We start from the raw sequence: 72089 nt of genomic DNA, 5'->3' as shown, positions 1-72089 counted from the left end.
AGCATTTTACAAGGCTGGCTTGAGTAGAGCACTGCTTATTCTGGGCCCTTTAAGTATATAGTTCTACCAGTTAAAAAAGAATGGGCTTATTACAAGGTGTCTGTTTTTAAACTATCCATCCACCAAGTGCCTTGAAGTTTTACTGGTTTGAATCTTCCCTTACTCAGTAACTATGACAATCAGGGTCCAGACACCCCAGGAGGAGAACAGGAGGTCTGAACCATAAAGAATAAGCAATTGAATCAACTGATTGTATACAATATTATTGTACTATAAAAGTAAGGTATCATATGAAAACTTGTGACACTCGGGTCATTAATATTCTTGTGTGATATAAGTACAGTAGCATGTAAAGAGTTATATAGTTCTTCTGGAAATACATTACAAAAATGTTTAGACCAAGCAGTCCAAGTAAAGCTGATAAACAGGTTTGTCCTGTATAAAGGAACATATAGTGGCCAGTCTTTAGGGGGTCAAGCTCTGTAAGCCAGAGGCAATCATTAATACATTTGCAGATGTGGCAAAAAGAATGATCAAGCTAACAAGCAAACAAGGAAACAACATGGCTTGATTTCAAGTAAAAGACAGTGAATGTACATTTGCATCTATGGAAAACAGAATGATCAAATCAGCACAAAGAAGGCCCCAGCTTGCTGAAAAACAAACAGCATGACTAGAGTCTGAACCCCAGGGGATCATTCTGATTCTGAGGACAAAACAATGAGTTTTAGGAAATATAAAGAGAAGCAAAAAGCCATTTTGGTATCCATCTCTTAAGAGACATAAGGGGCCAGCGCTCTTGGCATCTGTGACAGGTGGACCCCCAACCGTGTGGGCTGAGGATGCTGAGACCTGATGGTAGTGAGAAATTGCCTGAGATTGGTACTGAAATCTGTTACATTTTAGATGCTAGAAAATGTTTTTTTGTTTTGTCTTATTTGTAACCATTTTTAGCTTCTTTTCTCTCTGCTTAGTATCACTTAAATCTTTGTTCTTTATTAATAAACTTGTTCTTGTTTTATTATAATCCATCCCAGTGCTGTTATACTAACGGAAGGTGTGCATGCTCAGCTGAGCCAGCGGGCTGGTGCATATTCTGTCTCTTTGGAGACAGCAGACTTGGGAATCTCTGTGGGCATGCTGGATACTGCAGAGGAATGCTCTTCTAGGGGTTCATTGAATGCTACCTGCAAAGCAAAGTGAAGACAAGCAGGGTCTCAAGGAGTTTCCTGGTGAGTCGGACAGACTGGTATGTAATATTGCCAATCCCAAATGTTTAAAAATCATGAGTCAGCCTCACCAAAAATCATGAGATTGGCTTTAAAATCATGAGATTATTTAAAATATATATATTTGGTGTCCTTTTAATTTGCCTTCTGCTTTTTGAGCCTTTAGAGTGCACTGGGGTCACATTTTGAAGCTTTCTCCACAGCCCCGAGGGCTAGAGACTTTTTTTTTTTTTTTTTTTTTTTTTTTTTTAAGAATGATGGCTGAAATCATCACCTATCCACTTGACTCCTGGAGCTGGGGCTTTAAAGAAACCAATAATTATCATGAGACTCATGACAAAATCATGAGAGATGACAACATTGGGTGTAGCAGGGGGCTGAGACACTGTCTTAGTTCCAGCAAAGCTCTCTCTTTCTGAGGCCGAGGGGTAACAGTGGTGTACCATTCTGGGAGCCCCAAGAAAGTATCACAGTAACACCTTGCTTTCATTTTCAATAGGCATACAGCAAAGCTCAAACGAAGCCCCACTCCTTTTGGATGCAGCAAGGATTATTCATCCTGACTATGGTGTTGTGATGAGGCCAAAACAGAGATTTGCCACACTTCAAATGCAGCAATGAGGCTTTTATGTTCAAGCTGCTCCTGTTGATACTTGAAGCTATGCCAGATGCCCCACTTCTAATTTTGGGACTAGCAATCATAGGCTATTACTTTATTACTTGAACATCACTGCAGGGCTACAGCTTCCCCTGCCTCTCCCGATCCTATCAAGGATACCTCTGCTAGGTAGGCAGAACAAAGAGCTTGCAATGTCAATGAACAGCATATTTCTATTATGTGAAATGTAAACTACTCCTTGGATTTGATGCAAGCAGGAATTAGGTCATCTGATAACCTGGCAAGCTACACAAAGGACACAGAGGCATTTGTATGAGCAAACATTTATGTAATCATTTCACTTCAATCCTGAGTACCAATGGTTAGTCCTTTAATGTGCACTTTGCATAACCATCAGATAATGCCCAGCCTCTGCTCTGGTTTTTTCCCTGTTTCTGGCTATTGTCCTCCCTTGAACATTTCTGCATTTTCATGTAACACTTACGTTGTGTAACCACTAAACAGATTGTCCTATTTTGCAAAGTGGGCTTCTCTGTAAGCTAGCAGACATCTGCTAAACTGAGCCTTTAATAAAGTCCTGTGCATCCTAGATCACCTTGGCTATTAACTATTGATGAACAGGAACCACTGAACGAGTGTTTGATTTTTTTCTCTTTCTCCCCCTCCCCACCCTGCCCCTGCCCAAACATTCAATATAGCAGAGTTCACATCATAACTGTATTTTACCTTGGGGACTTTTACTATCTTACCATTTGAATAATTTTTATATCATGATTTCTTTGCTCTATTTCATTCCTTGTAATTCAGGCCTTCTGTGATATCAAACAAAATGAAAATGGGGCCCCACTGGTTCTGGCAGATGAATTCAAACAATACTCTGCAGCTTTATTGTAGCAAGGCCTTTCGTGCTACTACGCTAAGTAAGGTGATGTCAATGGAATCCTTGTTCCGAGTGGTTTATTATATTGCAGCCATAAAAATGTGCTTTAGGCTCAAATTGGATTTACAAGATTTCTGCCCAGGAGCATATGTTTTATAAATTTAATTTAAATCAGATTAGCTGTGGGTTGTTTTTTTTTTTTTTTTTTACACAACAGAAGGAAAAGAAAGATAGCATGTTGGCCTTTTTCTGGCTTGTTTTTCAGGTCTTCCAACTCCCCCCCCCCGTAACAAACCAGTATCCGTTCCTACTCTTTTGTACAAGCATACAATACCATTGACTCCAGTGGGGTTGTGTGGGCATCAATGAAGGCAGAGTTTAGCTTTCTGTTCTGTGTTTTAAATGAAATCCTGAGAGATAACTCACAACTTGGACTAAGGGTTTCTAGCATGTAAAACAAAAAATGAGCACAGATGATTGAATTATTCATGTTAGAAAAGTAGCTTTGATATATGTAAATGACTTTTCATAGAGGTTTTACAGAAGAAACATCCATTATGTTAACATGTAAAGTCTCATTCAATTCAATAGACTGCATTAGCTCATGTATTACCAACCATTCTAAGAGCATACAGTATTCTTCATTAACCCAATATGTAATAATTTCTAATTTGTTTGGCCTTATACACCATAACTTCTATGAAATATATACAAACCTGGATAAAGCTGTACATTATGGAGTAACATGGTTTGTAGACACAGAAAAAACAAACAGTAGCTGGTCAACAATTTTTGTCAGAGTTTTATTTTTAAACAGAAAATGATTTTACAATTTTAAAAAAATTGTTCAAAATTCTCCTTTTTTAATTACAATTTTATTTTGAGTCAACTCAAAATGACACATTTTTCATTTCAGTTTGAATCAAAATCAAGTTTTCATTTTGAATGTTTGTAATTAGAGTGTTTTCATTCCATTTGAAATTTTTATGGGGAAAATAATTCCCATTTTTCATCCAGCCTTAAAAAACAAGAATAACGCCCCAGACTCCAACTCTAAAATTTAGCAGTTTCCTTGTATTCTGCAGAGTGGTGTCGGATGGCACAGGTGATGTGGATGGTACAAGGAAAAAGATAGCATTTGTAAGGATTACTATGGCCCTCAGTATATTTAGTAGTCAAACTTTACCCAACTGAAAGCCACAATGATAACTTGCCATGTGTCTCAGGGACACTAAACAGAGCAGGATGAATGGAATATCAGCCAGAGCTGGGTTGTTTGAATAGGGTAGTCTGAGGGGGCAGATAGAGGAGCCTGCCTTCCCCCAGACTCCTTACAGTATAATGTGGGATTTTGACATAGAGGAATGATGTTGCTAAAAATAAAGAGGGATGGTCACAATGTTTTGCCGACTGGGCCGTAGGCAGTCAGGCCAAGTGGTGAAGATGAGAGTTCAGCCTATCGGTTAGAGCTGGGTCCAACGTTGGCAGAGTCCAGGAAACAAACCAACAGTCAGTAACAGAGGGGTAGAAGCCAAACACCAGAGCCAGGTGTTGGTAAACCAGAGTTGTAAGCCAGAGGCAGAGCCAGGGGTCACACCCAAAGCCAGAGGGGAGCAGGGAAAGGAAGCAGACTGGAACAACCAGGAGCAAGGAATGGAAGCAGGGACTGGAGCAAGGGCAAGCACAGCTGCAGGTGAGTAACTCATTGAACAACCCCTGATCTGCTGTGGGGGCCAGGCTTATAAGCAGGGCTGCTAAACCAGCAGCCAATCAGGGGCTGTGGCACTCAGAGTTCTAAGGCAGTGCAGCTGGGTGCATTGGCTACCTAGCCGTGCAGTTAGTCAGGGAGCAGGGCTGGCTCTGGCTTTTTTGCCGCCCCAGGCAAAAAAGCCTCCCGTCGCCCCCTCTCACCTCCCCTAGCACGGCAGGGGAGGGCGCCGAGCCTGGCCGCGGGCCTGCTCTCCCCGACCAGCCGGAGCGCCGGGGGGAGGGCGGCGAGCCTGCTGCAGCTCCGCTGGCGGCCGGAGCCCCGGGAGGAGGGCGGCGAGCCCGGCCGGGGCTCCGCTCTCCCCGGCGGCCAGAGCGCCGGGGGAAGGGCGGCGAGCCCAGTCGCAGCCCCGTTCTCCCCAGCAGCCAGAGCCGGAGCACCGCGCCGCCCCCCTCCAGGTGCCGCCCCAAGCACAAGCTTGGTGTGCTGGTGCCTGGAGCCGGCCCTGGCTCCCTGACACAATGTCATACTGTGAATTGGGGCACACAGGGCCCAATTCAGCCTTGAAGTGACTGCAACTCCACTGGTTTCCATGGAACCACATTCCCACAAGCTGCTGCCTTCATGTTGAAGTTGAGGGCATCTGTGGGCTACATTTTAGGACTCCTCCTCAAGCCGCATTTGTCTCACGTGCCGTATTTCGAGTTCCCTGTTCTATTCCCCAAAATATTCTGTCCATTGTTTTGTATAGGTTTTTGGGTTTTAATACTATTAAAGAAAAAGAAGATTCAATTTTCTGAGTAATTGAATATGAATACATTGAGAAAACAAAGAAATCCCACTTAAAGAGTCATTCCGAAACCCTAACACACTCCAGTGCACCTAGCTGTTGCATGGAAGCTCAATTCTCAGAAATGTCCAAAAAAACCCAACCCAGATGAATGACAATGAATAAAAGATGGATAACAGGATAAATACAGGAATGATGTCAAAATAATCTAATGAATTTGAGGCCTGCCAAGATAAGAATATCTGAAAAGTTATTTTTATTTGCTGTGGGTTTTTAGTGTCATTAGCGCATATCCACACACATGTATAACCCTGATTCTATTTTAATCTTTTAAACTGAGATCAAGTTTTGATATTCCCAGGTGCATAAAATGTTTAGTCCATGTAATGTCTGCAGCTGATACACATCCGGGTGTAGGAAGGAAGGAACCTTAAGACACCTGCTCTAACTACAATGTCCTGCCTCATATACCAGTGTTTGCTACACAAGGTCGGACAATACAGGAGGCTGACAAGCTGGAAATAGCTAGTCAAGGTGTCTTTCTGGACATATGACAATGGTCAGTGACTAAAATTTAATGCTGGATGTTAGCAGTTCTGCTGGTGGAGACTGGCAGCTGCTCAAATTTCTACTTTCTATTGATATTTGTACGGGTGGGATGATGGGACTAGAACATGGCAAGTTCATTCATAAAGATATATGCTTTAATTAGATGTTATCCAGTGCTGTTAAAATATAACACATGCCACATATTTCTCAACAGTGTTATGCTTTGCAGTCTAGTAGTCTCTCTAAGATATGACCTTTCCTATCTATCCACACAGCTAAAACTCTCATTCAGGCCCTCATCATCTCACATCTTGATTACTGCAATATCCTTCTCTCTGGCCATGACAAATGCAATCTTGTCCTGCTTGTATCCATTCGGAATGCTGTTGAAAAGATCATTTTCCTAGCCCATTGCTTTAGCCATGTCACCCCTCTTATTGTAATCCTCTAGCAGCTCCTCCTCTCTATCGCATCAAACATAAGTTACTTTCATGGTCTATCCACACCCTACATATCATCTCTCATTCACTATTGAAAGGTCAACTGCCATCTCCAATCAGTCAGTGATGCCAACCTCCATCACACATTTGTAACATTTTCAAACAAGCACCTTCTTGCTTTCTCCCATGCTGCCCTGAACTTTTGGGGGGAGCTCCTCACAAAATTCTGAAAATTTACTTCCTCCTCCTCCTTCAAAACCAACCTCAAAACTCTCCTTTGCTGTGATGTCTACAAAAAAAACTTGACAATGAATAAGCTGCTAGTGTGCTGAAAACCCTGTTTTCCATGCTGACCAATACAGTCTCATTGTTTCCTGGTACTCCCCTGACTGTATCAATCCATTCTCTCTTGTCTTCTACTTGAGATTATAGATTGGGACCGTGACCATCTTTTTATTTTCTGTTTGTATAGCACCCATGCACAAGGGGGTCCTTGTCCATGACTAGGACTCCCAGACACTGAGGTAACACAAAATCAATCAATCAATAATAACCATGGCTTTGAAACATTCCCCTCCCTCAGTTTAAAGAGATCAATTCCCCCTCTTGGTTTCGAATAGTGATGGAAGTTGTGTATGTGGAATGAGAAGAAAATCTATGGACTAGATTGTGCAGCAGCCCTAGTTGGGGGTGGAGGGGTGTAGAGGCACTGAATCTTAGACAGGCATGGTTACCCCAGGCACACAGGAGGGGACCTGCTGCATCACAGGGAGTGAAGCCTGCTTTCCCTTGTACTTCTGGCGGGCCCTGGTGGCCAGTGTGGAAGTCGGGTAGAACCATGGTAATGCTTCCTGCTGTCCCTCTTCTTGGGGGACTACAATTCTGCTTGCCCATTGTTTGGCAGTATAAGTGTGCCTGGGAAGGATACTTTTGCTCTCCCGCTCCCTACGCAAATGTGCAAGGAGCAGGTTGAATCTGGCCCTATATGTTTTGTTTTATACATCAGTAACAATTCTGGTTAGGAGCTACAAGCAGAATGTGTCCCAGGAAAATTTTAGATCAATCACTTGGCCAGTTATGTTTACATGAAAGTGAGACTAGAAGCACACCATCAAAGCACTGGTCCATCAAAATAACCCACTGGGCCATGACCATAAAAATAAATTTTGTACTTGTCTTGCATTGGTGCCCATTTAAATAATTCAATTAATGGCACCAGCTGCAATATCCAGAAACCCTGGATTCCTCTGAAATGGATGGCTCGCATGGCAACTTTTAAAGTATGAATCCAATACCTGAATGCATTGAAAATTAGAACAATGAAACCACTGAGTTTTAGCATTTAAGGAGGTAAGCACAGGTTGGAAAGATAACTGTGAGATTTTATTCGATCTTGATGACAAAACGACAACAATGCAAAGCATTACAGTGATTATATGCCCTTTATTTAATAACATCTGCATAACACATTCATGGAAATAAAAGCAACCACCTCTATCATCACATTTTTTTATGTTCCATTTTTGGTCTCTCTCCACTATTTCCTATCTGAAGTGCTATTGAGACAACTCCCCACCACCACCTGCCTCAGTTTCCCTGAAAGCAGCTGGACTGTTGAGGTTCAACAACATAGGTAAGGAAAGAAACCCAGCCTCCAGCACCAGTGCCATATTCTCCAGGGGCTCCTTATATCCCAGTACACAGAGGAGCTCAAGGGCAGACTCTATAATAACATAAATTGTGGGAACCGGCAACACCAACAGCAGAGGTTAATAGAATTTTGGGACAGCCATAGTGGCTACCAGTGAAGCTCTACTGTTGTTCCTCTGCTTAGAGATGAGGGAGAAATCCTCCCATTTGACCCCAGCAGAGTCCCCTCTCCAAAACCTATTCATTTAGCTTTGGTGCCAGAAACCATGATTTGTCCTAGTGAAAATAATGATGTCACCAATATGGCTAGAGCAACTTGTAACATTTGCAAATACATCATTGTCATTTGTTTTCATAGCTTGACACACATATAACCCTTCTGCCAGGTATTGTCACCAGTAAAAAGGGCCAGGTTCAATTTTCTAGAGATTCCTTCTGAAAACCTAAACAATAATATTTCAAGCCCCCATCCAGAAAACTGGGAAATTAATAACTACCAACCTAGACACCCTTGATAGGCAATTCTTCCCCATTTGCCAGCACTGAATCCAGGGATTTAAAACAAAGATAACTTGATTGAGGGGAACAAAAGAGAAGACACCAGAATAAACTTTGGAAAGCCAGCAATTAAGAAATTAATAATATCTATTAAGAACTCCTCCCACCCCCACGGTGTCTTAACAATAGTCCCAACTTCAGTCCCCTCTGGTAGTGGTTAATGCATTCTAGTCACATCCTTTCTCCCCAGCTTCCCCACTCACAGTTTGACAACCTGGGTTGGTGGAATCCAAGAATTCTGGCAGGTGAGTCTCCAGCCCCTAAGGAAAGTGTAGCCTGGGCTGCTCTCCTGGTGCTACCACCTGACCCAGCTGAAGTGATTTCAGCTTTGATTGCTGAGTAGGGAGACCTTCAAATAGGCAGTTACTCTCTACTGCTTCAGCACAAACCACTTCAGCTCTGCTTTGTCTACTACTGCAAAGCAGCCTCAGTTCAATGCTGCTGCTTCAAAGCCATCTGCTGCTTTGAAGGTCCTTTCTGGAGAGGAATCACTAGTATATGGGTCCCTTAACAGGGTTCTTATGGCCAGAGAGGCACTTAATGGAAGGTAGGAGTCCCTTTCCCCCAGCCCTGATCCCAGTGAGCTTGCCTGAAGTCTCAGTCTGGCAGACCCCTCAGCTTAGGTACACTTTGTGTAGATCCCCTGTCCTTTCATTTCCCAAAAAGGACAATAGAATGTTATTGCTCCCCAACTGAAAACTTCACTGTATTTTAACCAAAATGCCCCCAGACTGTCACAGAACTGAAATGGGCCTGGCCCATTTCGTCATTGCCCCTTACTCACCAACAGCAGGCTTCCTCCCCTACAGAGCCCATCCTTCTGGAGAACTGAAGCAGCTCTGGGCCACTCTTCTTCTTTTTCCCCAACAGGTGTCAATAATGAGCTCTCTAGTCTGTCTTCAGCCACAGGGGGGCTTACACATATATCATTGTTGTGAAATAAAAAATGGCTATTGTGCCCCTATATGTGACCTAAATAAATATAATAATGCTGGGCTGCATTCAGCCCCGCTGGCATAAGCCAAAGCACAGGGGCACAGCAGCAGAAAGTTTACCTGGAGGTGGTCTGTGCTAGTGGAAGGTGGAGACAGCTAGCCAGCATGGCCCAAAGGTGTGTGACACTAATTGGGGAGGGGAAGTGGCCAAGGTAGCCAGAGGAGTGTGTCAGTTCAGCATGTCACTTAAACAGACTCTACCAGCAGGACTCCTAGGGAATTCCTTCCACAGCTTAAAACTGTCCTCCCCCTTAAGAACAGCCAGGGGAGGCATCAATGCAACCAGCACCTGCCCTTCCAGAGGGTGAACCTTCTGAGGTTTAGCTAGCACTTTCCTACAGGAGTGATTTGGAGCATAACATAGAACCATGCTCTGCGACATACATCTCTGTACTTGTATCGGAGGTTTCTGATTGGACCTGATCCAACAAACTACCACAGGTTAGTGCTTACTACCATGACTAATTTCATTCAAGTCAATAGGCCTAATTCTTATTTAAAATAAGGCCACTTTTACACTGCTCAGGGAAGGCAAAGAAGCCTTGATGTTGGTATAAAATTCACAGCCACTTTACGTTTCCTTTACAGTGACGGGGTGGTGTAAAAGTGCCCTGAGTATAAATGGGAATCAGGCTCACTTGTCCAAAAACATGAACATAGTTGGTATCTTTACCTAAAAGCCTAGTTATAAGGCTGTATTTTTACCATGTTCAGTTTGGGCATAGGGTATTATTTATAATACAACAAGAGACACAGACAACAAACATCCAGTTTTTAATTCTGTGGTATGCTTACTTCACTTTCTGATCTCAATCTATTTTCATTGTTTGATTTTCCAATAAATATTTCTCTTTGTTCTTTAGATAAAGTTGGCAAATCTGTGTATGATGGAGAATAACTTGCTGCAGTAGAACAACTGAAATGCTGTGACATTTGCGGTTCACCCAGACCAGTAAGGGGTTCTGTCTCTACCTACCCTTAACTATGAGGGCCTTTGGCTGTGAAGCTATGGTTCTCTTCTGACACCAGTACCTAGCCTATAAGCATAAGGTCTCATCCTGGCTATCACCAGCCTTGTTACTCTTGACAGAGTGATACCAACAGCACTCCCTGTCCCAGGTCTCCCTAAATACATCCTCCCTGAGCTCTTAATTACCAGACACTTGGATCATCCCACCCTGCTTTGTCACCTCCAAAGGCATGAAACCAGCCCCCCCCCCATACCAGCTCACTTTAGTATACACACGCCACACAGTTTGCACGGCAGAGACCTGCTTAGAGTAAAATTAAACAAAAAGTTTATGTAATAGAAAAACCACAGATTCAAAGATGTAACAGTAAGGGGCTGTAAACACACAAGTTATACAGAAAATAAATATAAAAACACATTATCAGGCTTTACACTTTCATAGTAAATAAAATTCTGTTTCTAATAAAAGTTACCAATTGCCTTAAAACAGTTCACCAGGTGTACTCCTTGGCTATAGGAGGGATCCAGTGTTCAGAGACAGCCTTCCACCTCTGTCCCCCAAGATCTGGATGGCCTTCAGTTTAAGATCCTTCCATTTTAAAATGATTTGCATTTTTTCTTCAGTCTCCATTGACATTCAAAATGGGGAAAACTGCCTTATTTCTCAGTTTCTGAATACTAGCACCTTTCTTTTCAGTTTCAAGCTATTCCCATTTGCTTTGATGGTTCCTCTTTTTTTTTTTTTTTTTCCTGGGCTGGACAATGGCTAGGTGCTTGAAGCCGGTCTCCTCTGATGGGAGAGGTAGCCCCTTCCCTGCCTTATTGATTCACCGCTTCCCTGTTATAAGTGTGGTGCGACTTCAGCATCATGTCACAATTACAGTTTTCTGCATATATATATATATATATATATACATACACACACACACACACACACACATCTTCATAACAATAACCAGTATACATATCTCTTAAAGACTATTAAGTTTGTGCATTACAAGCTTTGATATACTCTTGCAGTCAAATAACATAGTATGCAATAAGTTAGGTTAATTGCTTATTCTGGGAGGTCTGAACCTTCTGTTCTCCCCTTGGAGTGTCTGGACCCTGAATGTCACAAATTCCCTTTATTTATTTATACATACATATTTATTTATTATTAAGTGATTCCCCAATCAGGATCTGGACCCCATTGTGCAAGGTGCTAGGTTATAGCATTTTATGTGACAAATCAAAGAAACCCATTGCAGAAAAGTAATAGTTATGGCTTCTAATTCAATGGGTCACATTGTTACTTTCTGTGTTAACTTTGGGTCAAGTAGTGGTCTCAGTTACACCAGTATCAACAATATGGAAAAACATCATCTTATTTATGGTGGCATAAGTAAGAACAGAATTTGGCCTGTGTACAGATAATACTATAATTTAAATAAATTGTTCCTAGTTCCTACCTCCAGGGGGAAAACCCCACAACTCTATGTTGTTTTGTGGGGGAGGGTGAAAGGCAGGATACTAGTGAAGCTAGTAACAATACTGTGCACCCTGATTTTTAAAACAATTCAACTATCTTTTAGTTATTAGCCTAAAGGGACATTGCTTAGCTTGGCCTCAAATGTCCTCCTATCCTTTTTATTATATTGGTTTCTAAGCTCCATGTAATTTTTACAGGGACTGAGGGAAAGGGAGAAAAGAAGAACTGTTTAAAATACATATTTCCTCCTTGATTAAAAACATATCAGTGCCAGCCAGGAGTGCCACCCTAATAAGCAACTCTACAACAAAAAAGAAATATCAGGGGGGAAAAACCCATCACTAAAGAAAAATATTTTCAGACTTTCCCTATAGAAAAAAAAGGTTAGAAAACTATAGCTTTTTGTCTTGTTTTTTAATTCTAACTGCAATTATTATTATTTATATTACAGCAGAGATGAGAAATCTCTATTGGCACTCATTACATTTTCTCAGCATCACTGATTCTGGTGTACACTGACTGCAGATATCAAAGGATTTCCCCCCTCATGTACAACACTGGACGTTACTACGGTGTTCTCCTTCCTCTGAAGCATATGATGCCAGAGACAAGAAACTGGATTTGAAGGCCCTCTGATCTGTTCCTGTGTGATAAATTATTTGTTCCTGGAAGCGAATAGGATGCCTTTCATCTTTACACTGATATAAGCTCCCAAAGGCCTACTTTGAGGATTTAAGCTATAACCATAGTATGGGCAGGAAATACATCACAATGTTGTTGCTCCTAGAGTCAATGGGCGAAATCCTAGCCCCTGTGAAGTCAATTTCAAAACTCCCACTGATTTCAACTGGGCCAGGATTTCTCCCATTGTGCCTGAGGCCTCTGGAAGCACTGTGCAGGTGTAACCCACGCACCTTCTGGGTATTCTGTCCCATCTAGGGGCACCGAGGAGGGAGGGAGATAGAGGGGGGGGGGGAGGAAAATATCTATATATATACATATATATAAAAAATGAGACTGTTCTACAGCCTTAGCTAACAGCCAGTTGGCTTTTAGCTCATGGGGCAGAGGCTCATGCACTAAGCTCCAGAGGTCCCCAGTTCAATCCTGCCTGCTGACGACCAGAGTCTGTCGGCGTTACACAAGTACATCGAAGGGTAACCTCTGTTACACCCTTTCACAGGATGTAGCAGGTCCGTGTTCTATGTTGGCCCAGCTCATTTCAGTCAAAGGTCAGTCAATTCCTTCTCCTACCTAGCCCTTTTACAGTTCATGGATTCCAAGGCCAGAAGGGACCACTGTGATCATCGAGTTTGACCTCCTGCATAGCACAGGCCCTGGAGCTTTCCCACAATAATTCCTAGCACAGCTCTAAGCTGCTTAGCCCTGCTGGCAGTGCTAGAGTATCCCAGGCCTTGTATACAAGGACTGAGCTTTGTATCTGACCACTGCAGGGGGAAAAAAAAAAAAGGCGAGTGAAAAGGCTTCTTTTTTCCCTCTCCCTGCCTTGAGTACAACACAAGGACTGGAATAAGTTGGTGCACGGTGTATTACATTGTGTAACATTTCAGACACATTTGAAGTCATCTGATAAGGCTACATATTAACACTTGGCTGATTTACGTTAGCACTTGGCTATGGTGACATGTACTCTTTGCCCCACTGTATTTGTCTACTTGCTTACAAAGTATTCATTCCGAGATTGGTGACGCTAATATGGAAGGATAGGAGAGTGGACGGAAGCCAAGCCTGAGATACTGGCAGGTATCAGACAAGCAAACAAAAGGTAGCAAACAGAAAATATTGATTGGCCTTTAACACAGGACTATAATTTATTAAATTATTGTTAAAGGGCTAGGCTTTTTCATAGAAAATGTGTTATTCTTCGGCCACATCAGCATCTTGGTTTTGTTTTAAAGCCTGTTTTCCCCCTTGTTTTGAACCAATATATTAGTTAGAAAATCCAAGCACAAGAAATTTTGTTAATTACAAAAAAGTTCAAAATTTAAATATTATGGTTATGAAGGCCATATAAAGAAAGAGATAAACAGACTTTTTTTTAAGTGGAGAAGGATGTGTTTTCATTATTGTTCTTAAATGTCAATGAAAACATTGAATATAATGAAAACAGCTGTTTGTTTATTAAAACATTTCTCTCCAGTCTTCTAAATCCAAGAAACAACAATACAGGAGAAACAGAGGGAGAAACATACTTGAAACAAACATGAAACTGACCAATCTGGTTTTATTGTCCAAACTGAGCGAAAGGATAAACGTTAAACAGCATGATTGGTGACATAGATTTGTAAGAGACGGTCTTGTCATGGGTCACTTAGTTCACCTATCCATTTTCTTGAATCACAGTGGAATTGATTTCGTGCTTCCGAAACTATTCGGGTTTTTCAAGTCTCGCCTTGAATATCTCCAGCAACCTTCCTTGCAGCTTGTTCAAACATCCTGGCAATGACTATCATAAAAGTTTATGTAAGATTTAACCTTAATATCCTTGCAGCAATTTAAGCTCATTAGTTCTTTCCCCTTTGACTAATGAGAACAATTCCCCTTTTTATTGTATTCCTTTAACTATTCATACAGACAGCAATACCTATTCAGTCTTCTTTTGTCCATATATACTCTTCTAATCTTTTCTCATGCTGCAGGTATTATTTACCAACGTTTTGAGCATACAGTATTTGTTGTTCTCCTCTGAACACTCTTCAGTTTGTTTGTGTTAAAAGGTGATGCCCAAAATTGAACACAGTGTTTCCAGTTAAGGCCTAGACAATGCAGAGTAGAGTGGAATAACGACCTGGACTGTTGCATGTAATGCTCCTATTGCTACAATACCTACAACATTTGTCTTTTTTTTTTTTTTTGTAACAGCATCACATTGTTCAGTCACTCAGATCCCCAGGTCTGTCTTTGTGGCACTTACAGACTAGCCAGGATTTCCCAGTTCCATGGGCCAAATTGTCCCCTCTTACTTTCTCGGGTGAAAAAGACAAAAATCATGGTGGATTCCTGGCCAGGGGACACAAAATGTGGGTCAGCTGCCAATGCAGCATCATTGCACCTGTCCCCAACACTGGGGATGGCCTTCTGTGGGATGGGAATCTATGCATGGGAAAGGCAGAATGGGGGCCTGTGGACAAGTGCAGTAAGCGCATTGTTATCCCAAGAAACTACCAGGGAGGCCACTGACAAAACAATATAGCAGAAGTCCTCTGCAAGACAACTTTTGGCACTATAGAGCTTGCCTTTAAGGAAGGTTTGGGGAATATTGCCAACAAAAGAAGTCCTGCCTGAGTTGTGCTGACAGGGAGATGGGAGAGAGTTGCAGGGGGCTGGGAGCCATGGCGTAAGGAAGTAGAGTGTCTGTGTGGTTCTTTTTCTGAGGGTATGTCTACACTGGCAAGTTTCTGTGACATAAGTTATACCACTTTTATTAAAGCGCTGGAATTAAACCGCTGTTGCATGTCCACACTGTGCTCCTTGTGATGCTGGAGCGCATCCACACTAGCAGCTCTTGCAATGGCAAAGACAGCAGTGCATTATGGTAGCTATCCCACTGTGCAACTGGCCACAGAGTGCTTTGGGAAAGGTTTGCAATGCCTCATGGGGCAGGCAAAGCATCACATGATGCAAGTTTCCCTATCCCATTGTTCCATGGGCATCCTACTACATTGCCAGCTGCTTTTCAACTGAAGTGGGGGGTGGGGGTAGGAGGAGAGTGTGTGACAGGGTGTGTGTGTATGTGGAGAAGATAGTGTGTTTTGGGGGACAGAGAGTGTGTCAGCAGGCTGTCTTGTAAGTTCAGACAGCAGCAGGAAGCAACCAGTGCTGAGGCAGGGGGATGGGAAACCCTAACATCAGCCCCCACCTCCCTCCCTGGGCTCTCTGCACATCAGTCTCTCTCTCTCTCTCTCTCTCTCTCACACACACACACACACACACACACACGCGCGCGCGCCTGTGTTCAACAGCACGAGCATTCCACATTAATGGTTTGCTTTGTGTCCTGGAGCAGATCAGCACAGCATGCAACCAGCTGTCAGAAATGGAGCTTTGAACAGGGAGGTGCTCATGTCTCCAGGGCAGCCGAGTTCAAAACAGGAAGCAGAGTGGTCACTTGAGGCATTATGGGACAGCTCCGGAGGCCAATTACAGTGCAGAAAGCAATAAAATGTCTACACTGGCAATAGAGCGCTGGAGCCTCTGCACAAATAGCCTTATGACTCTTGTCTAGGGTTACCATATTTCAGCAAGCAAAAAAGAGGACGGGAGGAGCCCCGCCCTAGCCCCGCCCCTGCCCCCCCACTTCCCGCCCCCCCAGAACCCCCAACCCTCCCCCCGTTCCTTGTCCCCTGACTGCCCCCTCCTGGGACCCCTGCCCCTAACTGCCCCCCAGGACTCCACTCCCTATCTAAGCCTCCCTGCCTCTTGTCCCCTGACTGCCCCAACCCTTATCCACACCCCCACCCCCAGACAGACCCCTGGGACTCCCACGCCCCATCCAACCACTCCCCACCCCCTGACAGCCCCCCCCCCCCAGAACTCCCAACCCATCTAAACCCCTCTGCTCCCTGTCCCCTGACTGCTCCGATCCCTCTCCGCACTCCTGCCCCCTGACAGCCCCCCCGAGAACTCCCAACCCATCTAAACCCCTCTGCTCCCTGTCCCCTGACTGCTCCGATCCCTCTCCCCACTCCTGCCCCCTGACAGCTCCCCCCCAGAACTCCCAGCTCCCCACCCCCCCGCTCCTTGTCCCCTGACTGCCCCCTCCTGGGACCCCTGCTCCTAACTGCCCTCCAGAACCCCACCCCCTACCTAAGACTCCCTGTTCCTTGTCCCCTAACTGCCCCCTCCTAAGACCCCCCCCAACTGCCCCCCAGGACCCTACCCCCTACCTGTACCCTGACTGCCCAAAACTTTCTCCACTCCCCCCAAAAAGCCCCCCCCCCCCCCGTTTCTTGACTGCCCCCTCCAGAACCTCCCTGGCTCCCTTACCCTGCTGCTCAGAACAGGGTGTTGGGCTCTGTGCGAGCCGAGCCGGGCACGTGGCTGCGCTCCCCAGCACAACAAAACCCGGTCCCTGGCCCTGCACAGTGCTGCTGGACCGGGCTGCAGGGGAGAGCTGCTGGCTCAGAATGCAGGGCGGATCCGGCTCCTCTACAGCTGCTCCGGAGTCCAGCCCGGGACTTTCCTGCAGCCCTCCCAGCTGCTCGCTCTGCTCTGCCGGGGGAGGGGGGAATCCCGGACATTTTGAGTGTTTTACAAATTCCCCCCGGACGCTATTTTTAGAACAAAAAGGAGGACATGTCCGGGTAAATCCGGACGAATGGTAACCCTACTCTTGTCGAGGTAGGTTTTTTGCAGTGCTGCAACTGAGGTGTTTCTGCGCACAAAGTGGCTTGGCAGAATGTACACATCTGCAGTTTGAGCGCAAAAAGCTGTTTTACTGCACAGAAACTTGCCAGTGTCGACAAGCCCTAAGATTGGCACGAATCTCTGGAGATCTGCATATTATAGAAATTCTCCTTCTCCCCAATGGAAACACAATGATGAGAACTGCAAGATGTTTCATGTATTCTGTGTGGATTTTCCACATAAGAGACAAATCTAAGATAAATCTGGTCATTCCTATGTGTCCTATATGGTCATGATATGAAACTCGGAGGACCCTTTCTGAAGCAAGAAAAACAAGAACAATGTGCCTAAGGCCAATCTACATTGGCAGCGCTTTAAAATGGCTTATGTGGTTGCGGCAGAGCGCTGGGAGAGAGCTCTCCCAGTGCTCTAAAAAACCCACCTCCCTGAGGGGTGTGGCTCCCAGAGGTGGTGCACTGTTTACATTGGCACTTTGCAGCACTGAAACTTGCTGTGCTCAAGGGGGTGTTTTTTCACAACCCTGAGCGAGAAAGTTACAGCGCTGTAAATTGCCAGTGTAGACAAGCCCTAAATAACCTTCAGTTAATATTGTTGTCCCTTTGCTGAGCAGTAGCAGAATTCAGGCCCTTGGAGGTTGGTTTTCTGTGATGCAAAGCCAGGTATTTTCTTAGTGTAGTCTAAACAAACAAGTCTGTTCCCTTGAACAGGGTGGTAACAAATGGCAACAGAGGGAAATCCCTCTTGCAACAAGCTCAGGTCAGGCACCACTGCAGCATCTGGCCTCAGACTCTCTCCAGGGTGTCTCACAAATATCTTCTGCTTAACAAACTCTGTCCTCCCTCAGCCCTTACACCTTACACCTGGGAAACCACTGCTCCCAGCTTGCTGACTGAGACCACATATTCTGGAACACAAGGTGAGCTCAGAAAGGTCCAATGTCCCTATTCTATTCCATAGGTTCTTATGGCATACTCATCACCATGGCATCTGACGAAGAGGGATACTCTCCTACACAATACCCTTAATGACTCTTTGGGAGTGGCTAGTGCACAGCGTATTAGCTCTTTTTATGAGCTGGAGGCTTATCCATCAATGGTTCTTAGCGTACAAGTCACTCATACCTTTCATCACAACATTGTCATAAAAAAAATTTACTAACTCTGATGGCAGATTTACAGAATCTGTTGTGCTGGAATGGTTGCAAATAGGGCAGTAAAAACACAACCTAATCCCTTCCTGATAAAAGGTGTATTATAGTATCAAAGCAATGTATGCTCTGTTACATTTTGAATAATAGCACGGTTGTGATCCATGCTGATAAATCAAAGTGAAGGTTAACACTTATCAAGAGCTCACACAGCCATACCATCTTTCCACAACTGCATAAGTTTGGAACTGTGTCATGTTAACTTGGAATTTCCTGGCCTGCATCAGAGGCTTTTTGTTATTTAAACAGGGGAGAGGGGTGTTGCATTTAATTTCCTCATTTTGTTTTGTTAAGAAAAGTAAAATAATCTTTCCTATAAAATTTACCCAGGAGACCACAGGAGAAGATTTATATTTACAGCTGTCTGAGGTGGGAAGGGAAAAGAGATGCTGAATGGAAGAGAGAAGAAAGGGAAGAAAAAAAGCGTGAAAGATGTTAGGAATGGTGAACAAGACGATGATGGGGAAGAAGAAAAGAAGTCAAGAACACAAAAAGCAGGAGGTGGTCAGGAAAAAAAAGTGACAACGAAACAGGTCATTTTTGTTATAAATCCATGAAAATTTGAATTCCAATATCAGTCAAGCTAGCATGTATCTCCTGCTCCCAAAACTTTGGAGTAATGAGATAGAGGCCAGGAGATAGATGGGGATTGGTCAATTGCTTCATAGAAGGCAGGAATAGAGTATGCAGCCCCCAATGAGGGGTATTGAAACAGGGTAAAAAATAGGAAGCCCATTTTCCTGACGTAGCTCCTGTCTTGAAAACCTTGCCTTTGGGAAGTTGTGGGTCCCCATTATATAGTCATTTGTAGCAAAAGTGAGCCCATGCTCAGGTGTGTGGAAATCCTCACTAGCAGCAGCTGAAAAGAAATAAGGAGGGAGAAAAAGAGGGTAGACAAGGGGCACAGCTGATGAATACAGCAGTGCTCTCGTCCTAGTCTCTACAGTGAGTATTTGCCCACATCACCTAACCAGTACACGCCTACGGTTCATATATTACCATTGTTGTTTGTACAATAGAGGCCCCAACCTATTCTGCTGGTGCAGAACAGACACATAGAAAGTCACCATCCCTGCCCTGAAGAGTTTAAAATCTAAACAGACAAGACAAAAGGAGGAAGAAAAGAATCCCCACTTATTAGAAGCTGGAGAACAGAGATATTGAGTCAGTGGTAACCATGGCTTCTCAGCAGCTCTGAAAATCAGCTCCAGTGGCTGCTGGGAAATTTGAAGTTGGCAACCAAACTTAGAGGATACTTGAAAATGTAACCGACAGGTGACAATATCTGGTCACAAAACAAACAGGAAAAAGAAAGTCTTTCAAAGTAAATAAATCAATCTCAGATGTACATCTGAATACTTACTTTAAGCATCAATTGTTTCAATTAAGCTGTGGCCCTTTTTAGATTTCTCAAAAGGAATCAGATGTTCTATTGTGGTAATACTGTGATTTGGCATCACTTCCCACAAATCAATATCAAATGCAGAGAAGAAACCTGTTGCATAACCCTTTGCAGACTAAAATAGTGGCAGACTCTAATCAGGAGTCTCATTGCAGGAAACAGGCCTTCCTACAACAGGAAGCGTAGGAGAAACTACTGGAGACAGCAGTCCAAAGCAGCCAATTTGCCAAAAAAAAAAAAGACAAAATGGCTGTATACTGGCAACTCCTGTAGCAGGAAATCTCTGAATTAAGCTTTCAATCTGCAGAGCAATTTAACATGTCATCTGCTTCCTGGCAACTGATATTTGGAATCATTTGTATATTGCTTTTCAACTCTGTCTCATAATCAGTGGCGAGTGCTGTCCTCTGCAGAAGCAAGAAAGCCAAGGTCTTTTCTGAATTTTACCCAGAACAAATATTTCTCACCCCTCTTTTCCCCTCTGTTTTCATCAGTTTTTCATTTCTAATTTTGGGGTTTGACACTCTTATTTCTCCTCTGATTTGGGTCCAGGGCAGATTAAGTCACAGCACGGTGCCTGCCAAGGCAAACAGTGATATTCATGAGACAATATAAAAACTTGGTGGAAGCTAAAAATCACATTCTGCGATGAAGGAGAATAGGAGACTACTGGATTCCCTCTGTGATTTCTGCTTAATGAGAACATGGCAGAGGCTAGGATAGTTTGATTTAAAAAAAGGCCCTTTTCATTTTTGAAGGTCATGATTTTCAGAAGGGACTAGTAATTTGGGGTGCTTCATTTGAAATACCTTACAGGGCCCTGATTTTCAAGGAGTCTCAAGTTGGTCAGTCAAAAACCGAGGCATCCAAAACCACTAGTTATGTCTGAAATCTTGGCCCGGAGCAATAAACACCACAGGTGGAGACTTGCACTATTTGGCCAAAGAGGACAGCTTTTCATGGTCAACATCTGCAATAGTGAGAAATACACTGACCCCATGCTCTGCTACCTCTAGCTGAACTGAGGAAGAGGGTCCAAATCACCAGTCCCAGGAACACTCTCTGATCAATCAAGCATAGCAGGGATAGATAAGAAATCAGTCCCAGAGGTTTGGGAGCTTCCAGCCAGCTCCACATACAAAGGAGAGTAAGGAATCCATTAATCCTATGCCACGAAAGAGATAGCACTGAGATACTCAGTCCCACCCACCCCAAGCAAAGGAAGAAAAGAGGAGCTACTGAGGAGAAACCATAGATGATAGAGAGGCTTGACAGGAGTGGTTACAAAGCAGGGTCACCAATTACGAGGTGTTATATGGACACCTTGGGTATGTCAACACTGTGATAAAAAACCTCCAGCACCAATCTTAGAACCCGAGTCAGCTGAAAATTGCAGGGTAGACATTTGGGCTTGACCTCAGCCTGGGCTCTGAGACCCTCCCCCCTCATGTGATATCAAAGCGCAGGGTCCAGCCCAAGCCCCAAAAGTATACACAGCAATTTTATAGCCCTGCAGCCCATGAACCCAAGTCAGCTGACCCCAATCCAGTTGTTGCCATGCAGCAGGTCAGTTTGCAACACCCCCTGAGTGGGTGTGTAAAGGGGGACATTCAGAGTGCAAGGTGCCGCCTCCTGCTCCTGGACAGCCAGCCAGCGCCTTAAAGGAACAATCGAGTCCAGGAGAAGGCATTCCTTTCTTATGGTTTCTACAATATTTTTCCACTGTGACTAATTGTTCAGATTGTTTGCAAACTGGGGGCTGTGAGAGTTTGCCACTTGCATTCACCCTATGCGATTGCTTGCTCACCCAAGTCCCGGGATTTTGTTTCTGTTCATTCCCTAAGCTTTATAAAAGACAAGTGCCTGAAGAAATATTTGTGGCCTTGAAGGTGGGCTGATGGTAGAGCATATTGCCAGGGGAAGGAGAGAGAACAGCAAATAAGCATTCCAAGAGAAAATTTTAGGCCGCTTAAAATCTGTTCCCGGTCTTCTTCTGCAAAAGAAAAAGCAGCTTATTTGGCTAGATCCATGGAGCCCAGATTTAAAAAAACTTGGCTCCTTCCTGACTGAAAGAGGGAAAAAGGTGTAGCTGACATTATAGTTTCTTCTCATAGTCATACAAAGCAAATGAGTTTGTATGCAGAGTTTTGCATCAGTCAGGCATGCTCCAGAACTGACTTGAGTCACAGATGCCATTGTCCCCACTGTGACTCAAGGAAATCCCTGGAATTCAAGAGATTTGGAGGCAACATCCTACCTTCCAGAGATTGCCAGACCTCCTCAGACATGGTGAATGATCTGTTGGAGATGACTGAGAAGACAAGGTATTTATACAAACATTATTTTAATCCTACCAAAGGTTTGGGTTTGTTTCAATGTCCTGGTCAGAGAGCCAGTTCATTTCTTATTTTATCCAATCAGGTTCACCCTTCTGTATAGGGGACACTACTGATATGATAAAAGGGACACGCCAGCCATATTAAATGAATGTCAAGCAAGACAGAAGAGACTTCTGCAGAAAGCTTGCTTTCTTTTACAAAATGAGATTTGCCAAGTTTACAAGAATCATGAGTTGAATCATCCAATTTGATCATGAGCATTGCACATTTTGGTTCAAAGAGATGGTAAACAAAGTTTGCAATATGCCTTAGTCTATGTAAACAAGTGGCATAGAGGTTGCTCTAAGTGTTCACAGAACAATCTGCCTGTCTCCGGTTTGTGTTTTCCCTCCTTTGATTTTCTCGGTTAAAGTGCTAATTCTTTGTTTTAGTTATTTGGTTGGGTTTTAATTTCCCCCCCCTCAACAAAGAATCATAGAACCACTTTCTTATAGCCATGAACTTTAAACATCTGGCCAGAAGTCTGTATTGATCTTCAACTAATTGTACTTAAGCCAATACTTCTGGAACTAAAGAATTCTATAATCACCTATAATTGCTTGACACTGCCACTGAAGAAAGGACAACATGAGTGGACCCGAAGAATTAATTGGACTTGTATGTACTCTCAGCGTATGTAATAGTTGCTTCCTAAGTGGATAGCCATGAGAGGATCAGGAAAAAGGATTAATGGAGAAGGAGTGATTCAGAATAAAGGAACTAGATGATTCAGTTTATCTAATAGGTCCTGTTTTCCTTTTCTTTGTTTTCTTTTTCTTATGCTTGTCTATTTGTCCCAGAATTAATTGTTGGGATGGCACACAATTTCAGGGAGGAGAGTTACTCTAATTAAACTGTGAAAGGATTACAGATTTGTGTTTTTAATTTCTCTCATCAGTTGAAGGAATTGGCTCTGACCTGTAAAAAGAACAGAGAAGAAGAGGAATTTTCAGAAACGGAGTGAAGGAAAGACACAGGGAGAGATTGAATAGATTGAAATGAGATAATAAAGAGAAAGAAGAGAGGGAAATTGTGGCAAGAAAAGGGGGAACGGAAAAGAGAAAAGGCAAAGGAAATGTAAGAAAAGTAAAAAAAAAAAACTTGATTTTATACACGTGATGGTCGGTATTTTGCTGCATTTCTTTGGCAGATATACCACTAGTTCTGTCAATTTGCAGAATAAAGGGTGGTGCAGTAAGAGAAGTTCGTGGTGAAGGGATTGGCATCTCATTGGTCCCAGGCATGGAACTAGTTTAATGTTACTGACAATATACAGTATGTGTGCACACAACTTATTGGGTGTGTAGAGTATAAATGGGCCAGGTTCTACTCTATCCATATTGCTGACAGAGGCAGCAGGCATTTTCAAGTACTCACACTAATCTTTAGGGACGTAGGGTTTCCAGCGATGTACTGACTATCTTGCCCTTCTGGCCATTGTATGTTCATGGTAGAGATGAACCTAAAGGAAGACTAGAGAACCAAGCATCTCTGAACTTTGAGGATGTTAAGATCCGGTTGAGCTTTATAACGGCCCTATAGCTTTATCACAAAGTGACATGATGCAAACTCTGAGGAAGTTTGAAAGTTGATCCAAATCTGAACTTAATATCTTAGAAACATGTCTAATTCAGATGAACAATTTCAAGTAAGCACCAAGCATTCAATAACTATGTGTGTGTGTTATACTGAAGATCTCCCTTAAAACAATTTAGCATAGAAACCATAGTGCAGATGGGTGGATAAAGCTACTCAGTTCAAATACAAGAGTGGATTACAACAGGTGATTAGGGAACTGAGGGCGGAATGCTTGTGGCCATATCTATACAACAAAACAAAATGCAACATCCATGTCCAGATTTACTCATCAGATAAAAAAAAAATAGAGGAAACATCTTTAATATAGTTTCAATGCATTTACTTTACTCCTGTAGACGGTTTTAAAAATGTAGGGACAATAAAGGCAAAAGAAGAAGGAAACTAACTACATAATACTAAATATGTACAAATATTAAAATTCACATACACAGTATGTAAGTCACCCTTAGTATCAAAGCATGTTGCAGTAGAGAGGATCTTAATGATAATGTCAGTGTACCACTACAAATGAGGGTTATGGGGCCTGACTCTGACCATGTTATTTTTTGAGCAATACAGCCAGCTATTCAAGAGGGTTCAGCTCTTCTTGGTCTCAATGACTGCTGCTGAGAGAGGAGCTCTTTTGAAAATCTGGCCAATAATGACAGGCACAAATATCAGACACCTGACTCTGAAGAGGTCTTGTTCTTAGGAGCAGGGCACCTAACTGCCATTTGTGTTTTTGAAAATCTCCCTCTACGTTATGAAAATTTAAGGCTTGTCTACACAGTGTTGGGATTCCCTCTGAGACCTTTTCCACTTGGCTTATCCAGAACCCCTCATTCAGTTCTGGAAGAATACTTCATCTGGTTCTCTGCAATCCAAAAAATCAATTCAACCACAGACTCATCACTGTCGTTTCTTTTTTGGCATCAACTCAAGAGTAGTTTGATTGTAACAGGCTCAAGTGTAGCAGATGGGTACAGGTTTAACCACACATCCAACATACAAAATCATGAATCAGCTTATATACACATTTACATATAATACTATTGGTTAATACCTCATATCACACACGTTATAATTGGTCTACTAATTTTTGTAACCAGTCCCTGTACAGATCATGAACTACCCACCAGTTGCAAAGTCTTCTAATTGCAGCTGCAAGCTTATCACACATTACTCTTCTTTAATCTACTAACTACATGTTATTTACAAGGCCACTTGTGAATTTATGCTGTGCCCATTGTTAGCCTCATTTTCCTTACTTCTGTTTTCTTTCATTGTTCATGCAAGGCCTACACACAGTGCTTTAGTTTGCACCAGAATGGTATAAATTTTAGTCCAGCATGGTCCTCACTAACTGACCCAGGTGGACCCTGCTGGAGCACACTAAATGTTCCCTAGTGTGTCTTAATGTAGTTCTATTCAAACAGTAAAATGCGCTAGGGAGCTTATAGTGCATGCTAGCAGGGTCCATGCGGGCCAGTTAATGCGCAACATGCTGGTGTGCATTAGAATTTACACTCCAGCCAGTGCAGACTAAAGCAATGTGTAGACGAGCTCTGAGTTGACTTTGGTAAAGTTAATCCTGACTTACACTGTTATAAATGAGAGGAGAATCTAACACCAGGTCTTCTCAAATTCTTCTTTTTTCCTAAGTTTGCTCTCTTATTCAACCAACTCTCCCATTATGTAATATTTAAACTGCTTGGCAATTTCAATTTCTTTTAATTACAGCATTCACTGTCAGCAGGAACTTTTCTGTGGTCTCTTTCTGTGTGTCTGGCTCTCTAGATACCATATACAAACAGAAAGAATTCTGTGTCACTGGTGTTACAGCTGCCTAATTTATTTTTTCAGCTTTTTTACTTCTTCCTGTTAGGTATGGATCATAGGTCATTGCCCTATCATGTGTGTTAAGTTTCTCTTCTCCCTGCAGTTCCAGTTCAGTGAATGTCCTGATGGTTGAAGGAGAAAGCATTTTCTGCTGAATGCAGATTTCTAGGTTTAAAATGCTTCCACAGTTCTACTTCTCACTGGAATGTAGTCCTGCTTGTAGGGAGTTACTTTCAAGTAGTCACTGAACACATTCAATCAGATTTCAAACCAACTCATTCTTCACAGGGTTAAAATTCACTCACACAATTTCTTTTTGAAGCAGCGCCGCTGTGACTTATTAGCTAGGGAGAGCGAGCAGAAGTGAAGAGAAGGCCTGGGGGGAACAGCAATACACCAGTGACTGGGAGGATGGTCTTCCTCTGAGGCAGGGACATGGAACTGTGTGTTAAGAGCCTCTGTGTTATAATCCCAACTCTGCTACTTGCTTGCTTTGTGGCCTGGACCAAGTTAATGAACTCTCTTTGCCTCAGTTTCTCCATCTGTAAAATGAAAATAATATCCCAACCTCACAGAGGTGCAGAAAAGATGAATTAATATTTGAATGGTGCTTTGATGAAGCAAAGTGCTAAGGTTTATTACTAATGCAGTTTAAATTGTCCCAGGACAATATGAAGAGCAAATACAAAAGTGCATCCCCTATAGGAGTAATGACTGCATTTACATGCAGTGTAGGTGAAGAAGAAAGAGGGGGTACAGTAGCATGAAGAGGAACAGAAAAATAGGGAGGTTTAGAGGGGAAGAAAGGGCCTGGAGTGGAGACAAGAGAGAGGGTCAGATGACTAAAGAGAGGCGGGAGGAAAAGACTAGAACAAAGAAGTGCTGATTAGATGGGAGAAATGGGGGCTTTGGCGGGATGTGTGTGAGAACAAAAATCTCTGTTATGCTATAATATACTGTATGTACTATGCTATATAATAAAGATAGAGGATATACTGGGAGCAACTTATTGTCCTTACCCCTTGCACAGCACCAAGTAGGAAAGCAGAATGGTAATGGAGGTCCAGAAGTAGAGCTGAGCAAAATTATTTTGGCAAACAGTTTATTCACCAAAAAATGCAGTTTCTGTCGACACACAGATATTCATGAATTCATGTCATGTTCACCAAATCGATTCACCTGAACTGAAAACAATCAAAACATTTTGGGCATGTTGAAACAAAATATTTCATTTCAATCTAACTCAAAATTTTCATTTTGATTTTGAGCATTTTGACAAATGCGTGCCTCAACCACTGGTTTGTAGGATATTCTGGTGTTGGTCTTTCTGAAATCATTCCCATAAAAGCTGTCCCACTTTTTATAAATAAATTAAATAGTCATTGGAGGAGGGACTTGAGTCTCTTACATCCTAGGTGAGTGCCATTCACAATGAATAGTCATTGGGCCAGGGGAAGAAAGTGAGAATGACTCTGTAGCCAGGTGGTTAGGGCAGACCCCTATTCCCAAACTGTTAAAATATGTTCTTTTAAGGCCATGAATGAAACTTGGGGGAGTGGACACATTTTTCTGGACTCCCGTCCCCCATCAAAATACATTCTCTTTGGGGTGGGGGTTTAAACCAGGGGAGTGGTTCACATTTGATGGGGTCACCATACCCATCAAAACGAGCCCTCTTTGGGACTGAGAGTGAAAGTCAGGGGTCATTTGGATAAGCTCCTACTATTCATTGCATTGCCAAGAGTGAAGATGGCATAGAGGTATGTTTTGTGGCAGGCCAAATTTTGACATGACTCTACCTCATCAATTCTGCTATCTTCAGAGAGGAGGATGGGAAACTCTACCTTCCCTCCAACCAAGATTTCTCCTTAGAGGGGAACAGGAGGAAAAGCCATTTCTCCTTACCACACGGACAGAGCCCAGGCTAGCAGTCCGGAATTTCTCTGCATTCTGCCTAGCATCAAATTCTGGAAGCTGCTGCCAATGACAGAAACAAATTGGCTCCCTTAGCCCCAGTCAGAGCTGTCCTTTGGGTACGGCGAATTGGGGCAACTGTGCCGGGCTCCAGCGCGGTCAGTCCCGGATGTGACGGGTCGGTCCTGGAAGTGACGGATTCATCATTCCTGCCCCGGGCCTAGCACCCCCCTCGGGACGGCCCTGGTCCCATTCTTCATAGAGACATCAGACAGGTGCTGTAAATTACAAAGCTCATTCTTAAAATTTAACTCCCAATTTTATTTTATTTTTAAATTACTCCTATTTTAACAATCAAAGCTTTACACATTTCTCTGTAGCTCTTACAGCAGGAGAGAAATACTTTATGGAGGATGACTGGAATCCGGATTGCTACAGAGCTTCTAACGTTTTCCCTCTAAGCATCAGTGAAGATACTATACTTTGGAAGTTGCAATGTACAAAGGCACAATATGCCTGCTGAGTAAGAAATTAGTCTGACAGTCATGATGGAAATTACAACACATAGGGATGCCATCCTGGCTGGAACTGAAGTTGGTTATGCAATAGCTACTCGGTGAGGAGAGTTCAGGGCACAGCAAGCCTTAACTCTCCTTGACTTTGTGAGGCAATGTCTGACACAGCATGCTATTGTAACCTCGCAGTTTTCTGTTTAATTTCCTTTGCTTCTTATATCAAATATTCCACTCCCTACAGAACAATAAGGTGTGTTATGCTGGGAAGCACCAACCACTATTTTTTTCCATCTCTGTAACTAAATAATAAAACTCACTCATTTTGTTTAGGAAGATACTGCAAAATCACTCTGAAATCAGTGGTGCAAGTGTCCTATTCATTTGAATGGAACGTTGGATATTAAAAAATAAAAAAATTGAAAATAAAAGGTATTGGTAAGTGGAACAACAATGCACAGTGAATGTGATGCCCACAATATTCACAAAGCTATGATCTGATTCAAGATGCAGCAGTGTCTTGCAGTGTCTTTTAAAGACAATGTATCCTTCTTTTATACAATAGAAATATTTCCATGAAATGAACAATGGGCCAAATGTTCAGCTGGTGTAAACTGGCATAGCTCCTGCTGCCATAGTGGTCTGCATACTATAGAGGTTTGAAAAACTGACTAAATCACTTTATACCTCACTTGTAATTTGGCAGAAGATCCCACTGAGACATTTATAGGTTTTTCTCTGTGTTCCTCCTCTGGAAAGAGAGAAAGAGTGTTCTTGCAATGAAACTTCTCACTGCACCCCAGCTCCAGAAGTATCCCTCTAACCCAAAAATCCAATAAATTGCCTATTGAGACCTAGCTGATAATCAAAAGCCATAGAAGACCCCCTAACTGCGTTTGCAGGAAGATCAGTTCCATAGTAGAGGGAATACATGTGAATAATGCCTCGTTCAGACTATTCTTAGTAATCTATTTGAAAATATTCCTTGAGGGACAATACTTCTCAGTCAGGGCTTGATCTAAAATCAGTTGAAATTAAAAGACGTCCTTTCATTGACTTCAGCGGGCAATGGATCAAACCCTAAAACCACAGTCAAAAGAGTCTGACAGACAAAGTATTTGATGTATCCAGGGGTCCTCAAAACTTCTTTATTTGGAACATGTATCTCATGTTATTATTCTAATAAAAACTTGATTTTGTGCACAGATATTGATTTATTGCGGTAATCTGAAAGATAGCCTAAAATAAGGGACAGGCAATCTTTTTTTAAAACAAATAGTTGTTTATGCACTTCAGCTTGCTACCCAAAAACGTCAATTCTTTCGTTTTAGGGAATGATACTTATTTAATCTATGGTTAGTAGCTGCTTCTTGTAAAAAATATAAAAATCAGTCACAACAAACCTATGAGGGAGCAGTGAATTCACGTATTAAATGAAAAATGTAATCATATACAGTGTGTTATAAGTATGCTTGAACCTCTATAGTGCTATCAAACATTGCAAACGACATTACATTTTTGTGGCTATTTATAGCCACCCAAGCCCATCATTTGCCTCTTGGAGTTTGGGATTTCTCTTTCAATTGTAAGCAGAGCTTCCTCTCTGGTTTTGTTTATGTGTCTGTCTGTCAGCCCAGCGCCAGTGGCTGTCTCTGCTTTGCTGCCGCTGCTCCCTCATCCTGTTTATAGGTCAGTGAAGATTGCCATTGATGCAGCATTACTGACCAGACCCTCCCACAACACTGCAGGATGTTTTAGTGACATTAACATGAGCAGCCTTTTCAGAGCCTAACATCCATCCCTCTTGCTGGTTTTCCTATTTCGTATACAAAAGCCTACTTTGGTTTCCTTGTAGGCCCAAATTTGCTGTCCCCTTTGTAAAAAAACACAGCTGCTACTTGCCCACCATTCCATCCAGTTCAAAAGGCACCAACACACAACTGAATATTTTAGAAACTCTCCTATCAGCTATATCCAAAGTAATGAACAATACCCTTGCCAGTCACAGAACTGTAAGAAAGGGTACACTTAGGTTGAGTGGTGGCGTCACATGGATGACAGTGAAGGCATATCTTGACCCATATTGTTCTATTCACACAATACATTAGCGTCTCCCAGTGACTGGCTTTTGATTTGTTCTCCCCCAGGGTAGAGTGAATTTTATTATTAAGCATGATGGGCTGGATCCTGCAAGTGCTGAACTCCCCCAGCTCACATTTACTACAATGAAAACTGAAGAGACTCAGCACCTCACAGGATCAAACTCTGCATGCCCCCATCCCCACGTCCATCTCGCTTACCTGAGTGTCCAGAAAAGGGGGCCGATTCCCATTTGCACTAAGGCCATTTTACACCACTCTGGCAGTCAAAGAGGCCTTAAACTGGGTGCCAAAGAGTGGAGGCGTGTGTGGAAAGCTGACCCCACAGAAATCATTGGAAGGTTTGCCATTGATTTCATTCAGGCCAGGTTTTCACTTTGACTCTTTCACACCCAGCTGAAGGCCCCTTCACCCTGGCAGTACTGTCTAAGCTGCCTTAGACTAAATGAGAATCAGACCCAGGATTTTTTTTTTTTTCAGTGATGAAACAAAGTAAGGAATTATAATGATTTAGTCTCTCTCTCCTTGTATTGCTCCTGTGCCTGCCGGAGAGCTACAGATTCCTAGTTCTCAATTTGGTAGTGTGAAGGGAAAGTGGGTCCTGGGTACAAATAATAATGGAGTGTATTCCTTACACATCTGATCTACCCCAGCAGCACCCAACAGGAAAAACAGGTCAACAACATCAAAGGGGGTGAACACACACAATATGGGTGACTGTGAAGGTACATCAGCTGTTGAACACAGAACCGATTGTTGAAATGGAGCCAGCAAGACACAATATCAGTTTAACACCCATCAGCATTGCAAGGGTTTGGTTTGGTTTGGGGTCTTTTTCCAAGCCAGCCAAACTGGAGATTAACTGATTTGAAACCTCCAATGAACAATAAAGCCATGTGTTTTTTTGAAACCTCTGGAAATTGGAGAATTAATCCCTTTCAGTAACAAACCCAAGATAGCATAGAGTTGTTAGAGAACCCAGAATTGCTGCTCTTGGATTCTTCAAAGTCTGAAGGAAACACAGAATTCCAGAACCTATGACCACCTCAGTACTACCGAACCATAATCCAGAGTTTACAGTCTCAATTTATGTCCAGAATGAATGCATGAATATCCCCCTTCAAAACCTAACCTATTTAAAAAAACAACAACCTGCAAAGCCCACCAGCAATAACATCTATACCTTGCTCAGTATCAATTCACAGGTTTGTAACATTTGTGCCTATAATCTCTAAACCAGTAGCTCTCAACCTTTCCAGATTACTTTCAGAAGTCAGATGTCTTGTGTCCAGTTTCACCTCACTTAAAAACTACTTGCTTACAAAAGCAGATATAAAAATACAAGTGTCCCAGGACACTATTACTGAAAAATTGCTGACTTTCTCATTTTACCATATAAATTATAAAATAAATCAATTGGAATACAAATATTGTACTTAAGTTCCAGGGTATAGTATATAGATCAAGTCATTGCCTGTGTGAAATTTTAGTTTTACTGACGGCACTAGTGCTGTTTATGCAGCCTGTTGTAAAACTAGGCAAATATCTAGCTGAGTTGATGTATCCCCTGGAAGACCTCTGTGCCCATGTACCCCTGGTTCAGAATCACTGCTCTAAAGCAAGGCTTGTACTCTTTGTTTAGCATACTTATCAGCTTGTGAATCGGAACTTAATAAATAATAAATAAAAAATAATAATACATAGGACTAGCTTATGCTCTATTCCACAGTGTGCAGCAAATCACTGACTTCACTGTATTTGGGAGGGATTTTCAAAGCCACAAGTCCCATTGACTTTCAATGGGAGTCAAACATTTAACTGTCATATGTTCCTTTTATAACCTCCTTAGTCCATAGATGCATTTAGAATATTAGTTGATTGGGAAAAAAACAGCTCAATTCTACCAGTTCTGGTAACAGCTAAGATCAAACTATTCTATATATGGTGCATGGGCTCCCTTTTCATTCGTTTTTTTTCTTAAGGCCCTGCCTCATGATTTTTGAATGTCTGGGCTTGGTAAAACTGCTGTAATGTGACATGGATTTGGCTTTCAGGAGGTTGTGCCCCTGTTTATTGTTTCTATATTTAAAAAATGTCTAATAACTTTCAAATCAGTCTCACTTCAGCAACGTCTAAGGGATGAGGCCCACTTTAATTTAGCCGAACATCTCATTATAAGAGAGGTGCAGAGGCTCCAGCTCCTCATTGGCATAATTGCAACAAAGGGTTTCTGTGGTAGATTGCATCTGTTTTGTTCTCCCCGATTGTTCTTCTCATCATTTAGATCCATATTCATTTCACAAACAGCTTCTCTCTCACTTTTCTGTGTTCAGCTGTTAATTACCCTCATTCTTTTCATAGGTTGCCAATCCAGTCACAAGGACGTGAGGATCCAAAGACATATATGCACTCAATATATTCCAGATGTTAATTTACTTATACTTCTAGTTTCAGAGTAGCAGCCGTGTTAGTCTGTATCCGCAAAAAGAAGAACAGGAGTACTTGTGGCACCTTAGAGACTAACAAATTTATTAGAGCATAAGCTTTCGTGGAAGTGGGCTGTAGTCCACGAAAGCTTATGCTCTAATAAATTTGTTAGTCTCTAAGGTGCCACAAGTACTCCTGTTCTTCTTTTTCCTTGTACTTCTAGTTCAACATATTCTTATCTTCACCAAAACAAGGGAAATAAACCAGAAAAGACTGATGTGCCTAAGCAAGCACTTTACCTATATATGTACCTAAGCAAGTAATTATCAAGTAATCACTGAATAATTCCAATAGATGCTGAACTTGGCTAATCTCTCTGAAGAAAATCATAATTATGTACTTTAGAAAGGAAGGATGGCATTTAATTTATAGTCCATTACTTATCAGCCAGCTTTTGATGGTGATCAATGATATAACCCAATAGTGGGCCAACTTGCATTTCTATTTGAAGGATTTCTCCAGGCCCTTTCTTTGCCAAGTCACACAGATGTTCAAACTTTTCTTTTACATGGACTGGACACTAGAATGATCTCACCCTTGGATCCAGTCCCCTAGGACACCAGAGGCTGTCGGTCCCCCAGCCCTGTCATTCAGCCTGGGAGCAAAGATGAGGATGTGGGCCTTCATGCTTTCGCACTGTTTAGGATCATTTCTGAAGGACACAGCAGTGGATTGCCAACTCAAATGTTTGTCTAAGTGGTTAAGTGACAAAGCAGCTTGGGGATCTAATAATTATTTAACACACCCTGGGCTGGCTAGGCCGGATAGTTCACTCTCACTGCGCCAGGCAGGGAGGAGGGAGAGTTGTGGGGAAGCACAGCTTATCCAGCCCAGAGACTGGAGGGGGAACTCTCCCTTGCTTTTACCAGAGGAAGGTGATCTGTGCTGCCCCCACTGCCCCTCACATTTAATCACACACTCTCCAGCCAGTCTGAACTAGATGATGTGGAATCTATGTGGATTCAAGGCAAACTCAGCCAATCTCCACATGGAACCAGCATGAGCAGAACAGAAGTTGATGTGGTACTCCAGCTGGGGATGATCCAGCCGGGGATGAAATCACACAGCTAAGAATTGAAGCTGAGCTATTCCTGATTAAAAAAACCACAAAAGTGAAGGAATGCACGTGCGCACACACTCTCTCTCCCCCCCCCCCCCACCTCTCCAACATTCCTAATTCCAAGTTTATTTTGGAGTCCCGTCAGTTGAAAGCGACTCTCTCTTTGAAAAAAATGCATCTTTAGAACTCAATTAATACACTAAACACGTCTACAGAATAGGTCCTGCATGTATAAGAAATCATGTTTTATTACTACTGGAAATGAACAGATTTCCATTATGGTGTGGCTAGATGGAGCTTTTACTTCTCTAGATGTAAATCACGTAGCGAGTGGTATTTATTGTTCCAAAAATGAAGATTTATGTATTTACTTACTTCTAGCTATGTTTTATGCACTAGTGTAGTACCACTGGCTGCTCTGTCTTGTCAAACCTGCAGTTTTAACAGGATTACTGGCCTGGGTTTTGGCTCTAGGATTCCCAGCAGCGGACAGTGGTGTGAGTGCCTTCTATAGAGGAGAAGAAGAAATGTATGGCCGTAAAGAAATGCACTGCAAGCTCAAAGGCATTAAAATTAAACTGTGGCTCTCAGCTCTAAGCATTATCATTTTTATCTGTAATAAAGAAATATACAAGAAAAAGAACAGTTATCTTTATTTAAGGATAATGGGTCAAATTCACCCCAGGGATAACAAGGATATATTTTATCTTTATCAGAGGATGATAACAAATACATCATCCCAATGTAGGTGAATGACAAGTAGTTCTAGTGATCTCTATTTATTTAAAAAAAAAAAAAAACCACCACCACCACATACATCTCTCTGTGGTTCTCAAGGCACTTAACAAGCATTAATTAATTTGGCTTTCCAACACTCTTAGGGGTTAGATTTTTACCTAACCCCATTTTACAGACGAGGAAAACCAAAAAGAGTGCGCAGTTGAGTGACTTCTCCAATGTCACACACTCAGACCCTGATCCAGAAAGCAGCATAAGCATCTGCTTAACTGTAAGTACACAAATAATCCATGTCATTAGGACTACTCATGTGCTTAAAGTTAAGCACATGCTTATATGCTTTGTTTGACTGGGGCCTATGTCCCTGGCAAAGCCACAGTTTTTTCCTGACTCCTACCCAAGTCTTGGACATCAGAGGTGAAACCTTTGCCCCTTTGAAGACAATTGCAAAATTTCCGTTTACATCAGTAGATCCAGGATTACACCCCAGGTCTTCTTATCCCTATGCCTGTACCTTAACTACAAGGTTATCCTTCACAACACACTTATGCCCTCCCCCTACCAGAGAAAAAAAGGTTCTTTGTAAATATCAAATTGTGCTTCTTAGGTACCAGATGATGATTTAGAAGTAGATAGGGCTGTCACATGTCTCATTTTTTAAAAGATATTTCTGACATTTTTATTCCTATATGTATATAGATTTCAGTAGAAAAAGTTTTTCTGAAATGCTATAAATTATTATGTCTGGTGAAACAGGAAGCAATTAGGTTCAGTGCAAGTTCAGATTCTACCCCACCTTTTTCCTCCATCATTCTGACAGGTTCCAGTGCCCAGGATTTAATGCACACAAAACTGGACAATTTTAGAGCATGTTATGATAGGCTATGTACACTGTGTAGGGGACATTAAGCAAAGTTTAGGGCTCCAATGAATGCTCAACAGCAGTTACAAAAGCTGGCTTATGAGTTCTCAGAGCATGTTATTGTTAAACTCACATATCATCTGTCTGCCCTTACACAGCCAGAAGAGGAGCTGACTTTCATTGGGAGACCAATTGCCTCCATTAGGCTTTTAATAACAAGTACAAATGAAACATGACAAATCATGCCATAAGGATGGGTGAAAATTCCATTTTCCAAGCCAAGGAGCCCACAACACAGCTGACACAATTGATATTTGGAATGAGGTCACTGTGTAGAATGGATATGAGTCTAAAAGTGTATGTGTGGGTGAGAGCATATGTGACAAACCCAAAGTCAGATGAGTTACTGTGGCCACGTCTATGCTAGAAAGGGTTTGCTGGTATAGCTATTCTTGCAAAGCCTCCTCCAGATGAGCTTATACCAGACAGAGTGCTTTTGACAATATAACTTATACCAGCTCCCTGAAGGAAATAAAAGTGCTTTTGCTAGTATAACTTAGGTCTGTATACCTGCATCTGCAGTAGGGCATTTGCTGGTATAGAAATGTTTGGGTTTTTTTTAAAGTGACATTACTTTACCAGCAAAAATGTATAGTGGAGACCAGGCCTGTGTCAGGGAATGGAAGAGAAAGGAACAGGAGTATGTGGGCCAAGTCCTAAAACAACATGGTTATTTTATGAGTGAATATTAATATACACAGCCGGCGCTTCCACTAGGCGACCCTAGGCGTTCGTATAGGGTGGCAGGATTTCGGGGGCAGCATTTTGCCGTCCTCAGCGGAAATTCGGCAGCAGGGGGTCCTTCCGCTCCGGGTCTTCGGCAGAAATTCAGCGGCGGGGGGTCCTTCCGCTCCGGGACCCGCCGCCAAAGTGCCCCAAAGACGCAGAACAGAAGGACCCCCGCCTCTGAATGCTCAGAGGAGGAGCGCTGCCGCCTAGGGCGGCAAAAACCATGGCGCCGCTCCTGTTAATATAGTTTTAAAAATCATTTGGGAGGACTGAGGCCAGAAAAGAGGCAGAGCATGGAATTCAAAGATAAAAACAGCAGACAGACAGATTCAAAGGGGGAAGCAGATGATCGACTGTGAAATATGAAGCATACATAGAATAATGCTTCATGTTATTTGGTCAAGTTTCTCCAACTTGGAGACTGACCTACCAGGGTTATGCTGATCTCCTTGAAAATGAATTAAATTATTTTTTGTTCTTTCATAATGAGCTTCAAGACAGTGGATGCTGTATTGTCTGTTACTTAAAGCAGTGAAAACAAAGGCAGGAGAATTCAGTTCTGTTCCGGTCTCTAATACTGATCCACCATAAAAATCTTGGAGGTTTTTTTGGTTTGTTTTGTTTAAAAACAAACACAAACTTCTCTTGGCTTCAGGTTCCTCACCTGTAAAATGGGGATAATGATATTTCCCTATCTCAAATGATCTGGTGAAAATAAATTAGTTATTGTTTGCAAAGAATAATGTAAATGCTAAGTATAATAATTCTCAGCTAAGAGGGACTATATAAATGCAAAGTGTTGACTTCTTTGGTTTTAATTTTTATTTAGGGTAGACAATAGTGTGCAAAAAAATCTGCAAATATTTATTTGAATTTTTGACCATACTCACATTACTTGTGTCCTGTTTTTGTAAACCTTGAAGTAATCAAGTGCTACTGACAGGAATTTTCGCAAAAAGTAAATTTAAAATTCACAGAAACCAAAGTTCTTACTAGAAATGGTGGTTCACTCATCCAATCAGGAAACAGAAATAATATCAAGTGACTTATCTGACCAATCATAATTAAGCCACACAGATTGGTTTTCAGTATTGCATATCAATCAATACGGCATAAATATTTTAAAGATTTATTCCCAGGTCACTGATCAACTAACCTGCTATTGGGCAAGTCATATTACTTCTCTGATCCTTTGTTTTCCCTCTCACTCTTTGTCTATCTTTTCTAGTGGGACTGCAAGTTCCTTGGAGCAGGGACCCCTTTCTACTGTGTGTTTAACAGTGCCTAGCCTGCTGGGGTCCTGATCTCAACTGGGATCCTTAAGCACTACTGTAAAATTAAAATATAATAAATACATTTGAAAAAGTATGATCGGTGAACAGGAAAAGGTGCTAAATTAATCTAGTTAATGATTAGGTGGTTGCAAATTATTCTCTGAGCTCTACTTCAGAGTCAGCAAAACTCATGACTTGTGCTTTTACTATAGTTGTGCATTACCTAAGTTGAAATGACCTTGCAGAAAAGTAAATTGAGTGGCTGCAACTGAGTGTATCCTACCCAACTGCAACATTTTGAAGGAGTGTATAAGGGCCAGTGGCTGCCATCCTCTTTTTAATAAGAATTTCCATGAGGGAGGCCTAAATTTTTATGTTAATATTATATATCCCTCATAGAAATATTTGTGTGTGTGTGTATAGATAGATTGTAAATGGGTTGTGAGGCAGTTATGTTAAATTCTGTATGTAACAAACTTTCAAATAGATGATTACATAATTAGCATATAAGAAATATGCTATATTTCGATCTGATAAAGTTTTAATTGGCATCATTTTCTTCCATTTGTCACTGTAATTAGAGAGAGGGTCAAGGTACAAAATTCACATCTGGGTTGAGATTTTCCAAACACTGGCAGAGTCCAGGGTTGAGATCCAGAATTTCCTTTGGGCCCATTTTATTTTCATGCCTCTCAGCCTGACAAAAATCTTGCTGCAACTTGAGGAGGAGAAGGATCCATTGCTAAATGTTCCCTTCTCCTCCCATATCAGTTTTGGGCTGGGAGAGATTCATCAGCAAAACCTCCATAAAAATTACCAATCTACTCCAGCCAGGACAGGGAAGCACAATTTTTCTCTTTCCCATTACCACGGTAACTGAATGTTCTTATCCCAGCCAGCCCTGGGTTCCCCCTTTCCCCGCTTTTTTTTGCTTCCCTGTAACAGGGAGTCATCTCAGGGCACCCCCTTGTGGCCCAACGTAGCCCTGAGAAGCATCATCTTCAGCTCCCTCTGGGCCCTTGTAAGAACTCACTCCCAGGCCAGAGTATTTTAAACTAAGATCTAAACTAAGATCCCTCTCTTTGCAGGGGTCTTATTTATGCATACATTTACGTTAAGAATGTGTTTAAGTCTTTGCAGGATGAGGGCCCAAGATTTTATGGGTATGTCCAGTGGCGGATTAGCCACTGGGCCAATGGGGCCCTTGCCCAGGAGCCCCAGCCAATTGGGGGGGCCCCCCACACTCTGCCCGGCACTCCTGCCAGGGAGCAGGTTGGGGCATGGGAGCTTGTCCTGCTCCACCTACCTGGTGCTCCTGCTGGGGAGCAGGGCAAGCCCTCGCACCCCGACCCCACTCCCTGGCAAAAGTGCTGGTGGGGGGAGGAGGAACTGCAGGCAGAAGATGTGGGGAGGGGCTCAGAGCCCCACAAGCCCCTAATCTGCCTCTGGGTATGTCTACATTGCAATTAGGTCTGGCCTGTGCTAGCTGACTTGGGCTCATGGGGCTCTGGCTAAGGGGCTGTTTAACTTCAGTGTAGATTTCCAGGCTTGGGCTCACAGAGTCCTAGAACCCGGGCTCCAGCCCAAGCCCAGAAGTCCACACTGCAGTTAAACATCCCCTTAGCCTGAACCCTGCGAAACCTAGTCTGCTGGCACACGCCAGATGTGGGTTTTTAATTGCAGTGTAGACATACCCTATATCCCCATTGTCACTCAGCTAGTTCACGGGGAGAGCAGCATCTCAAGTTTCAGACTCAAATAATGTTGTTATACAGATTTTCCACACAAACTGGAACTCCCTCCAACAAACGAGAAGCCAGGCAGGACCTTAATGTAAAAAGCAAACAAAGAAAAAAAAATACCTTCCAGGAGGCCATAATTACTGTACATTACAAAGGGGAAGTAAAGGACATATGCACATTTGTTTTTGAAGTTCACCTTTAATGACTGTTTTAAATTTCCTGCTACCTTTTCAGATCCCAAGTAACTTATGACCATTTTAATGCTAAGTTATTTTTTAACTACATGGGAGGAATTATTTGTCTGGTTGGTTTGTGTTTCTTTGAATTGGTAGCATAGAATGTACTAGGACACAAAGCCAAAATATATTCGTAACACTTTATTGATATGCTTTAGGCTGCGGCTGTCAAACATTCTAATCATCATACAGGTATCTGATGGAGAGACACACCCATCCATGCAGTCTAGTCAACCAAACAATTCAAATCAGCCACAATGTGTTGTATATGATTAGCATACACACCCATGAGAACACACTAAATAGATTACCTAGTAATTACCTAGATTTGGATACATCTCTTTCATTATTAATCTAACTGGCAGGCAGTAAAGTCATCATTTATTCTGACCTCCCATATAATCACAGGCCATTAAATTTCACACAGTTACCCTTATACTGATCCCAACAACTTGTCTTTGGCTAAAGCGTGTCTTCCAGAAAGACATCCCCTCATGATTTGAAAACTTTAAAGAGATGGAGGATCTACACTCCCTTGGTAATTTTGTTCCAATGATTAATCACCCTCAAGGTTAAAAAATTGTGCTTAGATTCACTTTAGAATTTATCTGCTTCAGCTTTGAGCCATTAGTTCTTGTTATGCTTAGATTAAAGAGCCCTTTTGTATCAGGTATTGTCTCCCTCTGAAGGAATTTGACACTGCAATCAAGTCACTCCTCAATCTGTCTCTCTCTCTCTTTGGCTAGGTCTACACTACGGGGGGGGGGGGTCGACCTAAGATACGCAACTTCAGCTACGTGAATAGCATAGCTGAAGTGGCGTATTTTAGGTCTACTTACCTGGCTGTGAGGACGGCGGCGAGTCGACCACTTCTGCGCCGCCGTCGACTCCGCTTCCGCCTCTTGCCGTGGTGGATTTCCGGAGTCGACGGAAGAGCCATTGGGGATCGATTTTATCGTGTCTTCACTAGACGCGATAAGTCGATCCCCAATAGATCGATTGCTACCCACCGATTCGGCGGGTAGTGAAGACGTGCCCTCTCTCTCTCTCTCTCTCTCTCTCTCTCTCTCTCTCTCTCTGTGTGTGTGTGTGTGTGTGTGTGAGATGGTGAGGCATTTTCTCCAGACTTTGTATAATTTTTGTGGCTCTTCTCTGTAGCCTCTCCAATTTTTCAACATCTCTAAAAGTGTTGACAGCAGAACTGTACACAGTATTCTAGTATAAGTCTCACCAATGTCATAAACTGTCATAAAATCACCTCCCTACATTTACTTGCTACTCACCTGTTTATACATCCAAGGATTGCATTAGTCCTTTTTGTCACACTGTTGCCCTGGAAGGGAGCTTATGTTGAGTTGTTTGTCCACTATAACTCCAGATCCTTTTCAGAGTCACTGCTTTCCAGTACAGTCCCCCACTCTGTCGTATGGCCTGCATTCCTTGTTCCTAGATATATAACTTTGCATTTGGCTGTACTAAAACACATTTTGTTTACAGGGGCTCAATTTACCAGATTGCTATGTATGACGACTGTCCTGTCCTCACTATTATTTACCACTCTGCCAATCTGTATGTCAGCTGTAACTTTAACTGACAATTTTATGTTTACTTCCAGATCAGTGATAGAAATACTGAATAGCAGCAATCTTAGTACTGCTCTCTGCAGATCCCCACCAGAAACACCCCATTCAATTATGGTTCCTAATTGACAACTACTTTTTGAGACTTCTGTTGGCCAGTTCTTAATCATGTGCTTCAGTAATAGTGTATAGTATTAATATTTTAATCAGAATGTTGTGCAGTACTAACTCAAACACCTTACAAAAGTCTCAGCGTATTACATTTTTGCAGTTACCTTTATCAGTCAAATATGCAATCTTACCAAAAATGAGATCAGGTTGTGTCACAAACCTGTTTTTCAGAAAAGCATATTGACTGGCAGTAATTGTATTCCTATCCTTTAATTCTTTATTAATTGAATCCTGTATAAGCTTTTCCATTATTTTGCTGGGATTAATATCAAGCTAACCAGCCTGTAGTTCCCCACGCTGGCTTATCCTTTTTAGACTATTAACACATTAGCACTCTTCCAGTCCTTTGGACTTTTCCTGTTATTCTAAGATTTATTTAAAATTAATATCAGCAGGCCAAAGATTTCCTCTATCAACTCTTTTAGGATTATTGGGTGAAGTTATCCAAGGCTGCTGATTTAAAAAAGGTTTATCCCTAGCAGATGTTAACATCCTCCTTTGTTACTCACGGACTGGAAAGTACTTCATTATCCTTATGTGATATGGAAACATCATCCTGCTTTTTTCCAAATACAGAATCAAAACATTTATTGAACACTTTTGTCTTTTCTGCCTCATTATTACCAATTTAACTAACTTCATCTAGTCATGGACCTATCCCATTGCTAAGCTTTCTTTTGTTCTTAACACAGTTAAAAAATCCTTCTTCCTATTCTTATCCCAGCCAGCCATGGGTTCCCCCTCCCCCCCGCTTTTTTTAGCTTCCCTGTAACAGGGAGCCATCTCAGGGCACCCCCTTGTGGCCCAACGTGGCCCTGCAGAAGCATCATCTTCAGCTTCCTCTGGGCCCTTGTAAAAACTCACTCCCAGGCCAGAGTATTTTAAACTAAGATCCCCCTCTTTGCCAGGGGTCTTATTTATTAAGCGTCTTACAGAATATCAAACTTGTCCTTTGCCCCTCAAGTCCAACCCTTGATCCTAGAGGCCATTCAGTACAATCTGCCACCCTAGGGAACACTTCAGGTCCTCCAACCTGCCACTCAAATTTGGCCCAGCCATGCCTCTGTCAGAACAGAGCGGTGGCTGGGCCAAATCTACCGCCTTGGCAGCTGCCCAGCAATCTGTTGCCCTATGCAGCTGCCTAGCTTGCCTATAGATAGAGAGGCCTCTTCTTGCTCCCTTTGATTCAGGGACCCCACAACTCTCCTTCTGGGCCTATACATACTTCAGGTAGATTCCCCTCCCTGGGGTAAGGAGTCCCATAGCCCTGCTTTCGGGGGGAGGGAGGGGGAGAGGAGGGTCTAACCTGCCAACTCAGACAGGTCTTCCCTCTTTAGGTCAGGATTCCCAGAGCCCTCCTTCTGAGGCCTGCACCTCAGACCGCTGGCCCCTTTCAACTCTTTCTTTTTCTTCTGCACTAGGCACATACCGCCTCCTCTCCCCCTTAAATATCTCCAGAGGTTCTCATCACCACATCTGAACTGACAATCTCATTACCTACCTATTATGTGTCTACAGGAAGGTTTACAGGGGCTACAGCCACCCCAAAGTTTGCCTAAGCACCCCCAGCCATCCCTCCCAGCACATAGGTCCAACGTTACACAGATACTTCACTGCCGCTGCTGGTGTTGGTGCTGCCTTCAGAACTGAGCACCCGGCCACTGGCCAGCAGCTGCTGCTCTCCAGCCACCTAGCTCTGAAGGCAGCACCGCCTCCAGCAGCAGCACAGAAGTAAACCCAGGCGGAGGGAGGTGGGGGTGGAAGGAGGCCCCAACAGCAGCCTCTGGCCCCGCCCACTGTGGTGCATCACCCAGGGCAGGTGCGGGGTTCCCCACCACAGCCCAGACTGACCCACTCTGGCCTGGGCTCCTAGGCCCCAGCCCCCATGGTTGCTGCTCCCCAAAGGCTCTGCCAGCCCCAGAGCCGGGCTCCCTGCCCAGATGGCTCTTATGGGCTGCAAGCAGTCAAAGGGCAGCAAGAGGTTGAGGAGCATCCACAGCCCTGGAGCCCCAGGCATCAGGAGGAGGAGGAGATGGGGGATCTCTACAGCTGCCTGCACCATGGCACAAGCTAGCACAGCAGCTGCCCCACTGTGCCCAGCTCCGGCTTCTGGCCTTTGACCTGGCCAGGGGGCAGGGCCTCAGGAGGGGGGAGGGAATGGGACCAGCTCTTAACTGAGGAGCAGGGACAGGGCCACAGAGAGGGACAGGGCCTTGTTGTGACGGGGGCAAAGCCTCACCAATTTTATTTCCAGCTCACTTCAGCTCCCCCCCCCCACCAAATGGGAAGAGGCTGGTACCACTCCTGTGTGTCTAGTCTAGTTTTCCCCACTTGGGGAAGATGGCCAAATGAGTCACAGGTGGAGCTGGACCCATTACCCTTAAAGGGCCAGTGACCCTGTGACATTCTCTAAATCAATTTTCTACATTTCATAAATTCTAATCTATATTGATTGCTGTCTAGTTCCCCTTTTCCCATTTGTTTTATATATTACACACCCAAAATTTCTAAGTGCTGCCTTTACTTCCCCATTGAACCAGGATGGGCATTTAGCCAAAAACTGTCCTATTTTTTGATTGTGGAATTGTGGTATTTTGGCCATCTAATAAACTAATATCCCTCTGCTTTTGCTAGCTATATGGCAGAACGAAGAGCATATAAAGAGGTACTGTGCAAACAGAGGCGCCTCTAATGATTCATTATTACAAATTGCCAATGGCACTATTGCCTTAAAAAGAGTGTTGTTGAACATGTGAATTCATAACACGCTCTAGTTCTGAGCAGAGCGTATAAAATTGCTTAGAAGTATATTATGCCCAGTCCTGCCTGCACGGACAAGGTAGGAGGTAGCAGGGCAAAGAGCCATTCCCTTCCTTGTGTTCTTGAACAGATGCCTTCCAAACCCCCAAACCCTGCACTCAAGGAGTACAAGTACTGCTCCAGGCTACTGGCTCCAAATAAGAGCAAGGTTATACCCTTCCCCCGCCCACATACACAGCAGTGGAACCGGCCCCACACAAAAAGGTTTCAATGCTGCATTTTTCCTATGATTTTATCTACATGGATAATTCTAGGGACATCTTCCACTTTTGCTGCAGCACCAGTGCAGCTCCATCAGTTACTAGTAACAGTAGGAGTCTCTAATGTAGACTAGCTGGTGGTGTTTTAGTCACCACATTGCCTAGACCTGAGCAGTGTTAGATGACATGACAATATTGCTACAGCCACTCTGCACTAGCATCCTCATGATTGCTTAGCACAGATAGAGATGTCCCTAAAATTCTCAGTATTGATGCAGAAGCAGCCAAAGTCTATAGGGTTGGTCATGACTCCCTGTCCTTCTAGAGGCATTATGTCTCCTGGAATTCCTGCTGGGCAGCGCAGTGGCACCGCAACCCTGACTAAGGACTGCAGCTTAAAGCCTCACCTCAGTCCATAAGTTATCAGTTTAATACGGAGCTGTCATTAGTCAGTCAGTGCAGCAAGACTCGGCCCCTTCTGGCCACAGCCATGAGTGCTAGTCATTTCCAGTAACATGCACAAGCCTTCTTCTTCTTAGCTCTACAAGGTACCGAGTAACCGAGCCCAGGCTAGCAGAGCACTCAAACGTGTACATTGTGCTCAGAAATGTGCAGAATCAAGACCTATTTCAAGTGAAAATGCATGGGGTACAGGAGAGGTGTAATTTGGCATGCATACCTCCACCCATACAAAAGTTCTCTAACTGTTGTGGGTAGAGTGTCCTTTTGCCTCTCTGAAGCAGTTTATCATTTGTTGAGAGAATATTTGGAGCTGTGCTCTCTTTTGTATTAAGGGAAGGAGGGTTAAAAAGGCACTTCTGAAGTATTATTTGAGTTATGTAAATGCTGGTAACAAAGATAATGACTCCGTCCTAGTGAGTCCCAGCTGTGGTCGGTCAGAACTGGAGCCAACAACAGCAACAAAGCTTGCTGTGCTGAGATTGAAAGAAGGTCAAAAGAGATTGTGCCACTAAGGTAGAGGCTGTACCCAATGTTTTAAATGTAAGCAGAGGGTTTATTGTAAGTTACATAAGTCAGAAGAATGGGCCACATTCTGCTCTCAATCATACAGGTGCTGTGCTGAAATCACATAACGGAAAGCAGAACAGGGCCCATTGTTTAAGCATGGAAAGAAATCACAAAAATCTTAATTTTCTAGGTAACACAGATGTGCTGAAAGCTTTGAGAAGGGACAGCAGCATTTACAAGAAAATACAGCTTCACCCCCCACATCCACCAATTCCTCACAATCATTGGCCACCGATTTTTTTTGGGGTGGGGGGATAGAAATACTTTGCAAAGTCACCCACTGCCCATTGTAGGGGAGGAGGGTGTCTGATGATGCTTTTCATGTCCAGTTTGTAGATATTATAATCTCATTTTTGGGGCTCTGGGTATTTTGTGAATTCCAAAACAGCTAAAAAATATTTAAAAAAATAACCAGGCTTTAGCAAAAGACATGCTGCTGAGTCTGTGAACTCCCATCTTGCTTACTGCAATGGCTTTCTCTCTGGCCTTGACAAAGGCGATCTTGCCCCGCTCGTATCCATTCAGCTACTTCAAAGATCATTTTCCTAGCCCATCGCTTTGACCATGTCATCCTTCTCTTTGCATCCCACCAGTGACCCCCACCTCTGTATTGCATCGAATAAACTGCTTGTCTTCACTTTCGAGGCTCTTCACTGTCAGTCCTCACTCTATCATCTCATTGGGTATCGAGCTGTCAGTGCTCACCTCCGATCGGCCTACTCTCCACTTGTTAAATTTTCAATCAAGCAACTTTGTGCTTTCTCCCATGCTGTCCCTCATACTTGGGAGGAGCTCCCCATAAACATCTGCAAATCTACCTCATTATCCTCCTTCAAATCCCTCCTTTGCCATGAGGCCTACAAAAACCGGACAACAGTTAGGCTGCTCACGTGCAAAGATCACTGCCTATCATGCTGCCCAACATTGTCTCACCGTTTCCTTGTACTCACCTGTCTGTCTGTATCCATCTATAGTCTCAACTTAGGCTGTAAGCTTCTTGGAGCAGGGGCTGTCTTTTTGTTCTGTGTTTGTACAGCACCCAGCACAATGGGGTCCTGGGTCATGACTAGGGCTCCTAGACACTATGGTAATACAAATAAGTAATTATTATTATTTGGCCAAGTCACAAAGAGCTCAGGGCCAGATTCTGGTCTCACATGTGTAAATTAGGAGTGACTCCACTAAGTCAGAACATCAGATCCACCTCCTCACAAACCTCAGCTAGTTCCTCTCCCTATCCCTCAACAGACTCTCAGAAGTTTTGATTCGGACCGGAATCCAACTTTGGCTTTCACATCTCAAACAGGTTTAAGGAATGTTGGCCATTATTTATTTTAGTCATATAGGCAAATGCTTTCATTCTTTTGGTGTCCTATTCATTACAGGAAACAGGGCATTAGAAGGATAATAAATTTCTCCTCACTCTTCTGTCCCACTCTCCCACCAGAGTGGGCGAGCTCCACAATGCAAACAAAGATTGAACATGTGGGGGAACAACAGATAAGCTGAAGAAAAGCCAGGTGCAGCTGCAACCTCTTGTTTCTTTGACTGTTTTTCATAAACAGCAAATATTGTGGAAGATGCATTCCAGCAGCACTGCCAACCAAATTCCTTTGCAAATGAACTCTCTGTTCATTGGGTTGTTTATTTATTTATTTTTACTCACATAAAAATGAACTGAGCCAACAGAACGGCTCAGAGGATTGGTAAGCTTTATTTTCATGGGTCTTAAGAAAGGATGATTTAAGGGAAAAATTAAGGCCATATTAAAGGGCAAAAAAATATTAAGTTTCACACAAGAGCAGCTGGACAAATTTGGATGCCTTGCAGAGACCTTTAGCTCTGAACCCATGGTTTTAGCACCAGCAATAATTACTAAAACAATTGTTCTGCCCACAAGTCCTTTCCTGCCTCTCCGATGGCAGAATCCACTTTCTGATTCTAAAAGATAATCACTGACCAGACTGCTCTGACCTTCCAGTCAAAGGCTATCCACGAGCTCAGGCTAACTTAGTAGCCAGGAATGAAGTATTATTAACTAGAATGACTACTTGGGAGCCTATTTCCCTTATTGCATTTTGTTTGATGTGTACTGTGGAAGGAGCAGTGTATCACTTTGCATCGGTCTCTCTCAAGGAATTACAGTCTCCGATCACAGATGATGCAGCCAGGCAAAGTAATATGACTTTAAAATGATCCCCCGACACGCTCTCTTAACTGATGACATTAGGAAATGAGAGCTCACCGCACACCGCTAAGCTGCTTTAGAAAAATACTTCAGGAACACGTGGAAGAGTTAACGACAAGCTTTCCAGCCTTCCCTCGTAACCTTAGCAATAGCCAGATGCTGAATAATAGAGAGAGAAACAAACCAGCATTTCTAGTGATTAATTGTGCTGCAGCAATCGTCATACCAACAATATGCATATGCTTCACCTAGAAAGGGAGAATTATACATCCGGAGGGAAAAGGAGGAAACATTTTTCTGTTGAGTTTATTTTTTTCTTTTTAAATCGTGGTAGTTTTTAATCTTAGACTATGTCCTGGGGGGATGGATTACTGGACAGGGACAAGGGAGAAAGTCAAAGCTCTTGTAAATTAACTTTGTACGTGGTTCTACTATTTCATACATGGATGTCAACTTCACATATGATTACAGATGAAGAGAGTCAATTGGCCACTCTGTGCTTCAGTTTCCTCATCTGTAAAATGGGGATACATGATATTTACCGACTTTGTAAAGCACTTTGAGGTCTATGGCTGAAAAAACATGTATAAGAGCTAGGCATTATTACCACCAGCCTGTGGAAGCTGCTCATTTCTCCATGCCCACAAATCATAGGACTCATATTGGAGAGTGCTAAGTATTAGCAGTAATACAAACATCAAACATTATGCTAAGCACTTTAACAAATAATGTCCTGGAAACAAGGTTCCTGCCCTTAAATCTAGATAGAATAATGAAGACTTGTGGGACACCCCAAGCTACAGTTCTTTAACCACTGGAGCACTTTGCCTATAGGCATACATAACCGAATTTTCTAAGGTGCTAGATTCCTAGAAGGGCCACTGAAGCGTAGGAGTTGCAGATACTCAGCATCTTCGAGGAGTAGGCATTTTCAGACCAACAAACCAGCTCTAATTTTGATTGTGTTCAGCTCACCAAAGACACATATTTGCTTTGCACTTGTAACTCCATTTGCAAGACTGATTCTCAGTCTCTCAATACCAGAGTCCCATAAAGAAAGACACTGCTGTGGTGCAGGAATGCCCTGCATCCCATATAAACATTTCTCAATGTAAGGATATAGCCCTACGGTTAGGTATCAGAGGGGTAGCTGTGTTAGACCCTCTGTTGCTCCCTACAGTTAGGCAACTGTATCCATACTTAGGCACCTACCTAACTTCTGATTTTTAGAGCACTGAGCCTCTCTGAACTCACCTTGACTTCAGTGGGAATCGAGGGAGCTTGGCTCCTCTAAAAGTTAGGCCACTGATTACACTGATCCCGTGTATTTTGATTCGTTTGTATGCACAGTTTCAATAGATTTCCCCCTCCCTCCACCCAATCACACATTTAATTAGTCTAGATTCTTCCTGCAACACTTACTGTATTTACCATGTTTATAGTCAGTGGATGGGTACTATTTTCATTCTCGAAGCTTCTGCTATTTGTGAACAATTACTCTGCCTCAAGCCTTAACTGTTCTCAATAAAGAACTGTCGATTGGAGTGATTGCAGGACTAAAATTGCAGGCCAGGTGCTTGTTTGGGTACATTGAAAAAGTCTTTAGTTGATAAGGAGTGACGTAACTTACCTTTTCGGCTCTGAAGTGATCTAGCAGGAACCAGTGCTATCCAAACCAAGCCTCACATGGTATTTGACATTCCACTTAAGTTTCCTATTAATCTGTTAGAGTGTTCCCATGTTGTTTGCAGTCCTCTCTTTCTCGAGTAGGCAACATCTGATAAACAATGTCCAAGCAACAGCACATCCAATATACTAAAGCTTGATCAAACTTCACATGCTCTTGGCTCAATTTATGATCTGAAATATCAGACCAGCTTAAAGCTGCACTTTTCCTGTAGACCAGGTACATTCTCAAAAGCTTATTCAGCAGTTTGCATGGCCTATTCCAGTTTGGTATCTGATTGAATGCTTAATAGAACCAAAAGTATTTCTCTGTCTGGGTAGACAAACTATAGCAGTCTCTGAAAGTCTGGTTAATTATCCATTAGATCCTATTTAATGCCCCGGTGAAGGAAAAGCTATGCTATTGTCAATGTCATACAGAGTCGCTGCACTGAAATGTGAAAACAAACTAAAATATTTTCTTTCACAGTTCAAAAGAGGAGGAATAATAAACAAAACTTCACAGAGTCTTCCTCTCTACAGACTAACTCTTCTGTTGACTTGAGTACAAATTAAGAGCATGGTTTGGTCAATTATTTGATTTTTCCTCTGTCAAGGCATCGTTAAGATTCACCATCAAAACCATGATGCACTGAAGTGGCATTTTTGGTAAAAATTTAAGACACCAAGGCACTGCATTGATATTTTTGGCATGAATACATACTTATAGTAGGTGATCATATCCATGCACAAGCTGGTTGTATACCAAATATTCTAGGGGCAAGTCAACCTATTTAAATTAGAAAAGTACATCCACAAAGGAAAGCGGACTTTCGGCTAGATCCCTGGGAGAATGCCATGTATATATAGAAAAAAATACCCAACAACAAAGGACTAGAGCAGCCCCTCCAAAAATATGCCTAATGGGATGTGGTCTTAAAGCAGACTTCTATTATAGCAGGGGTAGGCAACCTATGGCACGTGTGCCGAAGGCGGCACATGAGCTGATTTTCAGTGGCACTCACACTGCCCGGTCCTGGCCACCGGTCCGGGGGGCTCTGCATTTTAATTTAATTTTAAATGAAGCTTCTTAAAAACCTTATTTACTTTACATACAACAATAGTTTAGTTATATATTATAGACTTAGAGAAAGAGACCTTCTAAAAATGTTAAAATGTATTACTGGCATGCGAAACCTTAAATTAGAGTGAATAAATGAAGACTCGGCACACCACTTCTGAAAGGTGAGGCATAAGAAGTGAGGGTCACCTCCATAGCACCATAATCCCACCACCACCACTTGGAAGCTGGTAGATATTTCCCAGGGCTGCACTCCACGAGGAGCTCCATGAGGAGCTCCATGGAGTTTGGCAGAGGGGGCAAGAAAAAGAGAGAGTAGGGACTAGTCTATAGCACCAAACTCACAGGCAGCTAGAATTCTTTAGCATTACCCAGCTGGCAATCATTTCAGCTTGGAGTTGCATAAACTCCTCTTAGGCCTGCTTTGCTGTTGCTACTAAGCAGTCAAACGGGGAGCTAGCCAATAGTAGCACAGCTTCAGCTGGAGCGGAGTGGTCAGTGGGGAGGAGAAAACATTGGAGGGGCCTTCCATCCATGTAGATGGTTCCGGCCTTCACAGATCTAGGAAATCTGTGGATCCATGGGTTTGCAAGGCCTTACACCATGCAAACTCCACAACGATCCAAACTTCTCTCAATGGAAGAACTACTGTATAAGAAACTTGATGAAAGGAACCACATGGAGTTTTCCTGTCCCCTGAGGACTCTGGGAAGGATCAATTTGGCTCGCTGTTCAGTTTGCCAAGAACCCAAATTTATTATTAAAAAAATTATGTGTATTAAAGAGCCATACCCTTATATGCTTACCACACAAGAGACTCCCCCCTTTAAAGAAAAGAGGTGTATGTACTAAGCAGATGGTCGTGCTCCTTTTAAACTCTAGCTATGCACAACAATATAAGCTATCCGTTCAAAACTGCCACAGCTACATATTCAAATTGTCATTTGATATGTACATTTATTTATAAGAACACAAACTTAAAGGCATTAGCTCCTAAACTTGATTTAGTTACCAATTAAAGCCAAGGGGAGTGCACAGATCTTGGGCTGGGAGTGGGAAACAGAACCCTTCAGTTCTAGGTCATGGGTTTGAATCCAGTCTGTAATAATCTAAAGTCATTTATGTATGAGGGTAGGTCAGTGGTCCATGTGAAATGAACTGGCAGTCTCAGTGGGCAGGTGTCTGTATTGCAAAACACACCATGGTGCAGCTAAATGACACGTGCTAGAAAGCCCAGCAGAGAAGCCAAGGATGGAACTGACATGGAGTATGAATTATCCCTCTCATCCTTTCAGGCTCACCAGAGACAGGGGCAGGGTTTTAGGTGATGGAACTAGACTGATCAGGAAGACCATCAGGTGATTGCTGCCACCCCCCACTACATAGATGTCCAGTTCTCTGAAAGTTGTGCTTCTGTGCAGGGCAGGGCATCTGTGAGAATAGGACTTTGTAGGGATGGGATTGGAGTTGCCCTTAAGCACAAGCAATGCAAGCAGCGGGAGGGTTTTGAGTGACCATGCACCGACTCCACAACTCCCATGCCAACCAGGGCTCTCCCCTTTCTCAACAGGACTGCAGGAAAGACAATGTGTTCTCCAATTTTCCTTGCTCTCAAATCAGTAGGAGATTAAATATCCCAACCCTGTCCTCCTCCCCCAAGCAGGCTAGATCCCTGAAAATCATGAGGCACAAAGCCCTGGTTGGGGCGGGATGCCTCAGGCAGAATGGGAAACTGCCAAAGGGAAATTACTAGGGAGAAAAAGATTAGTACATTTTGAAAGCCATTTACATGTAGAATTGCCCATAGTCTCTAACATGCTGCTGGAACAGCTATAGGTAATAAACTTGCTAATCACCTTTCCACCATAAAACTTATCTAGGCTAGGCCATAATTCATGTAAATGAGCTCCAGAGCAATATCCCTGCATCTGAACTTACTGTCCCAAGCTTCTTTAATTATCATTTTTATTGCTGTAGGTTCAGAGTTTATTATTTATACGGAAAGTGTGGGGGGCTTTTGGGTTGGGGTAATTGCAGCAATAGAATAAAAGCCTCATTATTTTGCATCTCTGGCTGGTGAACAGTTTAGCTCAAGGTATCCTCTCATGACAGGAAGCTGAACAGGAGCCAGTACTCTTTCTAAGCAAATAAATACTAGGGCTGGTTTCCTCCTGTTTGGTTTGGTTTCGGGTAAGCTTCTGGCTTTTCGATGGCCCAGTCCCTCAAGTGAAATGAAAATCTAAGCATTCCAGAAAGAAAGACCGCATGACCAGAAAGACCTGCAAGAGCAGACATTCACAAAAGGGCACAATCCTACAAGCTGCTGAGCATTCTCCATTCACAATAGTACCCTCAGCACCCCACAGGATCGAGCCTGTGTTCCCAAGAGAGAACACGTTCCAGGTAGTTAACTGCTCCCTGCACTTGAACTTAGCCCAAGGCCAAGTTACCCATGTGACCATAGCTTTATTTGCCGGTTTAAAGGCAGATGCAGGAAAATCCATTTAGTTCACATATGCAAATGAGAGGCAGCAGTTACAGTACAACAGGCTGAGGGGTTTTCACAGTCAGGCATATGGCATGTATGTGACAGCAGGAAACAATTTCCTGGGAGAAGCATGCCTATGGCAAAGGTGACATTTTTATGGCCATCTTGTATGGTGACGGGTAATCACAATTTGCATTAATACAACACTCTCTCTCTAACTGCACATATTGATTTAGGGCCTGATCCCGCTTCCATTGAAGCCAGCCTACCTCAGAAGGGTGATGTGCAAGTATGATTTAATTAGTTCATGTTCATACAGCACTCCAAAATGCTACGTGTTAATAAAGATAAATGCCCACTGTACTCCTGGATGGAGGGAGCCAATGGCTACTTGCATATGAAAGACATATACAAGAATTAGATTAAATCCCATATTCAAGCTTTGTTTTACAGCTTTCAAGGCCAGTAATAAATTATGATAATCTGATTTTGGTGCCAGAAGAACTACTGTGCCAGCTCCAGGGGCACAGAAGGGAAAGCTGCCCTAATGGGGCAGGTCCGGATTTTCACTGCATAGGAGAATCCCCTTCTGGCAGAGAGACAGCTCTAGGCCATTAGCTCCCTGCCTTCCTCACCCACTGCAAGGAACATGATGGGATGGTGGCAAGAGTATACTGGACTCCAGACATCTTGGAATAGTGGATCCTGGGTTAGGAACTCAGACTTTAAAGCCAGAAGGAACCATCATGATTATCTAGTCTGACTTCCTGCACAATGCAGGTCACAGAATCTCACCCACCCACTCCTGCAATTGGCCCATAACCTCTGGCTGAGTTATTGAGGTCCTCAAACCTTCAAGTTACAGAGAATCCACTATTTATGCTGGTTCAAATCAGCAAGTGACCCATGTCCCATGCTGCAGAAGAAGGCAACAAACAACAAAAAACACCACACACACACACACACACACTACCCAGGGTCTCTATCAATCTGACATGTGGGAAAATGTCTTGCCAAACCAAATATGGGAATCAGACCCTGAGCACATCAGCAAGACCCACCAGCCAGACACCTGGGAAAGAATTCTCTGTAGTAACTCAGAGCCCTCCCAATCTAGTGTTCCAACGCCAGCCATTTGAGATATATGCTAATAGCAGATGTGGCTGGGCCATATGCCATTTAGGCAATCTCATCATACGATCCCCTCCATAAACTTCTCAAGTTCAGTCTTGAAACAAGTTAGGTTTTTTGTCCCCACTGTTCCCCTTGGAAGGCTGTTCCAGAACTTCACTCCTCTGATGGTTTGAAATCTTCATCTAATTTCCAGCCTAAACTTATTGATGGCCAGTTTATATCCATTTGTTCTTGTGCTAACATTAGCCCTTAACTTAAATAACTCCTCTGTTTCTGCTGGTGCAAGTGACAGCAACCCTGAGGCATCTCTACCTTACACTGAGAGACAAACCAGCCTCTAGGATTGGGTGGAGGGCAGAGACATACCTGTGTCTTCCCCTGCCTCAGGTGTACTGAGTGCTGCACAGGAGGACCTGGTCCATAAGTCTGTTCAAACTTTAGAACAGTGCTGATCCAGAAAGCTTCCAGGACTTCCATTCATTTTACAGAGAAAAATCATCAGAAAATCAACCAAGTTTGCAAGATTATACCAGTACAAAGCTGAAATATACACATTTCATATTTGTTAGCATTCTTCCTTCCCTGCGGCACTGTCCTGATGGGTTTTTTGTTCACCAGGAACTTGCGAAGTGTGGACACTCAGGTAATCACTTACACCTTAGAATCATGTATCCATGAAAACAAAACAATGCAGAACTGCTGCCAGAAGGATGTGTCTGGGTAAGTGCCGCTCGAGGGCAGTGGCTAGTCATACAATTACAGTACCTTTATGAATATTTTACATGCCTGTCTCCTTTACTATTCATTAAAACGTTAGAGTTGCCTTAGCAATTACCACATTCGCAGTACGCATACAATAGTCTGATGCTCAGGGGACTTTGCTAACACAAAGTCAGGCTTGTAAGCCCATGCAAAACTTGTATGAACCTTATAAAATGTTCAAAAAGAATACACAATGTGTTGGACTCGAAGTGTGCTTAAAGCAGTGTGAAAAAAGTGTGTGTGTGGGGGGGGGTATCTTTCATTTCCTACAGAAATTGAAGTGACATCACATCTACCTGTCCCCCAGCCCTCCTTGTCTACATTAGAGACATATGTTAGTTGATTACTACAATGTAAAGACAGGGATCGGCAACCTTTGGCACGCAGCCCATCAGGAAAATCCGCTGGTGGGCCAGGACAGTTTGTTTACCTGCAGCATCCGCAGGTTCAGCCGATCGCAGCTCCCACTGGCCGTGGTTCACCGTTCCAGGCCAATAGGGGCTGCGGGAACTGGCGTGGGCCAAGGGGTGCACTTCCTGGAACGGTGAACCGCGGCCAGTGGGAGTTGCAATCAGCCAAACCTGCAGACGCGGCAGGTAAACAAACTGGCCTGGCCCGGCAGTGGATTTCCCTGATGGGCCGCGTGGCAAAGGTTGCCGATCCCTGGTAAAGGTGTGTTGTTAGGCAAGTCAAACCCTGACTCACTAGTGTAACACCAGCTTTGTGCTATCTTGGACAACACACTGGGTATTGAACCACAGACCTCCAGAGCTAAAAGCATAGCTGCTCCCCCTGAAACACACACTCACCAGAGGAAAATGACTGCACAAGGCAGTTGAAAATCAGCCCCCTTTACCCCAGCCCAACAGTGAAAGGTTCAGAACAGACCCCAATTTGAAAATAAAAAAAATAACTTAACATTTTCAAGTGTAGGCTTGGGGCAAGCCTCCACTTTAGTCATGTGACCAGACCCAAGTAAAAGTATATCACGAGAGCAATTGTGATCTACTTTGGGGCCATTCCAAGTGCTTCCTGCTTTTCAAATTTTCTGAATGTTGGACTGAATAAAATGGGTACAGTTGCTATTCAAGCACTGTTGTCTGGGGGAAGACTAACTCACATTTATTGCCAGCTTCAGAATGCTAAGAGTGGACAGATTGGGTCGCTACCGAGCAGGCAGCCTGAACAAGCTATTGTTAGCGACAGTAAGTATAGGCAACTTTATACAAATTCTGGAATTTGCTCTTGAGTTGCCCCTTGTGGCAACCTTCTTGAAGTGCTGATGGAAACATGTCAGCATAAGTCACTGCTGGTGACTTCTAGCTTGCAGCTGTGTGGTCATCTTCCTAGATTGCTACAAAATGAGATCAACTCATCCCTGAAGTTTCATGCGAGATGAGAGTTTGGGCCCTGGATTGAGAAGGGGACTGCAATGGAACTGGAAGAAAAAAAAGAAAAGAGCTGGTTCTCTCCTTATGCCTCAGTGACATTTTTTTGAACCCTGTATTTCTCTGTGCTCCTAGGACTACTCCCTCTCTAAGAACCCAATCCTGAAAGTCATGTGATCAAGGCTTTACATATGGTATTTGCATGAGTAAATGATTGCAGGAACTGGCTCTAAACTACACAGTGAATTTATGTAGTGCTGAAATATTTGGTCTAAGTCACATTGGATGCTTTTTCTAATTGATAAACCTGGCAACCAATCAGTGTCTGTTACAGGCCTCTTTTTTCAGATGGTCTGCCTAGTTCATTGGCAACTTTAATGCACTGCTGAGGTACAGCTTCCACTTTAAGTGATGTGAAATATTACTATGGATGGATTCTTCAAACCCTCTTTGATTGTTCAAGAGTCTAGCTCAGGAGTACAGAAGGGATCTTCTTCTTAAATTCAGGGCCTGGTTCTCCACCACTCTGTCCTTTCCCATCCATGCAAGTGAGTGCAGCATGCTAATCAGTGCAGAACAGCATCATTTTATACCTACTTAGCATATGAGTAATTAACTACAGAAGGTGCAAGGCAATAAAGAGTGAGGCCCGCAGAGCCAAAGCACAATGCAGTGCAGTAGGACCACACCCAGGGTAAAGACCTTCAGAATCCTCTCTCTTGTTAAGAGAATGACGCAACAGCTGAAGAATTACCACACAACTTGTTACAACACAAAAATTTCCCTCTGGTTTATTTCCCAGGAAGAGGTGTTTATTCTGGAACCATGTCGAAACAGGTATTGATGGTTAACAATAGTTCATTGCTTCACTCCCTTTGCTGCCACACTATGTTTCTGACACTGTGCAGTGGACTGTTTCAGGAAATACTATCCCCACAGTATTAGCAGGGAAGCATTTACAGGAAACTTTCATCATGATCATCAATACTCACAGGAGATAGGTAAAAAAAAATTAAAGATGGGCCTGAACTAAACCCATGGATTACAGCTCTTTGAAAATATATTTTGTGGAAAATAGACTTTCCACAAGAAATGGAAAATGTTCATGAAAAATGCGTTTTAATTTAGTTTCAGATCATAAAGGTTTGTTCCATTTTGATTCAAATCAGTGTTTTGTGTTTCAATTTTAAGCCCCTTCCACCTCTTTCCCCGGCCCCTTCCCTTCATTGGATTTTAACTAAATTGACTTAAGCCATTTTTGTACGGAAGCAGACTTGTAACAAAAAAAAATCACTAAATGAATTTTAATTCAAATCTTTTGTTATTTCAATGCAAGCGTGTGTGTAGACTAAGCTTGAACATGAGCAGGTAAGGAGGAGCCATCACTAGCAAATAAACTTATATAAAGCTGCACCTCCAGGAGAAAATTATACTTTCTTCCTGCTAAATATGTTGGGCCTGGCAGCTATGCCAGTGTGATTCCAGTCGCTCCAGTGAAACATAGTGGAGAGTCAGCCTCTTCCTACGAGCAAGTCTACATGCAACAGTTCCATGGAGAGAAATCATCTTTTTAGATGAAGGCAGGCGTGTGCGCACAGTTGTGTCTATCTCCTGACGAAATAGCCTTCAGTTAATTCAGGATAGTTATTCCCTTTATGGACTGGCACAAGTCTACTGATATTGCAACAGTGTTCAACTGGTGTCGTCTGAATGGGATGGAGGAGCGGAGATCTTTTTGGAGAGACCTACCTACCTGTGAATTCTGGGGCATTTCAAACCCTTATAAAACTGCTCTTTAGAAGTATGGTTTTAAATGAACACAAGGAATAAAAGTAATCTGCAGCAAGGATAGTTTATTAGCATCCAGAGAGGAGACAGCTCCCCCAGAGACAGGGAATCATCCCAGCTCTTCCTCCCTGGAACTCCTTCCAGCACATAACTGAAGAAGGTGCTCTTCACCTTGTGAGCCTACCAGAAATACTGTATATTTTGGGGGGGAAACTAATGCCTTCCAGCACTTGCGCTGAACGTATTTTCAAGTCAAGTAATCTGTACAAAGAAACTTGCAATTTTGCTTGCTTTTTTCCTTTGCAGTTGGAAGAGCCAAGCATCAATGCCCCCAAGTGTCTGAATGCAAAAAGCAGAAACCATTTGAAACCTTGCCTCTCTCATTACACATTTCTGATTCACTTTGGGTATGCTCCTTTACACCTCATTACCCAGAATTCTCTCCCAGCTCAAAGCAATTTCATAGCAGCACTGGTGTCTGAGTTGGGAGAGCAAGCTGCATTTAGGCTTAGGTGCTGTTTATGAACAGTTAACTCTTTGCTACACGAGTCTCTTTTTGAAGCAGACTCTTCACCAAAGTGCTGCCAACCAGAGAATCCAGGCTTTGGTTATATTTCCTGCAATGACAGCAACCTGCCCCTTCTCCGAGCTTCCAGACTCAAATTTTGCCCTCGTACAATCTGTGCAAAAAGCAGCCACTAGACTCATTTACCTTGACTTCTACTCTCTCCTTTCCAGGGCCTCTCCAGATCCTTATTCTGGCTTCCCTTCCCCATCATCTCCTTGTCCTAGTCTTCATGGTTCTACACAAATGAGCTCCTATCTACCCCTTTGTTCTCCTCTCCCTTCTCTCCACTTAAGCTGCACAGCTCAGTGCCCTCTGTGTCTATTTCCTACTATTGTCTTTGTGTTTTTTCTACACTACCTCCTAACCCAACTATAAAATTCCTTCCTGACGTGATCCACCGTCCCTCAATCATCTCCCCCAAGTGTCTTTTTAACAAGCTGTTCTTCTAAAAGCCTCGTAAGACCTAGCCATGCCCAGAGAGTATGGTCAACTAAAAATAAAAGAACACAAACAAAACCCATAGAATTAACCAGATGGATAGAAGATGTCAGTATCCAATACCACCGATTCCCCTCCCGCCCCCAGCACACACATGTGCCTACTCTTTGTTTATACAATATGTTCTTTTTGAGGTACAGTGATTTCATTACTGTCTATAAAGTGCTTAGTTTGCTGTTAATAATAGTAACTATAATCATTGCTGTATGGTTAATTACAGGGCCCAGTCTTGCAGAGCTTAGGGGATAACACTCCCATTGATGTTTTACCTGAGTAACGACTGCAGGGCTAGTCCTTTTGTGCTGCTCACGCAAGTGAAATACAAGTATCCAATGTACAAATGCAGTACCTTTTGATTAGTGTCTAAGACAACCCACAAACCTTGCAGTTCCCTTCTATTATCCCTGGAGCAGACTTCTATGGAGTATCTTACCTCGTAGCCTGATGCATTAAGATCCAGAAACTCACTCAGTTTTAATTGGCTGAAAAATGTGTTCCATTCCTCAGGTCTTTGAATCTAAACTTTCTAAAACAAAGTAGGCTCAGTAGCGTCTCATTTGCTATTCCCAAGGCGTTATTTTATGGAAAGGCTTATTCCACTGATGCTAGCTACCTATGGGATTCACATCAAATACTAAATAAATTCCTTGTGATCTGTGCCATATCCCAGTAAATAAATACCAAATAATTAACAAACACAGGACACTACAGGATTTTGTTGTAAAACTCATTAGGTTCATAGTCTATTTGCCATCCTGGAGGGCTCAAGTAAACAGTAGATAGGTGGTGAAGGCAATAATAGCAGGCAGCTTTAAAATCTCCCCGGGGAAAACCAAAGAAGGGGAGATAACGAGGGCAGATAATGAAGAGTAGACCGTAGAGTGGAGCTGCAGGAGAGGCTCGCATCATTAAAGCATTTCTGAGCCTGTATGCAAGCTGATTATATCCCACCCCCTCTTATAACCCAGTTACAAATAATGGGCCAGATCTTCTGAGAATGTAAATCAACATCACTCCACTGACTTCATCTTCCACATTGGGATCTGTCCCAATAATTAAGAACTCATGCTCAATTCCAGGAGACTGATCATCTCTCATTGTCTTTGCAGTTTCACCAAAGGGAAAGTCACAAGTCTCTTACTCAGCTTGTGAAATGTGACCAAATTTTTAGTCATATTTTCTCAGGTCAAGATGTTTAGACATCCTCATCTCAAGTTTCACAGGTGAATAATTTTGGTTTCCATCCTGAAGCACATTAAAGGGGTCTGATTTTCAGAGAGTGGGTGCTCAATGCTTTCTGAAAACCATATCCCATTTAAGAGGTCTCAGGCATTGACTAAGACTAAGGCACCCCAAATCACTACTCACATCAATCCAATGGATACCCAAGAGGTTGTAACTTCCAGTATAAGCAGTGGGGGCAGACACCATAAGTAGTTTTAACACGGAGCTTGATAAATTTATGAATAGGATTATATGATGAAGTTGCTTGCAGTAGACGGCACTGGACTCAATGACCCAGGTGGTCCAGCCCAGTGTTTCTAACTTGGTAATCCATGGCCAACTTTCAAGCTTTAGCTGCCTAGAAATGAATGCTTATAAATACCAGCAACTGATTAGCTATAGGTAAATGAGAAGGAGTGTGATGGGATCCCTGGGGTGCAGCCGCTGGGAGTGTGGGACCACTGTGCCCCCTTAACTCTCCAGCCTGGGCTGTCTCTCATAATGCTTTGCTAGTGACAAGCAGCAAACCCCTCCAGGTGCTGTTCACACTCATCACAATTGCATGTGGAGCCCCACACCCAGTTAGATTGCATGAATGCTCCCAGAACCACTCATGAATCTCACAGAGAAAGGCACCAGCCAAATCGCCCCAGCTCCCAACACTGAACCTCAGGAATATACCATCTTCACTGCTCAAAACAAGCAGTGCAAGTTTATTAATTGGTTCACCACTTCATCAATGGAAAGTGGACAGACAGCAGACTTTGTAAACCTGAGCAAATTTACCAAACACTTCAGGCAAACTCACTGGTAAAGATAAACAGTAAAACAAGTTTATTGACTACAAAAGATAGATTTTAAGTGATTATAAGTGACAGGCAAATAGTCTGAGTGGTTACCAAAAGAAAAGAAAATATAAGCATGCAGTCTAAACTGTCAACCCTATTAGACTGGGCAACATCTAGGATTAACCAGCTTCTCTCAGCCCACTGGATATTGCAGTTCATAGTATACGGATTTCACCCTTGAAATCGGGGCCAATCTACTCTGTTGGTGCTCTTCAGACTTCTGAGCATCCTTGTTGCTTGCAGCATAGATGGGAGCAGAAGAAATGGCCAAGCATGTGGCCACTGTGTTCTGTTTTATACCCTTAGCCCATGTGCTTGGAGAACAGAAGTCCAGGCATGTCAGGTGGGCATTGCTGAGCCCCCAGGCAAGGTTGAGCAATTCCCCTGGTGTGGCCTTATGCAGGTGAGTCATTGAATTGTAGCTCCCTTGCTGGACAATGGCTGTTGATGGTTGTTTAAGACCCGCCCAGGCGTCGGTTACTCTCCTTGCTTGTTGTCTCTGGGGAGCCAATATCTGGCTGATTCCCTAACTTACAGCATGTTTTACTGACAACTATACAACACAAACTCATAACTTCATATGCACTAATGATAGACATATTTAGATAGAACAGTGACTTTCAGCAGATTATAGCCTTTCCTTTGATATCTTACATGGTATGCTTTATATGCAAGATCACAATTATATATAAATGAAGAATATGGGGGTTACAGAGTGCTCCCCCAAGGTATAGAGTGTCACAAGGAGATCCTGTGCAATCTCTATTTTTAAAATCAAAGATTTTCCATTGTGGATTAACTCCCCCCCAAAAATACATACCCAAGCATACTGCAGTATAAAGGGAAGGCTCTTCAATCCATTTCTTCAGCAGCAGAGAAATAATTATTCTTCAGACTTCTGCTGCTTCAACTCTAGAAAGGCCTCCCTTCAACCTCCTGCTCCAAGCCTAAAGGAGTCTTCCCATAGTTCATGGCATTGATCTTAAGTCCTTCTCCAACATCTAAAACCTGTCTTAAAATCACCTGCTTCTAGATAGTGGTGAACCGAGGCATCCTGTGACCTCTACCAGCAAAATACATTTTTTCAGATGTCAAGTGCCAAGTGTGCACCCAGATTGGGATGGTCAGTGTCCTTTGCTACACAGGTGATCTTTGCTGGCACAGTGGAATGCAGGGCTTTCCCTGTGAAAATGTCACAAAGCTTTGCATATGGCACTATATAGATTTTCTTCACATGTTTATCAACCATTTTAATTGTTAGTTTTCATTGCTTCTGTTCAGGATTCAATTGTGAAATTTAGATAAGCCCTAGTTACTTTCAACAGATAACTCAAGCAAGACAAAAAACTTTTGGGCAAGCTCTTGTCTAAATACAGACATAGCATGCTTTTCCTCTTTTGTAGTTGGCATACAGTATTAAATGCTACAAAGTTCATTCAAACAATATTAAGTTTAAGACAACCCCAGGACAGCAAGGATAATTTTCTGAGTTAATGTATCCCAAACCCTCTTGATTCAGCCTCATTCTTCCTAGGCAGCATGTGCACTGCCTGTATTCTGATTCACTTTAACAGAGGACTAGTGCATCTTACATATCCCAGATGAGTCTAGGAGGACAAAGGATTTGTGGGGTTGACAGCTGCAAGACTGAGTGAATAATGGAGCCTTTCACTGCTAGGCCACAAATTCAAATCCAGCTCACTGCAGTAGTGACTGAAATTTTGTTTACCGGCTGATTCAGTAGTTTATGTAAAATGAGGTGGTGGTCCAAATCCTGGTCCCAGGGACAACTGACCACAGTACAGAAAGCACCACCACAAAGGCCACCAGTTGGCTGTCTTGCTGGAAGTCTCAAAAGAGAGGGAAGGACTGAATGGGTTTGACACCAGACTATCCTCTCAGATTTAAAGATGGTGTTTCTGGGGTGGGAAGGAGTAGGGAGGGAAGTTTGAGGTAAAAAGTTTTGAAGTACATTGGTAGTGCAATGTGGGGAAACATATTGCTGCCTGTGCTTTATCTGTTCCATAGCTAAATGAAAGTCAGACAGCACAGCAAGCATTAAAGTCACTTTAAAAAAGAATGATAATGTGACAAAATAGAGACAGGTCTTATCCAAACCCCCAAAGAATTATTTTTTCTTTATTAGGTGTGTGGTTTCTGATTTAAATGTCTAGAATATGCTGAGCAAAAACTCTGGATGTGAGTATCCTGAAAACATTCCTCCCCCACAAAAAATCTGGATCCCTATACAAATTGTGTGGCCCAGGCCACTCTCTTTTGCAAAATATTAGGGAGCTAATCCCAACTTCTCTTAGGGTGACCAGATGAGTTGAAGAAAATATCGGGACACCAGGGGGAGGGGCAAAAAAAAAAAAAGCCGAGTGCTGCCGGCGGAGCAAAATATCGGGACAAATTGCATCCCGACCACAGATCGGTCGGGACGCGGGACAAACAGCTAAAAAGCGGGACGGTCCCGATTTTATTGGGACATCTGGTCACCCTAACTTCTCTCCTGAACCAATGTGCTCTTTCTATTCAATGAATATTGGAGCCCTTGGATACCTCCCCAACCACTTTAGATCTAAAGTGTAAAGTTTCTTGACATTCTTTGTCTTGTGGCCTGAACCAAAGTAACTGAAGTTAATGGGAAGACATCCATTGGCTTCAGGACAATTTTGGGTCAGTCCCTTGATTCCAACACTATGTTTACACTGGACAGCATAAAAATCAGTCAGTGAAGTTCATGGGAGCTTGACTAAATAAGGTGTAAAAAAAAAAAAAAAAGTGAACAAGGATATCAGCTTTTGACCTATAAAGTTAGAAAGTGTAGTTGATATTATAGTGAATTCTGACAGAGAAATTTAAATGCATTAGTCCTTTACCTTTGTCTTCTTTATGACCATAAGTTAGCTTAGAATATAAAAATAAAAAAAGAAATCAAGATCCTATTCTACCACCATTGGTAATTGCTATAAGAGTAAAGGGAATTTTCACCCACTATAGCTGGTGTGCTCAAACCACTGCCTATCATGCCAACCAGTATTGTCTCATTGTTTCCTTGTTCTCCCATCTGTGTCGTATTCCCCTGTTGTGTTTGTATTTGATTAGATTGCAAGCTCTCTGGGGCAGAGATCATCTTTTTGTTCTGTGTTTGTACAGCACCTAGCATAACAGAGCCCTGGTGCAGGACAGGGTCTCCTTGGTGCAACCACAATACAAACAACAGTCATCAATCAGCCAAGTATGACAACCAGAAACAAATAAAAGAAAAGGGTGAGTGTTGTCCTGACTCTTGTATCTTTGGGATTCTGGAAGATCTTCACTCCCAAGTGTGCGCTTTAACTCCCTCTTAGAAAGCCCTGCATTGGGCTGACTGCAACTTTCTGCCTTCAGTGCCCTCTCAAGTTCACCAATATCATGTGACAATTGGAGGGGTCATTCAAGAGAGACATGAGACAATTCCTCCCTAGATACTTTGCAGCACTACCTGTTGTCTGAGAGCTGGTTGTCTTCTGCAGCACTGCCAGTCCTCTGAAAACTTTTCACATTAACAGCTAATAAAGCAACCATTCTAAAATGCTAATTTTTCAGTCCCAAATATATTAATAAAGATAAAAATCTTATCATGGATGTTCCGTGACTTTCCAAGACCTCTGTGACTTTTTCCGCTTCAGCTCCCGGCCGTCACCAACGGGAACCCTGCAGCTCCCAGAGGCTGCCATGGAGGGGGGGAAGGGAAGGGTGTTAGCCCCCTCCACCACCACACGTTATTTTTAGTAAAAGTCAGACAATTCACGGAAGCTGTGACCTGTTGTTTATTGCCTGTGACCTGTCTGACTTTTAGTAAAAGTCACCAGAACAAAATAGTAACCTTAATTATTAAATCCCATGTCTGTAATATTGTAAAAGAAACTTCTGGTCATGAAAGTTATTTTTAGATCCCTTTGACATATCTTTTGGGGTGTTTTTAAATAAAAATAAAATTGCTAAAAAGTGAGTTTTGTTTTAAGTTTTCATGAGCAAAGTCTTTAGATGTTTAGAATTTGCAGCGGAACCAAGTGCTCACTTTGTGACTTTTTAACCCTAGGTTCTCTCTGAGAATTGCAATTAAAGAGGAATGCATATGACAAGTGTTCAGACAGATTGTGTGAACAGAAGATGTGTAACATCTTGAGTATTTCCATGATTTTCCTGGATAAAAAAAACGGCAACTCCAGAATCACGTAATAGATTGTGCAGTTATTGTCCAAGGACACTGAGCCTCACCCTGTGAAGTACTGATACCCCACTTGGAAGTTGAGGGCACTCAGCACTTTGCAGGAGCAGGCCCACCAGTAGGAAGCAGCCACTTTAAAACCACTGGGCTGTAACCTTCTACCAGTGTCATCAGTGACACTACCATTGACTTGAAATAGCAGCAGGAAGGATCAAGTGATTTGTCTGAGGTCAGTATTGCTCTAATGCCTCTCATAAACTGTTAGTTTCAAAACAAATACTTAACACTACCTGTATTAAAAGGTATGCATTAAGGATTCAAAGCCACCATCACCCTTCCTCCTCACAGTTCAGCCACATTGAGGCTAGCTGCTTCCATAGCATGCCCACATCAGGCTAAAAGCACTTAACCGCAGCATGAGGAAAGCTTGCAGGTTAAATATAACTTGTTGCCTTTGTTTCCTGATGTCAGATTCATCCCTGGCTTTTGTGTGCTCTTACAAATTTTTAGGGTAGTGTATTTGGGAGACGTGCTTTGTTCTTCTGAGGTTATTTTATTTTATTTTTTGTTATAAATAGAGGAGATGCACAAACAGTTCTAAAGCTGTTTGTCTCAACAGTAACGTAAAGGAACTTTCTGCTAGGGTTCAAAGGAGCCAGGGTACACAGAACAGTTGTTCTGACTCCAGAGTAGCTTTGCAGCAGAAATCCTTGCAGAATGCTTCATTCATTAATAATCTATCAGCATTTAATTGGTACCACTGGAAATTCAAAAAAATACAGACAACTCTTTCTGGGGGAAAAGAGACTGTTTTAGGCAGGTTTTCTGAGGACTGCTCACAGAATTTTTAGAACGCTGCTTTGTCAACTGACCTATCATGCTCCCCTCCTCCGATGGCATAGAGGTAACTCCATTTACTTCAATGTGTTCTGCAGGCTATGGAGCAAGAAGAGGGACAATAAAGACATGGACACAGGCACTATAAGGGTGGGTGGACTGTTCAAAGAGGCCATTGAAACCAATGGAAAAGCTCCCATTGACTTCAGGGGGCTTTGAGCTCTTGGTAACTTGCAATGAGAAAAGGGGAGGGGACTTAGACCTTCATAAGATGTTTGGTATGTCCACCGCAAATCAAAATTTTGATTGCACCAAAAAGCACATCCTATTTGAAGGCCATATATTTGCTCTTCAGAAGTACCTTTACATGCTAGGGATAAAAGAGCCTCCCTTGGCAGGGACTATTTAGCAGTATCCAGAGCGCAGGGTGCACCCGCCCCAGCAGATACAACATGTGCATCCCACCCCTCCCTTCAAGTTGAACATTGACAACACAGAAGGAGGAGCGTACCCCTGGCTCCACACACTTTGAAAAGACTTCAGTACTCAGGCCACAGCTGGGCTGGCTGAGGTTTAAAAGAAACCAGTCATCTGGAAGTAGCTGATAGTCTGTCTATCTTTCTTTCTGGTTCAAGCTGGAGAAGAGGAATGACGATTAGTTTGCACATCCCTTCAGGAGCTTAAGAAGAATTACATTTCCTCTTACATTGGGGCGGGGGGAGGGAGGGGGACTCTAATCTCTCCTCCCAGCTTTGCTGTGCTGTAGCTACAGCACTTGCTCATCAAGTTAACCCTCAAACAAGGAAACGTACACTCCAATTCAATGAGGTAAGCACATGCCAAACTTTAAACATGCAAATAGCCCTATTAACTTCTGTGTGTTAAAAATTAGGCACATGCTTCGTTGAATTGGGGCTTTAACTAATCTTCTTTCTGCTTTGGGGATGGACTGGCAAGACCAAATGGTGCCCCAAGGAAAGAAGATATGGAGGGTTCATTAAATGTTTTGCATATACTTGTCACCATATTCTCCCACTCATGCACAATGTACAAAAAAAAGGCAATTCCAGTGCAGAGAAGGAATTAACATTTAGAGGGGAACATCACCCTGGGAAAAGAAAGGTATGGCACGCCCAGGCTATGTCTTCAAGAGGTCTGTTCTCAGGATCCCTTAAAAAAAGATGGAGACACATTTGGAACTGCCCTGTAATAATTTCTGAATACTGTATGTTGGCCTGGTTACTGTAGGTGTATTGTACGAATATATTGGGTTGATTCAATAGAGGGCTGTTTGGGAACGCAGGAAGGAAGGAAAAGAATGGTTCAAGATAGCCACTCCCCAGCAAACACTTGAGAGTTGTTAGCAGACAGTACTAGAATGATTAGCTTTGATGATTTTGCCTTATCTCCTGCTGAGCCTATAGGACTGGTTTTAACCAGAAGGGTCAAAGCCCAGGAACACAGATGAACTATAACAGGGTTTAAAAGAGACCTTCTTCCAGGCAGGGGAGCTAGTTGTTTGGGAAAACCAGGCCCCACTGGGATTTGGGAATGTCTGAAGAAGTTAAGCCTGCCTACTTTCCCATCAGCTGTTATATAGTCTACATCAGGGGTCGGCAGCCTTTCAGAAGTGGTGTGCCGAGTCTTCATTTATTCACTCTAATTTAAGGTTTCGCGTGCCAGTAATACATTTTAACGTTTTTACAAGGTCTCTTTCTATAAGTCTATAATATATAACTAAACTATTGTTGCATGTAAAGTAAATAAGGTTTTTAAAATGGATAAGAAGCTTCATTTAAAATTAAATTAAAATGCAGAGCCTCCCAAACCGGTGGCCAGGGCCCGGGCAGCGTGAGTGCCACTGAAAATCAGCTTGCGTGCCACCTTCAGCATGCGTGCCATAGGTTGCCTACCCCTGGTCTACATGCATGTAGATGTTTGTTGTTTTTAAATCCTTCTCACTCCAAGCCTTTGTTCCTACTGCAAAGCAAACAACGCCTTAGTTCAGAAGGGCTGTCTGGTCACAGACTCCCGAAGGGAAGAACTGCCAGTTCCTAAACTCAGCCAAACCTGCAGGCTAAAAAGAACAGTTGATACACAGGGTACTGTAGCCCATGTCCTGGTCTAAGACTGGGAAAATGATGAATTTCACCCCAGGATAGGTAAAGGCCAGGGGATGACACATGAAGAGATGCATGCAGATACCAGGAAGGGGATAGAGATGCAGTTAGCCCTGTAACTATGACAATGAGATTTAAAGGGGAGGGGAGGGTGAGAAATGGCTAGGTCCACTGAGAGTTCTTCTTACCTAGAAAACTGTTACTCAGAGGGATCACTTTTCCAAATGGGTTGTTGTGAGGCTTCCCATAGACAAAAAGCTCCACAGTCTGAAGAACGTATTGCCCAGTAAGGGAAACATTAATAAATAAATCCGTTTCCACGAGAAAGTCAGTCAGTCAAAGAGTTTAAGGCCAGAAAGGACCACTGGATCATCTGGTCTGACCTCCTCTGGCTCACAGGCCACCAAAACCATCCAGCACCCACACACTAAACCCAACACCCAAGAAAATACACAGTACAGTGCTGCCACCTGGGATTGACTTGCAGCAGCATCCCTGACACACAGAATCCTTACATTGACAGGTGCAGTGTACAGAACCTACGGTGGCCAACTTTCTGATTGCAGAAAACCAAACACCCTAGACCCACCTCTGCCTCGCCCCTTCCCTGAGGCCCTGACCCTTCTCCAAGGCCACACCCCCACTCACTCCATCTCCTCTCCTTCCGTCATTTGCTCATTTTCATTAGGGTGGGGCAGGGGGTTGGGGTGCAGGAGGGGGTGAGGGCTCCAGCTGTGGGTGCAGGCTCAGGGCTGGGGCAGGGGGTTTGGAGTGCGGGAGAGGATGTAGGCTCTTGGAGGGAGTTTGGGTGTGGGAGTAGGTTCGGGATGCAGGCTCCAAGCGGCACTTACCTCTGGTGGCTCCCGGAAGCAGCTGGTATGTCTGGCTCCTAGGTGGAGGTGTGGCCAGGCAGTTGTGTGTGCTGCCACTGTCCAGAGGTGCTGTCCCCACAGCTCCCATTGGCCACAGTTTCCAGCCAATGGGAGCTGCTGAGCCGGTGCTCGGGGTGGGAGCAGTGCATGGAGCCTCCCTGGCCACCCCTGCACCTCACATGCTGGACATTTCTGGGAGCTGCGCAAAGCTAAGGCAGGCAGGGAGCCTGCCTTAGTCCCGCTGCACCACAGACTGTGCTGTGCTGTGCTGACCAGAGCCGTCAGGATCCCTTTTCAACCAGGTGTTCTGGTCGAAAACCGGATGCCTGGCAACCTAACAGAATCATAACACCTCTTTATTTACATATCTATATAGGATGAGATGTTCCAGCAGCACTCAGTAACGGCCTACCTCTGCTCCCATTCAAGGGGAGTTTTCCCACGGACATCAGTGGAAGCAGAGTTAGGTCAATGCTAAGTGCTTTTGAAAACTTAATCCTACAGACTGTATGCCACAGCTACATGTAACTAGAATCAGATCTCTCAGGGAAAGATGTACAGGCAGATTTTCAAGCAAGCTCAACAAGCAGCAGCTCCCATCGTAAAACTTACAACCAGTTTTTTCAAAAGCTTTCAGTACCCAATCTACTGAGCTCGTTTGAAAATCAGGCCCTTGGAGGCTTCCTTCCAAATTCCTGCTGTGCCATAGTGTCCATGCCAGAATGTCCCCTTGGCCCCCTGACTGCTTTCATAATTGAAACTTTCTCCTAAAACACATTCCTCTCATGCCCCGTGGCCAGTGTTGGACTGCGTTTTGCCTCAATCCATAAATTATTTGGGTCATCCCCTTTCTCATGCATTGCCTTGAGGTTTGCAACAGCTAATTAGTTTGGACAACAGCAATAACCCCCCCTGACCACTGATAGACTGAATCACTCCAGCTAATTGTAACTATCAAGAATATCAACAAGTGTGGTCAATATAATAATGCTTATATCAGAAGAATTATAAGAAGCAACCAGGAGACATTATGCAGCATCACACCTTTTGAGCAACCATGATCAACTTCCAGAAGTTATGATATAGTTTGATGATGATGCATATTTATAAAGTATATATCAGGAAGCCTCCACTGGTAATGTTCCTCTTCCAGCAGACATCTAGCATCAAGACACACTTTACATGGTTTAGATTGAGAACAAATAATATTTTCCCAGCAATAGTTATCACCTATTAAAATCTCTTTGATATTACATCTGTCAGCACTGTTGAGATGGGGTAATGCAGTAAGTCTCTGAAAAGAACTGTAATTCCTTAACCACCACAGTAAGTAGTTTAAAGGAAAGCCTTTCAATTAACCCTTAGGATGCTGGCAATTTCCAGCCAGTCAGCCAAATAAATCAGGTCTGCTAGAAAGGTGTGCGTGTGTGTGTGAGCGCGTGTGTGTCTATGTGTATAACCTCTAAATGAGCACAAGGCGACTAAACCATTGCTGATCCCTGTAATCTAAGCTTCCGGGTTTCAATACACAAACCAAATGCATACTGAAAGCTGTGGGGTTCTCACACAGGCTCAGATCCTGGCACTGTGCCAAGATACCAGAATGATGGACCCCTTATAAATCCATAAAATACTGAGACAGGTAAAGGGGGGGGAAATGATTTTTCAAATATTTTGGTTTTAAAATATACTCAATCCCTGGCCTAGCATAAAGTTATGAGCATGCTCTGTCTCACTTCCAGTCCTACCTCTTATATATGGGCAGAAAGTGCACTAAAATGGGTATGATCATACTCTTCATTTTGGGGGGGAGGGAGGGAAGAAAAGAAAAAAAATAAGGCTGTTGAAGGAAAACCAAACCAAACAAACAAAAAATGGTGTCCCAAAGATTGCTCAGGTGCATCGCTAGGTTCTTAAACACAAAAGTAATTATTTGTGCCATCATTTTCATCATCTTTTTTCAGGTACTAGAGGACTAGTAAGTCACAGTAAAAAGAATGCTTGGTTTTGTCACAAAAATATTTTCAGTTGCAAAAATATAGCTAGTTCTGCAATAGCTGCCTCCTTCTTTGCGGTTAGGGTGACCCGACAGCAAGTGTGAAAAATCGGGACAAGGGGTGGGGGATAATAGGAGCCTATAGAAGAAAAAGACCCAAAAATCAGGAGGTCACCCTATTTGCGGTGGATGGGTGTACCCAGACTACTTAAAAGTAAGCAGAACACTTAATTAACGTTAGGAAATCCTGACAGGAAGCTGAGGCAAAAGCAATTAAGGATCCAAAGCCCAGTGGAAGTCTTTCCGTTGACTTCAGCAAGCTTTGGAGAAGGCCGGTGGAGACATTCAGAAGGCCAACAACAAAGTTTGTGTCAGAGACAGGATTAGAACTCTTAATTCCCAGTTCCCAATCCTACCTGGAGGCATCTCATCCCCATACAAGAATGTATACCCCAGTAACCATTTCACTAGAGAAGCCAAGTACTAAAGGGGCCAATGGTGGAGGTTGAATTATAAGTCCTGGAGCTAGGCTTTCTGGTCTAAGGGCACTGTGAGGAAGACTGCACTGGTAATGTTCCTCTTCCAGCAGACAGTTCATACAGCTGGCACCCTGAGACCTTTTATGAGCACTAAATTCCAATACAAATTTTGTTGCAGCAAATTCACTCTGTTAATGTCTATTGATCTAATACTTTTAGGTGGCAAATAAAATAGGTATTGCACAAACAAAATAAGATGTTCGTCTGCCAGGATTGTTGGGGCTTTTTAAAAAGAAAAACAAAACCCACTACCTTCCTACAACATTTGTCTTGGGGGCTCTCTCTAACAACATTTGGGAATCTTTATTTCAAAGGTGTCATTTTAGTTTCTCTTTGTGATGCCTATTTCACATGCCATTCCTTTTCAGGGCCCAGCTAGTAATGTGGTGACAGTGCACAGAATTTATGTCCAACAGGAGGCATGGATGCAGTGTTACAGGACATGTATTAAACTTCCAGAGGCAATGAAGGGGTTAATTTAAAGAAAAAATAATCAGATAGTAAACAAAAGTCTGTGTTAATTGACACTGTTATTTTTTCACATGCCTGCTCCTCTCTTCCCTGCACAGTTTGCAGAATCTGGCATGACGACAGATCATTTCTAGTGCGACAGCTGCTGGGTCTGTCACACACGGATAACGGTCCTCTCTAATTCTCCCTTCATCCTCCCTGCACCCTGAATGACGTTTTTCATAGACTATTTTTTGGACTGA

General features: G+C 43.0%; 1 long non-coding RNA gene across 1 annotated transcript; it reads right to left on the bottom strand.

The window, feature by feature from the left end:
• Positions 1-26610: 26610 nt before the first annotated feature.
• Positions 26611-54207, bottom strand: LOC128835068 (uncharacterized). The gene is made up of 3 exons (XR_008444566.1): positions 54087-54207; positions 27557-27843; positions 26611-26835 (listed from the first exon to the last, which is right to left on the bottom strand). It is a non-coding gene; the product is annotated as an uncharacterized LOC128835068 (long non-coding RNA).
• Positions 54208-72089: the final 17882 nt, after the last annotated feature.

Source organism: Malaclemys terrapin, chromosome 3 (assembly GCF_027887155.1).
Source record: "Malaclemys terrapin pileata isolate rMalTer1 chromosome 3, rMalTer1.hap1, whole genome shotgun sequence".
Classification (NCBI taxonomy): Eukaryota; Metazoa; Chordata; order Testudines; family Emydidae; genus Malaclemys; species Malaclemys terrapin.
Note: the sequence above shows the minus strand (reverse complement) of the source record. Positions and strands in the feature narration are given on the sequence as shown.